The following is a 72,089-nucleotide window of genomic DNA, read 5'->3' on the forward strand; positions in this document are numbered from 1 at the left end:
CAACCCAAGTGGCCTCATTAATTATTAGATTTGCCTTGTGCACTGTGATATTATGACTTATAATAATAAATATATAGTTGGTCTTTGTCCTGTTTCTGGTACAGTGTTCCTAAAACTGTTGGAATTTCCCAAGTGTTGAAAGCAATCAAAGTGTCTTTTGTTATGTTAATGGAGTGACTTTTGGGCCACACCTAAGATTGAGGGCTGGTTGCCAAGAGAACCAACAATGTGATTAGAGGGTTGGAACTTTGAGTCCCATCCCCTGACCTTCGCGGAGAAAAAAGAGTTTGGAGATTGAGTTTAATCACCAGTGGTCAGTGATTTAATCAATTGTACCTATGTAATGAAGTCTCCATAAAAATCCAGAAGGACAGGGTTTGGAGAGCTTCCCGGTTGGTGAACGCATGGAGGTGCTGAGCTCAGAGAGGGCATGGAAGCTCCGCGCCCTTTCCCCACACCTTGCCCTATGCATCTCTTCCATCTGGCTGTTCCTGAGTTATATCATTTTAGAATAAACTGGCAATCTAGTAAGAAAATATTTCTCTGAGTTCTGTGAGTTGCTCTAGCAAATTAGTTGAAACTGAGGAGGGGGTCATTGGAACCACCAATCTATAGCTGGTAGGTCAGAAGCATAGGTGACAACCTGGACCAGCAATTGGCATCTGAAGTGGGGCTGGGTTGGGGGAGAGTTGCAATCTTGTGGGACTGAGCCCAAAACCTATGGATCTGACATTATCTCCTGACAGATAGTGTCAGGAACGAGTTGAATTGTAGGACACCTAGCTGGTGTTGAAGAATTGCTTGGTGTATGGAAAAAACCCACACACTGGAATTGGTATCAGCATACTATGCACTCTTGTTGCCAAAAATCTATGAAATGTCACTGGTGGTTACAGTTCAATCACCTCTCCATTGACCAACATAGGCACAAACAGACCTCAAGTATTTGGGCAATCAGGGCTCAAACTCATCTCGTAGCCACAGTAGGAAATTTGGGGGTCAGACAGAGCTGTCCTGGAATCCTTTGTGTCTGGATGATCTTAAGCACAGTGCTTAACTCAGTATAATGGTGATGGAGTCAAACTACCTGGGTACAGATCTTGGGTCTGCCACCTACTGGTCGTGTAACCTCAAATAAATTACTTATAGGCTCTCTGAGACTGTTTCTTCATCTGTAAAATGGGGAAGAGAGTTTTACCTGCCTGTTAGAAGGGTGGAAACGAAATTGTATAAGTCGTACATTCAATGAATAGTTACTGAGAACTTTCTGTATGCCAGTCAGGTTCTGGTGATGACAAGACAGACAAGATCCCTGTTCTCATGGAGCTCACACTAGAGTGGGAGGGAAGAGATGACACACAGATCATTAAAATAACAATAACAACTTCAAGCAGTGATCTAACTAGAGCTGGGCACAGAAGGGGAGATCTGGGCAAAGAGTTGAATGATAGTTGAGCGGGGGAAATAGCAAGTGCAAAGACCCTGAGGCAAATCAGAGTTTGGCATGATTGTGGAGGACAATAAAAGGTCAGTGTGTCTGGACTTACTGAGCAAGGGGGAGGACAGTGCAGGAGGACATCCAGGGCTGGACCGTGGGAAGTCTTGTTGGTATTTAGGATTTTACTCTACTCAAGAAGGGAAGGCATTGGCAGAGGTTTTTAAACAGAACATTTCTTACCAGAGTGCCATCTGTTCTGAAATTCATACCTGGCAAGATTTCATCTTTTTTTTATATCTGAGTAGTATTCCATTGTATGTAAATACCACATCTTCTTTACCCATTCATTCGTTGATGAGTACTTAGGTTATTTCCTAGTTTGGGCTGTGAATAATGCTGCAAAGAACATAGGGGTCCATGTAGCTTTTTGAATTAGTGTTTTCCAGTTCTTTGGATAAGTATCCGGAAGTGGAATAGCTGGGTCCTGTGGTACTTTTAATTTTACTGTTTTCCATAGAGTGATGGATGGCAACTAGACTTTTGGTGGTGAATACAACGTAGTCTATACAAAAGTCAAGATACAAAGATATATACCTGAAATTTATATAATCTTATAAACCAATGTGACCTCAATAAAAATTAATTAAGTGAATTAACTCAAAGAAAATTCATACCCGGGGTTTATTTTAATCAGGTATGGTAAGACACAGACATGGAAATTACTGTCATGAAGGAAGAAGTTTATCTTCATGGATCCCTAGAAACCAGAGGGATATGTCATGCAGGGCCACACGGGGAAGCACCAGGGTCAGTCAGGGGCAGAGGTGGGAGAGGCAGAGTGTGGCCCAGAGCCTGTATTGGATTTCTCCAGGAAGGAATGGGGGGGCCAGGGTGGGTACACTGAGTAACTTTAGGATTGGGTAGCTCGAATCACTTCAACAGCTCTGAGATATAGAGGTGGTCCCTACTTGTCCAGTACCCAGCTGGCTGTGTGAGAGCTTGATAAAGGGTTTGGTGGGAGCCTGGGCTCTGGATTAGCTGATTTGTATATCAAAGCCATGCTCAAAGATAATCGTTTGCCATCTCTAAGAATTAGCCAGCCCTGGAAGGGGCAATCTCTCTAGAATCAAGACCCCAAAGGTTAGAACATCAAGAATGCAGAAAATAAGAAAATATCGTCAACAGACTATCACAAAACAAAGTTTCTGTAATTGATACCTATTAGTATTACCTCTAAGATGAGGGCAATTCTTCCTATTTTGAAAAATTGTGAGAAATAATTATACAATGTATGCAAAGAACCAGAAATGTGGGAAGCCCTCAAAATTTTTCTTCCTTTCTCCTTCCTGCTATAATACATTTTGACCTCTAATGCTACATTTTTAGGCCAAGAAAATACCCTATGGCACGTGGGTTCCAACCTGCATTTTTAAATGAGAACAAATTTCCCACAAACCAACCAGGTAACTGATGAAAAAGAAAAGTGTGCTCACCATTGGATGTGTTGCCACCCAGTTTAAACCTCGCAACAGTCACTTCAAAAGCAGCAATGACAACAAGACAGGGGAAAGAGAGTCAACATAGGTTGAGCGTACCCTGTGGGTCAAGCAGTGTGTAGGGCATATACACCATTGCAGTGTTTCCCCAAATACAGTCACCAGAGATGCTATGGTCTGAATGTTGTGCCCCGCCCCGCCCCCCAAATTCCTATGTTGTAATCCTAACCCCCAAAGATGATGGTGTTAGAAAGTAGGACCTTTGGGAGGTGATTAGCTCATGAGGGTGGAGCCCTCAGGAATGGGATTAGTGCCCTTATGAAAGAGACCCCAGACAGCTCCCTAGCCCCTTCCACCATGTGAAGACACAGCGAGAAGGCTCTGGCTACGGACCAGAAAGTGAGCCCTCTCCAGCTGCTACACTGAATCTGTTAGCCCCGTGATCTTGAACTTCCCAGCCTCCAGAACCGTGAGAAATACATTTCTTTGGTTGATGAGCTACCCGCTCCATGATATTCTGTTATAGCAGCTTGAACAGATGAACAGACCCTGGAGAAGATAATCTTAGAGATTCCTAGACCTAATATTCAATAACATCGTATCACATGGTGAGACAGTTCACCCCTTTCCCATCATTCTAATTACATCAAGGGAAAGTCTCGAGAGGGTGCTAACATGTCTTTAACGCCTCTCTCACACTTATTAATCTCCCCTTTCAACAAACAGTGAACAGGCCTTAGACTCAGAGCCTTGGCAGCCTACAGTACTAGCTAGAATTTTAACGACATTGGGGTTTTTTTCCCCCGTGATTCTTTAAATGGTTTCCTTGTTTACACAGCAAGAGAGACTAGTTTGCCTATTATGGCAAACTAATTAAAAAATAATTTAAAATTAATTTAAAAATAAATTTTAAATATCTATTTCTCAAAGGTATTTCTAAGTGAGTCAACTTAAAGAGGAATATCATATTAATAAGAGTACAAGGGCCAAAAATCACACACGTGGAACTCAAATGGCTAAATTTCAGGGAATACTGAGTTATTTCTTTTATCCTAAGAGCTGCCCTCTGAGGTACGTGCCATTTTCATCTCTAGTTTACGTGTAGGAAACTGGGACACACAGCAGAGAAGTGACCCAGACAAGCTCATGCAGGTTTCTTAAACCCGGTTCTACTTGGCTCCAAACTTTGAAATCTCGCCACATTGACAGATCACGGCATTTGTTTCGAGAATCAGAAGCGGTCCACTTGGGAAGCCCTCATACGCATCTTAAGGCTCCAGGGACCTGCTGGCTTTAGAAATTAGCTGCCAGGTGCATGCTCACTCTCACCTGTGAAAGCTCTTCAAGCGTCCGGCAGATTCTCCTCCCACAGCATCAGCTATAGAGAGAGAGGCAAGTGGGACTAGAACTCAATGTTGTATTGTCAATCGGCCTCTTAAATCAGCAATGCAGAGTCCCTGGGATGACAGTGCCATTCCAGAGAGGGCAGCCTTCAGGGCTCGGGGATTCAGGACACTCTGAGCTGTCCTGAGCTGGACAGCTCATTCCTCTGCCCCCACCTAGCCCGGCCCAGCCACTGGATTGCTACCTGCTGGCCTTTTGAGCTGCTCTGCTTCTGTCATTGCTGCTGCTGGGTGGAACTGGCCTTATCTGTACCTTGATGAGTCATGCTTTTCTGTACATTTCAACGTTTTATCCCTGCGGGGAAGATTCTGGTAAGTACCTTCCCTCTCACTGCTCTTAATACCCCATGCCTCCCTCTTAGGACTATTTCTGAGGCTCTTAAAGAAAATTGAACTTTTCGGCAGCTGGAGTGCAGTGGTTGCAAAAAAAAAAAGGCTCAGAGATGGGGGGAATGTTCTCATGATTAGCTGACTGGAAAGAATATTCAAACCTTCTCTTGTCTTCTAGTTTGACAACTACAGTAACTGGAATGTTCGAGGTGCTATACAGTGTATGAGAATTCTTGGCCTCTGAAACTACAGATGAAAGGAAAATGATACTTGGTAACTTTTTATTCACACAACACACACAGACTCAATGTCAATTATAAGTTACTGTTTGTTATTTTCTCTTTTGGAGCCAATTCTCAATTAAGCAATAAATGGCATTAGACTTAGAGTGAGAAAGGCTGTGTTTGCGCTCCAGCCCTGATACGAACACAGCACTTAACTTCTCTGGACCTCAATTCCCTGATCTGTAAAATGCGGGAGTTGGACAGAATCATTGCTGTGGGTCCCACCGTTCTCAAACACCAGGTAATCGTGGGCACATTGCTTTCACTCTCCAGGCCATGGATTTCTCATGTGTAAAAAGAGTTAATTAAGCCCTGGCCGCTTCACATAGGTAATGATGAGGATTAAAATACAATGCTGTACGTGTCTCTACTTTGTTAAAAGTAAGGTTCTACCCATTGTGAAGTGTTACTGTAACAAGAACAAAGGTCACCCACTGGCCAATGCATGTCCTTGAGTTGCTAGCAACAGAATCCTTCTCTGACAAACTTAAATGAAAGGGAATTTTTTTTTTTTTTTTGACAAGTACTCTTCACATCTCCACAGAGCCCTAGCTGACAATCTTTATGTTTTTTGGGTTCTTTTTTAATATTAGGAAGAACATTTAACATGAGATCTACTCTTTTAACAAATTTTTGTGTCTAATACAATATTGTTAACTATAGGCACAATGTTCCAGATCTCTAGAACTTATTCAACTTGCATAACTGAAACTTTGTGCCCCTTGAGCAGCAACTCTCCAGTGCCCCCTGATGACATTTACCCGGGGGCAACTTGGGCTCTTTTTGTCCCCCACGGGGCTGTAGGGGAGAGAGAGGCAGGCAGATGTGGAAATCTCCTCCTGCTCTGTGGCAGCCCTGGACCACCTCGACAGGTCAGTGACAAGCAACTAAAGACTTTATCCAAATTCTGTGAGGACGGATGTGTACCTCAGAGACCTGTAGTGAATGGCTGTTACAAGGAACGCTGGATGGCTCCTCAGCGGCTCTCCAAGACGTCCTCAACCACGAGCCATGAGTGTGGAAGAAAACCAACACAGCAGAGCAACGCGAGGCTACAGTTCTTACTGGAAGGCAAACCAGAGCTGCAGACAAAGGTAAACTGTAAAAGCTCTAGCAGCGCTGGCCAAGGTCAGTGGAGAACCAGGAGCATCAGGGGAAATGTCAGCTACCATTCTGACAGGCTAATAGCGAAGGAGTAGTCTTCCGCAACAACTCCGAAGGCTGAATTTCTAAAGAACTACATCACCAGCAGCAAGTGTTGGCTTCCATAATAGCTTGTAATAATCTACTTGATTAAGAGACATTACACAAGACATTTTTTCTATATTTTGCTATGAGAATTTTCAAGGATGCATGAAAATTGAAAGTATTTTACAGTGAAAACTCATACACCATGACCTTCCTTCTACTATTAACATCTCCTTGCTTTAACACAGATCTATCCATTCTTCTGTATACCCATCAATCCGTTTAATTTGGGGGTACACGTCCCAGGCATGTGGCATGCAGTAGGACACTCCATCCCAGAACTTCAGCACGCATGTCACTAACTAGAGTTCAGTGTTTGCTTATGGTCCACACACAAGACATTTTTGATATAAAAACAATAAAACACAGGACTTAGAGGAAGGGAGGAATGAATAGGTGGATCACAGAGGGTTTTTCTGGGCAATGAAGATACTCTTTATGATGCTGCAATGGTGGATACATGTCCTTATGCATTTGTCTAAACCCATCAAACGCTCAACCCCAAGAGTGAACAGTAACATAAACTATGGACTTTGCGTCATAATGATGTGTCAAAGTTCATCAATTGTAACAAATGTCCCACTCTGGTAGGGCATGTTGATCATGGGGGAGGCTGTGCACGTGTGGGAACAGAGGAGATAAATGGGAAATCTCTGTACCTTCCGCTCAATTTTACTGTGAACCTAAAACTGCTCTAAAAAATAGTCTATTCTTAAAAATTAAATAAGTAATACAAAACAGAATAAAACATACAACCTAGCTCTAACAGAGGACCAGTGCACTGACATCCTGAATTCAACTTGCAGACATGTTGCTTTTGCCTGCCCAGCATCTATTCCCAAGTTTCCTTTGGATAAATGGTCCACCTCCTCTCACAGTCTTTGTGGTTTGGGAAGAACTAACTCCTTCTCTTGGCTCCATCACTGCGCCTATAAGCCCATCCTGGCCAATCAGTGCATTTTTGTTTGGCCACAGAAATCCAACTCAACTGGTGAGTTCTGTTGAGTTGGGCACACGAGTCAGGTTGGTTCATCAAGAGCCTTCCCAGGACTGTAGCTGAAATTCTCATCCAGCTCAGTTTACTAAGCTGATAAGATACATCCATCTTTTTATGATGTTGTAAGAACCTGCCTAAGGATGCAGCTAAGCCAAAGCAAAGCAGAGCCCATTAATGGAAAGGGATAGGTACTTTTTACTTCTAGATCCAGCCAGGTCTGAAGTCCAACAAACATCTGTGGCTTTCACTTTTGAGACAATATCTTCCTTTTTAAAAATTAAGCTAGTTTGAGCTCTTTTCTGTCAATTTCAATAAAAAGAGTCCTGACGAATACACAGTTACTAGGGAGCTGAGCTGAGATTAACACCCAGGTCTGGGTGCAGGGACTCACGACATACCCTGCGGTTAGGTCCGGCATTAAGATTCAAAGAGGAAGGAAACTTACATGCCCACGAAGCCGTCTGAATCCAGGAAGTGCAGGTAACAGGTAAGCCTTGAGTGGCAACACAATGTGGTAAGTCGTGTAGAGGAGGGGTATCTGTGTCAGGAGTGCAGGGGCACTTGCAGGGGAGGAAAGCCTTCGAGGATGAGGTGACCAGAGGACAATTACACTCTTATGGGAGGTGGGGGGACAGGGTGGGTCAGAAGAGGGGCCCTAGGGTGCTACAAGCCACATTCACCAGCCCTCCCATCCAGAACAATCTCAGCCATGACCACTGCACGAGTCTCTCCCTGTCAATCTGTCTGTCCGTCTATTCTATCTCTTGTCTCTCTGTGTCTCTATCCACGTCTCTGTCTCTCCCTGTCTCTCTTTCTCTTTTCCTCTCAGTCTCTCTCTGTCTGTCTCTGTCTTTCTCTATATCTGTCTCTCTCTCCCTCCCCTTCTTCTCCCCCCTCCCTTCACTCCCCTGACTTCCGGGAAGCAGTCTATTCCATCATCAATACCACCCTGTCCATGCCACCATCATTTCTCACACGTCCAACATGACAGCCTCATAACTGGTATCCCACCTCCATTCCTGCCTCTGTTTCTATCAATCCTCCACCTCCCTGACAAAGCAAATGTTTTAAAATGCAAACCGAATCATGGCACTCCCCTGCTTAAAGCCAGGGGTAAAGGCAAACTCCTCACCCAGCCTGCAAGGCCATTCCTACTCTCCAGCCACATCAAGCTCCATGCAACCCCCACTTACTGTACCCCAGCCTCCCTGGTCTTCTGGTTCCTCAAAGATTCTTTCTTTCTCCTACCCCAGGACGTTTGCACTTGCTCTTTCCTCTCCCTGGGATGCTCCCCTCACCCTCAGGCCCACATCCCTTCACCTAATTAATCCTTACTCATCCTTTGTCTCTTCTCAGCTTCAAATATGGCTTCCTCAGAGATGACTTCCCTGATTGCCAGATCACTTCAGATCTTACTGGTATGTGTTCTCTCATTCCTTTGACTTTTTCTTTATAGCACTTATCCAAGTTCATAATTATATATCGGATGGATTGATTCATGCCTATCTCTCGCACTTAAGATCCAAGAAAGAAGAGACCACATCAACTTTTTTAAACAACTGTATACCCAGAACTCAGAACAGTGGCTAGCACACACTTCCAGTTTGTTCCAGTCCCCACCACTCCCTATTGCCTTCTCCACACTGGGTAAAGTGTTCGTTACAATTTATCTTATGTTTGTGCTGCTGTTTTTCTTAGAGTAAAGAATTATTCCTTCAGACCACTGCCTCTCTTAAAGGGTGGAGAAACAGAAGCTAGAGAGCAGGTCCAAATGTTTCCAGGAAAATGAGAGACAGCACATTTCTTTATGGAAGTGAAGAATGGCCAATAGTTCTGCCTCGCCCACGTTTATTACCTGCCCAGACTTCCAGGCATTTGAGTTTGCAAGCCCTCTCCTAATACTCTTCATATATTTCTATTATATTTATTTATTTACTAACTCATTTAAGATTTAATCCTGGACACCTACCTGGCGTTGTCTTGGCACTGGGCCTATGATGGAGGACAAGACAGATGAAGTCCCTGTCCTTGTGTCACATGGAGCCCACATTTCTTTGTGATCTGTCCTTCCACTAAACTAAGCTTCCCCAGTGGTCACAGCAAGACTCTGGAGCCAGACTGCCTTGGACCTAAACCCAGCCAGGTGGCCTTGGGCAAATTACTAAACTTCTCTGTACCTTGGTTTTCTCACCTGTGAAACCTTCCTTCCAGGGTTGTTGTGAGCATAAAATGAGTTCAGACATAGCTGTCTCATGACAAACCCCAGTAAATGTTAAGTCTCATTACCCACCTCTGTGCCTGAGCAGGACCAGCTTCACGGCTGTGTGACCCGTGCAATCACACAGGGCCCCACGCCTTGGAAGGGCTCGTGCTTGGTTTAATGCTCTGTTGTTGCTGTCCTGAGATTCCTAACTTTTCAGCAAGGGGCCCTGCATTTTCATTTTTGTATCAGGCCCTGCAATTATGTGGCCAGTTCTGATCCACACACATTAAATGTCCAGTAAAAGTCCGTTGAAAGACTGAATAAGTAAATGAACTTAGCCAAGTACAATCATCGGTTCAAGCACGCCATTGTCTTCCAGAGCCAGTCAAGCGGGGCAGCCCGCGAGCAAAATTAAAGAGACTTTGTTATTGACTCATCCTGCCCCTCCCCCAGGACCAAAAGCCTGCCCTAGGACCTTAAAGTCCTTCTCATCCACCCATCCATTTCCCGGGAAACTTGCACCTTGACAAGCTGCCGAGATCCCCGGTGGAGCCAGCAGAGGACCCTGTCCCATTCTTCATTCTCCAGATCACAGTCTGCACCGTTTCCACCACTCCGCTCCCTCTCGCCCTGCTCAGCATCCCTGGAACAAGGCCTCCCTGATTTCCTTCATGCCCATTTTACAGATGGGGAAATGGAGGCACGGACACCATCAGGTCCATCAAGGTTCCCCACGCAGACCAGTTCCTCTGCCCAGCCAAGTTTCTAGTTTTAGAAAGAGTCTCTAGAGCCCCAGAATCCAAACTATGCAAATCCTTTTTAGAGTGGCTAGTCAGACATGATAATACTCTGTGAAATCTGAGACTATCCCCCCCTTTAAAAAATAGCAGAGGAGGGGCAGAGGAAGTGAATATTTTGGGAGGGGAGGGGTGGGGATTTCAATTTTAAAAAGGATTGTCAGGGCAAGCCTCAATGAGAAGGAGATATATAAGCAAAGACCCGAAAAAGGTGAAGAAGCAGATTAATGCAGCTTTGTGGGCAAAGAGCCTTCCAGGCACAGGGAACAGCCAGTGCAAAAGCCCTGAGGCATTATCCACGATTCACAATGTAGAGAGATCTCTAAATAGACTGGGGAGCTTTGTCAAATCGAACATGCTCCCGTCCCTGGTCACAGTTTCTCATCTCAGCCCTGCTGCCTGCAGATAAATCCAATCTATAGGCTTTTGAACACTTATTTATTGAGCCTCTATAAGGGCAGTGCTTCATTTGCCAAGGCAGTGAGGTTTCTGTTTGGGGGAGTCACCTTTAAATGTGAGCGCTAACAACAAAATTTCAGTATCTAACGTGGCTTGAGGTATCAGCCCCAGCCTCACTGGGTCCGCATGATGGTTTGTATTAACCTGACCCTTTAGGGGGCACGGGCCACCTTCTTCACCACAGACGCAGCCAGGTCCAGCAGATGCCTCCCTCAGGCAGACCCTCTGCCCTGAATGCCTTGGGGCTTGCCCCGCCCCACCCTCAGTCCCTGCCCATAACAAAGATGGGGACTGGATTCACCCCCCCCTTTCTGGGCATGAGGGGCAGGGGTCCCCTGCGTCTTGGGAGACCTGGAAGAGGCTGGGGAAAGCCTAGTCAGTTCCTTCTCCCCCGGGAATGGATGTGATAGGGATGCAGGGGCCATCGGGAGCGGAGGGGGGGGGGGTCTTATGCTTCTCACAGCCCATCACATGCTCCTGCATTGGCAGCTGCTGCAGCCCCCCTCCTCCCCCATTGGAAATGCCACTCTCTATATTTCTGCAGAATCTTTAACTCTCTCACACACACTGTCTTGAGCCCCAGACAGATTTCTCTCCCTTCCCAGTTCGGGTGTGACCCCAAAGAACTGCACAGGGAACTCTTCATCGGCCTACCCTAAGGAGAAGGAAGGGTGCCCATTCACCCAAACTCTCCAAGACGGCCTGCGTTACCCCTCTCATCCGTCACACAACCTTCACACACCAGACCGCGCCCCCCCGGATGACTCCCGCATGTGTTTGGGGTCTCGTGTGTGTGAGTGTGGTCTTTGCACGTGTTGATGAGGATGCCCCTGCGTTTTCACTCTTCTGGCTGTGGAGTGAGAGGGCCGCCGCGTGCCCGTGTGAGTGTGCGTGCGCCTGCATGACTGGGTACTGTGTGTCTTTGTGTGAGAGTGGGTGAGTGTGTGTCGGAGCAGCTGCAACGTCCTTATCCCTGGCAGAAGGGCTCCGTGTGGCGGGCTCCTCTTAGCCTACCGGCAACCCCTTCAAAGGCACTCCAGCCCAAGGACAGTCCACCTCTGGCCTCCCCCAGAATCAACACACGCACTCAGAGGGTCTCCTTTCAAGCTCAGCGCCTCTGGTCCAGGGGAACGCACGACCTTTGACCATCTTCGCTCCAACAACCTCCCCTTGCCCGGGCCATGGGTACAGAATCCTCTCTATGGAGATGGACTCGAAGCCCTGGCGAGAGGAAAGTGAGGTGGCTGGGAGGAGAGTCGAGAAAGGCAAACCGAGGACACGCCGGGTGAGTACGGAGCCGCTGCGGGAGAAGCAGGTCCCACCCACATCACGCCCCTCCCGCGGGGCTGGAGATGGGGGTAGCCTGTTCCCACCTGGGTCTCGCTCTGGGGTTCCCAGGTCTAACTCCTTCTCTCTCCCGACACTGGAGCGCAGAGAGGCGGCTGGAACCCCCTCCTCCCGAGCATCTCACCGACCGCGTCCAGGCCGTTGCTGATTGGCTGCGGGGAACGGCGTCCCAGCCCCCGGCTCTGAGGCGGGAGCCGAGCGGTCCGAGGTGGGAGGCGCACAAACCGGCTCCGGGAGCCCCTCCCGAGTCCCTGCGCCCAGCGCCCTGCGCCCTGAGGGAGGGCTGAGCCGCCACTCCAGGCGGGCAGGTGCGGCGGGAGCAGAGGGGACCACGGCCAAGGGTGGAAGCAAGTCCTGCGGGGAGAGAGGAGCTGCTGCTCCAGCTGCTGCCTCGGCCGCCGCCACCACCGAGCCGGCGTCCAGAGCGGGGCTGGCAGGCCGGGCGCGGAGACGAGGGCGGCGAGGGGCGCGCTCATGGAGCACACGCACGCCCACCTCGTAGCCAACAGCTCGCTGTCCTGGTCCCCCGGCTCGGCCTGCGGCTTGGGCTTGGTGCCCGTGGTCTACTACAGCCTCTTGCTGTGCCTCGGTTTACCAGGTGAGGGGCGTGGGGAGAGGGTGGGAAGCCAGGAGCCCAAGTGCGGAGCGACCCTGCCCAGACCCCCCAGGCCCATCCCCCTTCTCCGTGCGATCCCTGGCGCCCCCTCTGAAAAAGTTTAAGCCTTAAGGGCAACTGCGGACATTTCCAGAACGGGGGAAAAGGAAGTTGCTGTGGCCTGGCGCGGACTGTGCGTGTGTCTGTGTTTCACGGGTGTGTGTGCGCGGCTGGCGATGGGCAGGGTGTGAGTGTGGCTTGGTGTGAGTGTGCGCGCGGATTCGAGTGTGTTGGTGTGCATCCGTGTGTGCGTCTGAAAGGATCGGCGTCCGTTCGCGGGTCCAGTGAGGGCTGCGTGTGTCACTTGACTGCACGTCCGGACAAACGGCTTCGTAGGGGCTTCACTTACCCGTCGCCCCCCACGTCCACCCCAGCCCAGGGGCGCCCCAGCCCTGCTGCCCCGCCGCGTGTCCCCGCCTGACCTGAGACGTAGTCGGAGACCCTGATGCTGGGCACTCTCTTGCTCTGGGGGGCGCTGGGATGGCGTAAGGGATGAACCCCTGCTGTCCCCCTAAGCGGGGAACGGCCTCCAGGCTGGCTGAGAAGAGTTGGGGGTCGCTCCGGGACCATGCCCTGGCCAGGCAAGGGTGCAGAGACACACTCCACTCGGGCTGCCGAGGCCGCCACTTCAGGGGGTCAGAGTCTCCTTGAGGACATGCCTCGCCCCCTGGCTTTGCCTCCCTGTCTGCCCACCCTGGGAAGCTCACGGCTGCTGCAGATGTCTGGCTGGCCCCACATCTTAACGTCCTCTCCAAAGTGTGGCTGGGACTTGTGCTGAATTCCTGAAGAGAACTGAGCTGCTTGGGGTGGGATGGCGGGGTGCTTGCCGGTTGTGAGAGAGGGGGAGGGGTTTCCTGGGGCTCCAGCTTGAGATGGCCCCTTCTTGCAGACAGCCTCTGTGGCAGAAAGATTCCTAAAGATCACTTGCAGACGGATAGGAGAGAGGGACAGAAGGGAATAGAAAGAAAAAAAAATCCAATGTACAGCCTAGAAAGGGAGCATCATCTACCCCGTCATCTTCAGCATCCTGGGATCCTGGGAACTTGGGAGCTGGGTCTCTGAGAGCCTTGCTGAGGTTTCCTTTCCAAAACATTCAACTTGGTAGCCAGGGCCCCTGAGGAAGTTGTTTACATAAACCCCCCCTCCCTAATTTGGCAGGTACGAGAGAGCGTCAGTTTGCCGAAGCTGAGCCTCTCCCCCAGCGAATGATGAGGCTTTTATTACTAACTAACCCCTCTGGCTGCCCTGGGAGAGATGCTCAGCCCCTGATTCGCCCTGCTGAAGCGGCAGCACGTGTCCTGTAATTACCTTGAGCTGGAATCGATTCCGGCCCAGTTCCCACCTTCCCCAAGCCACCTTCCTGAGCCTCTCCCAGAGCTCTCTTCTGGGGACTGAGTTTCTGAGAAGGCTGGTGAACTGGAGAAGTGACAGGCCCCCTGTTCCCTTCAGCCCTCACTTCAGAATGTACCTAACCCCCGCCCCTTCACCCCTCCATCTCCTCTGCTGACTCAAGTAGCCACTCTCTCAGACAGTCCCTTAAGGGACAGAGACACAAAGACAGGGGCAGGTTCCAAGGGTCCAGAGCAGGGACATGAGGACGGGGAGGATGAGGGAAAGCTCAGACTTTCAAACCCTCAAGGTGGAAGTCCACATAAATCACACCTTCACAGCCTAACTCCTACGCCAGCAAGGGCCTTCCAGACCCACAGCGTTGGCACCTACTGTATGCCAGGCACGGTGCTAGGCACAGGCTCTTCAAGGCTGAGCCCAGGGCTTGGAGACTTAAGAGAGAGGGACTAGGAATAGAATTTGGAGGGCGTTGATGTGTCCATACACTGGACTAAGAGTTATGACCACCTACTGTGTGCCAGGTGTAAGGAAGTGCCAAAGGGACTCGGAGACCCCTAAGGTGCGGTCCCTGAGTTCAAGGAGCTCTCAAGTGGAAGCTTATGACTCTAGAGGCAGCAATGGATGCAGAAGGAGCAGGCCTTCTGGAGAAGAGCAGTCAGAGAGGCCAGGCTTGTACAAAGGCTGAGAACAGTTTTGTCCCTGGCTTGCAAGGTGGTTCAAAGGTGAAAGCTGAAGTCGTTCTCTTCCAACCGTAAGGGCAGGCAAGCATGTTCTGGCAACTAAGACTGCAGACTGTAGAATGAGGCAGAGCTGGCTGTTCACTTGTGGGCCTTTCGTGTCTCTGTGCCTCGGTCTTCACATCTGTAGAACGGGCATCATGAGAGTACCCCCCCCCCAACACGGGATTGTGGTGGGAAGTAAGGATGCTGATGGAGATGATGATGCAAGCCGAGCGCTTGCTTAGGGCCTGCCACCCCCCAGGCATTGATTGCTGCTGCGCTGCTGCAGTGGGGGTTAGCGTGGAGCTGGTTTGGTTGTAAGGAGGGGGCTGCACAGCCCAGCCAGTGAGCCAGAGAAGGGACCGGAGGCACAGTTGCTCGCTTGGCCGAGCTCCCTACCATCCTCCCCTCCCCGCCCCACCCCCAGCCACCAGCAATTAGCAAACCCTCATTACCCTGCCTCTGACTGGGAGGCACAGCTACGCTGGGTGTGAAGTAACAGACCGCAGGGCTTGGTAATATTGTTGAAAACTGAGATTTTAATTGAATCACCTTTCCTGGCAGTGGACTCACCCCGGTTCCAGATTCTCACTGTGGTGGTTGGAGACGTGGCTGGGAGCTGAGGGAGGGACGGGCAGTGGCTGAGGGCTGGCAAGGGGGAGCCACTATGGGGGAAAGCGAGGATTTTCTAACCACCTTCAATCTCTAGATTGAGAGGAAGAGCTTGGGAAAGGCCATGTGGTCCAATCCTCTGCCTCCAGGAATGGCTCCTAACAGTCTAATTTAACTGGTCTGGTGTGGGACCCAGGGGGTCCTAATGTGAAGCGTGGGCAGAGCTCTGCCAGTTAAGAACTGTTAACCTCTCTGTACCACAGTTTTCTCCATCTGCAAAATGGGCATAACAGCAGTATCTACCCGCCACACAGGTAGCATGTATTAAATAAGATAATCTACGTAAAGATGGCTTCGCTCGGTGCCTGGCCTGAGGAAAGCACTTATTACTCAGTGCCTTGGATCTTTTTCCATATTAAATGTTTATGGTATTGCACTTAATCCCCACCACATGCCCATGACCTGTTCCTGGCCCTGAACCCATTTTACAGACGAGCAAACTGAGATTCAGAGACGTGGAGCATGTTGCCTACAGTCATGCAGTTGAACCAGCGTGCAAACACCTGCTCTTTCCATCGCATCATGGTGCCTTCATTACTGCCAGGAAGTTCCTTTAACTAACCTCGGTCCTTCATGCTGTGTGTTCGATGGAGATAATTGGTGTCCCAGCTGTTCCTAAAAATCCATCTCTTTCCTCCTCCTTTTTAAATCAGCAAGATGTTTCTACCTTTTGGAAACACATACAGTAAGCCAGCGGAGCCAACAAGGTCGAGTTGGGGACCCTGGTTGGGCCAGCTGGGACAGGACAGTGCAAAGCAGAAGGCAGTGCAGGAGAAAAAGATGAACCTGAGATGCCCGAGGGAGGAAGTGGGAGGGAGGACAGGTGAGCCCGCCTGATAAGGAAGGAGCAGCGCGAAATTAAACTGAGATTCGAAAGATATTTTTAATTTTTTACCTTCTCAAAGGCACCACAGATGGTAAGGGAGACAAGGGGAGGCAGACGACAGCCTGAAACCTCTTGCCACCCAGTGGAAGGGAGCGTTTCCGTAACTGCCAACTGAGGGTGGTGATACCCGCCTCCGAGGGTTGGTGCAACATGAAGGGAGATGACGAGTCTGCAGCCTGGCAGGTAGCGCTTTGACATGTGATAGTTACCGTTATTGTTAACCAGAGGTGGAAAAAATGGCGACCCGTAAGCTGGGCTGAGCCCCCCAGATATGTTTTCTTTTACCTGTAAACATCTTCAGGCAAAATTCAGTAAACAGATTCAAAGTACAAAGTCTGGAGCTGGACCTCTGGGGTTTGAGTCCTAGCTTTGCTGCTTATAAGCTGTGTGACCTTAGGCAAGTGACTTTATCCACTGTGTGCCTCAGGTTCCCCATCTGTAAAGTGGGCATGATGATGATGATGGTACATACTTCGTAGGGTTGGGGAGGACTCAATGGGTTAAGCACTTAACACAATGACTGGCACACGATAAGCACTCTGTAAGTCATTTTTTTCATCACTTAAAAATTAGGAAAATCATGGAAAAATTCCAAACTTGTTTTATGACTCCAGCTTTACCCTAATATCAAAGCTGGACAAAGAAATTATAAGAAAACTACTGATCAATATTCCTCATGAACATAGACACAAAAATCCTTGACAAAATACTAGCAAATCTAATATATAAGAAGGATATATAAGAAGGAATATATAAGAAGGATAATACATCAAGACTAAGTTGGTTTATCACAGGAATGCAAAGCTGGTTCTTATTTGAAAATCATTCAATGTTATTCACCATATTAAAAAACTAAAAGGGAAATCCGTATAATCATCTCAATTGATGCAGAAAAGGTAATTGACAAAATTCAACATCCATTCATGATAAAATCTTAACCTAGGAACAGAGAGAGAACTTCCTCAACCTGATAAAGGGAATCTATAAATAACCTATAGCTGACATCACATCTAAAGATGAAAGATGGACTGCTTTCCCCCTAAGATCTGGGACAAGGCAACATGGCACTCCTATTCAACGTCACACTGGAAGTTCTAGCCAGTGCAATAAGGCAAGAAAAAGAAAGAAAAGGTATACAAGAAGGATAAAAGTCAATTGTTTCTATTCACAGATGATATAATTGGCTTTGCAGAAAAATCGTAAAGACTCCAAAAAAAAGCTCCTAACAACTAATAAGTGAGTTCAGCATGTTTGCAGGACACACTTTTAACATGCAAAAACCTACTGTGTTTCTATATATTAGCAATGAACAATTTGAAATTAAATATTGGGATTGTTTTTTAAAATAGATTTCCAAGTTCCCTTGAAAAACCAGAACTGACATTAGGTTCATAGTCCCAGAAGGCAGCAATTGGCTGGAGCTGAAGAATAGGCTGCTTTTCCTACAGAGTTAGTTGTGTGTGTGCATTAAATAGGTAACGATATTCATATTATTCATATTCATATATTCATATATTCATATTATTAAAACATAAGTAGGCACACATTGCAAAGTCTCCCTCCCATCCCTTTGCCTTGTCCACCAGTTCCCAAATCCACTCTGTCATCACCACCACCACACAGACAGCCACTTTCTTAGAGGCTTAGTTTCTTATTTACTTTTTCAGGGATTTTTAGCATATATACAAGCAAACATGAATAGGGGATTTCAAGTCTCCCTTTTTTTACTCTCCCCAAAATGAGCACGTTATACCTACTGTCCTACATCTTACTCTCTGTTCACTTAACATATTAATCATCCATAATAGTATAGGTGAGGATTTTTCATTCTTTTATGAAGCCACGTAGTATTCCATTGTATATTTACACCGTAATTTACAGTCAAGAGTCACTTAACAACGGGGATACGTTCTCAGAAATGCATGATTAGGTAATTTTGTCACTGTGCGAACATCACCGAGTGCACTTACACAGACCTGGATGGTCAGCCTACCACACACCTAGGCTCTGTGGTACTAATCTTATGGAACCACTGTCGTATATGTCGTCCGCCATTGACCGCAACGTCGTTATGTGGCCCATGACTGTATTTGATGGCTGCCCCTTTCAAAAGCACACGTGCACTCCAACTTGAAACAGTTTCTACGTGCTACCCCTGACTATTCCCTGTAACCTGTCTTCATGGACATTGGCCGTAGGATCCCCATTATGACAGAGGGAGAAACAGCACTGCACGAGGAGTCCTGGGTTCCAGGGTTGGCTCTGGCAATAACTCACTGTGGGGGCTGCCGTAGGCCCCGGAGAGCCAGGTTTTGCTTGTGTCTCTCAGTTGGAGACATGGCCCATGGAGGGGACCCAAGCACAGACCAATGAAGTAGCTATGCTGGAGGCTGCCTGGGCTGGCCTTGGGCTGGGGTCTGGAGCAGTAGCTTTGTTGTCCTTGCCCCTGCATGGTTTCTGTAACGATCCCATATGTCAGTTCTGCTTTATGAGGTTGAGCGTAAAATGTATATTGTATTGGAACTGAACAGGCATGGATGTGGATCCTGTATCCTCCTACCCTCATTTGCTGTGTCATCTCAGGGATGATGCTCCGTCTCTCTGAGCCCTAATCTTCATTTGCAAGAAAATGGGCAATCAATTTCAGCATTTGAGCAAGTGGTCTCTGACCTCAGGCTGCCTGGGTTTGAATCCTGGCTCCCCTACTTGCTAGTCTGTGACGCTGGGAAAAAGTTGCACCCTCTCTGAGCCTCAGCCTCCTCAACCATGAGATGGCATAATAATACTACCTATCTCATTGGGTTGTTTTGAGGATTAAATGAAATTGTAAACATGCCTAGCACCACTCTGGGCACGTGTTTGCTCTCATATAGAGTAAGATTTCAGTGAATGTTATTAACCTTCTGTGCCCTGCATAGTCATCGTGGCAATTTAAAATCAAAAGGCTTCTCCCCGTCCCTCGCACACTGTCAGAACTCAGTAAATAGCAGCTCGCGTTGTTTGGATTGTCTAACATGTCGATGTGCTCAAGCCTCGTAAATCCTCTGAAGCTACATGTTGCTTTATACGTAGATCTTTTCCATAAATGCAAAGTCCCGCTCAAAGTGCACGCCCCAGAAATGGAGCTCTGCGCCCTGGCCAACTAGGAGAGAGCAATCCAACAGATTAAGCAATCAATTCCATCAGAAGCCTAGGAAATCTGTACCCCGAAGAGAGTGGCCTGTGGTTCAGTGAAACCTGCAGAAATAATATCAGGCCAGAACAGGAAATGGTCTTTAGCTGAAGCTGGTGGAGACTGAGAAGCACCCCCAGCAACGTTACCCTGCGTGCTGCAGCCGGGACTGCGAACGGAAGGGGGCAGGGAGGCAGACACAGATCCTGCCACTGAACCTCCGTCCGCATCTGAAATATATGGACAACGCTGATGGAGGAGGCCAGCCCTGCAGGGGAGACCAGGAAGTGCTGGGGGCAGGGGAGCACGGCTGTCTTGAGTTCACACACCTGCAAGGGGCAGCCAGATAGTATAAATGAGCAAAGTGGCCCAGTTTGAAGCAATGCTTCACTTACCCAGAGAATCACGCTTCCCTGCTGTTTGTCTGCAAACGTGGCTCTCTTGGTCTCTCTCATTTCCCCTCAGTGCTAGAGACATATGGACCAAAAGCACTGCACATTCCTTTTAATAATTGCTAGCACTTATGAAGCACCTACAATGTGCTGGAGATTCTTCAAAGCACTTTACAGGTGTTAACTCAGTTAATTCTCACGACGACCCCTTGAGGCACGGGTAACTAACATGCCCATTTTTCAGATGACAACATTGAGACGCCTACCCAAGGTCACACAGCTGGAAAATGACAGAGCAATATTCGGTACTGCTGTCCAGCTTTTTATAAGAAAATGGCAGCACACACACAATGACAGCTGACAACTGACACTCAGGCTGGGTCAAGAGGTGAGGGTGACAGACAACAGGGAGGAGTGGGGACTGGGGACTTAGAAAGTGCCACCACCACTCAGCTTTCCAGCCAATGGTCCAATGTTGCCAAATTGTTCCCAAAAATCTAGAAATCCAGATTTTTATATGAAATGTCCCAATGTTTCTAGGTTGGCAACTAATTAAAAAATTTTAAAAAACACTATGCAAGCCAATATTGTGTAAGCCAAATTGAACATGTCTACAGGCTGCATACAGCCCACCAGACTGCCAATTCACACACTCCAGAGTGGGTAAAGCTTCAAGAAGCACCAAGAAACACCAAGGGGGGTCACAGTGGGTGGAGAACAAAAACAAGAAGCTAGAGGGAGGAGCAAGAAATAATAGAGATGGAGACCCCAAGAAATATATGGCTTAGTAGGAAAAGCATGCCAAGTCAGGAAACCTGGGATTTGGCATAAACTAGAAGGAAAAGCTCCAAGAAATAACACAAATTGCATGTTGACAATGTCTTGGAACACAAATCCACCGTTTTTTGGAGTGGGAAGAGCCCTGAGACCCTGACAGCATGGTGGGTTAGGATGTCGGCTCGGTGGTGCCCAGACCTGGATTCAGATTCCAGCCTTGTGGCTTCCTATTGGTGGGGCTCTGGCAAGCGGCTTGAACCTCTCTGAGCCTCAGTGTTCCTCTCTGCAGAATGGGTATAACAGTGCCTTTTCACAGGGTTCGTGGTGTGGACAAAATGAGACAATTTGTGGCTGGCCCAGAGCCCAGAGCCTGTCACTCCATGGCTGCTGTCTTCTGAGGAGTCCAAACACCTCCATTTTACAAAGTGAGGAGACAGTGACCTTGCCCAAAGTCACAGAGCTTGGAATGGCAGAGTCTGAACCAGAAGTTAGTTTTTCTAAGTCTTCCATAGTTTGCTTTTCACAAAATCATACAGCTAGTGGTCTCTTAAGAGGAAACACAGTAATAGGGGGAAAGGAGGAAGAGGCTGGGGAATTCGAGAGCTCAGAGTGACCTTCTGGATTTGGGGAGAATTTTGTTGTTGTTGTTGTTTTTGTTGTTTTATGTAGGATTGTTTAGGTGGGACGAGGCTGCAGCGTTCGATCCCTTCCCAGTCTTCTTAATCCTTCTGACTCCATCAAAGGGAAAGTCTCAGTTTGGCACTAGAGCGTCTTTAACACCTTTCCTTATGTGTTAAATCTCCCTTTTTAACAGACACAGGGCAGGCTCAGGACTCAGCGCCTTGGCAGACAGCGGTATGTAGCTAGGATTCAATGTCACTCTTGTACTGTCACTGTATTTGTTTTTAAGGCGACCTTCTATTTACAACAGGGAAGCAGGATTGTTGTCCAGGGTTGTCATACATCCGTGCCATCCAATACAGTCGCCACCAGTCACACGCGGCTACTGAGCACTTGACATTGACTAGCGCAACTGAGGAACTGAGTTTTTTATTTCGCTTCATTTCAATTAATTTGCAATTAAAATCTGATACTCGATTCAGTTCCTGGAAATTAACTGTATACTTGGAACAACTTGGGTCTGTGAATCTAATCTTTCAACTTACATTTTATGACATCTAAACAGAGATTAAGGATTTCCAGTAAAAATTTAGCATCCGTAGAGACATGTGCTGGAAGTGTAAAATACACACCAGATTTTAGGCACTTCATATGAAAAAAAAGTTAAATATCTCATTCCTAATTTATATTCATTATATTTTAGATGAACATGGTGAAATAAAATATATTGTTAAAATTAATTTCACCTGTTTCTTATTTTTTTCAATGTGGCTGCTAAAAAATTGAGATTGCATATGTGACTGACAATACATTTATATTGGACAGCAGTATGATATAAAGTGTAAATTCAAGGGAAAAAAAGGCAAATCACCTTAAAACAAAATGTTAAGTAAATAATAGTACAGGGGACGCAAGAATATGGCAAAAATCATAACGTTAGTGTGTCGATCACTAAAATCTAGGGAGCACTGATCTAATACAATGCTCTTAATGAAGAAACTGAGGCCCAGAGAGGGCAAGGAAGTTCTCCAAGGTTACACAGCCAATTAGGGGTGAACTTGACCCCAAATCTTCTGGATTCCAAATCCAGTGTGCCAGGGGATAACCACCCTCACCAAGGGAAATGTAAGGAAGGTTGGGTCAGGGCGTGGAAAGGACATGGCTACCTTGGATCCCAGTGGGACTCCGAGAGAGGGAGCTTCTCTGTATGCACAACTCAGGGTCTTTACTTTTCTATAAAATGGAAACAGAATGACTTGGGCTTCCTTTGTGTAAAGGTCATGACCAGCTGAACTACGCTGAGAGGACACTAGGACTTTTAACCCTAATGTATGTTTTTATTTTGCCCCACGGCAAAGAAGGATGAGACACAAAACCAGACAGCACAATTAGAAAACAATTAGTGCATTCATTGATTGACTTATTTGCCCATCCATCCATGCACCCACCCATCCATCCATCCAACCAATCATCCAACCACCTACCCACCTACCCACCCACCACCCATCCATCCATCCACCCATCCATCCGGCCATCCATCCATTCATCCATCCATTCATCCATCTATTGCCCAGCATTGGCCAGGTACCAGGCACTATGCTAGGCACATGGCACGTCATAAAGACCTGCACCCTTCCTTTGTGCTCACACACACACATACACACACACACAGAGACGACTGGCATGATCAGAAACCCAAATAAAAGTAAACAATTACCTGTGAAAAGATCATGGAGGAGAGGCACACCATGACAGGAGAGCTTTTCATGGGGGGACATGCCCAGATGGGGAGGCCTAGGAAACCTCCCTCGAGAGGAACAACTGAAACCTGAAGGCCGAAGAAGGGAAGAATGGAAGGAAGAGAGCGAAGGAAGAAGGCTGGGTGATGACCCTGAGACAGGAGGGGACCCAGTGCCCACATATCAGGACAGAAAGAGGACCAGAGGCTGCAGCGCCAAAAAGTGGGGTGGGGGTGGCGAGAACATGGTGTGAGGCGCAAGCAGAGGGAAACAGGAAGCCAGAGCTTTACAAAAACCACACGAATTGACCAAGTTGGGACAACACATACTATAATGTGAACACTGAGGTATCCGCCAGCGACTTTTCTTCCCCCGTCATTTGCCGGAATGTGTGGCCGTTGGTAGAGCTGGGGGAATTGCTTTCCTGCCACAGACGTTTCTTACCATTCTCAGCTAAGTCCTTCAGCCACATCGCTTCAAGCTAGGGACTCTACACAGACACACAGACGCTCACAGATGCACAGAGACGTGTGCGCGCGCACACACACACACACACTCCCCACAGTCGGAGGCACAGGATGGCCTGGTGATTCTGTTCTGGCTGCAGCCCTTTGCGTTTAGCATTCCTGTCCTCGCCACCATGGTTCAGCTCCACAGAGCTGCTGACAAGAACCATCATCTGCCTCTCAAGGAAAGTGGCGGCTTCCCTGGAAGGTGGTAGAAGGGAGCAGTGATTGGAGAGAGAACCCGAGAGGGGCTGGTGCTGTCAGGAGGGCGGGGATGGGCGTTCCTTCAAGGAATCACAGGCCCACGCTCTGGACCCTCACAGAGCATGGCTCCCACATCATGTCCGCCCTCCACACCCAGGACCCTTCCAGAACACCACTTCTCTCACCCGGAGGGCAGTGGGGAAGTCACACCGCTTTAGGAAGAAGTCCTGGGCTCGAGTCCCAGTGCTGCAACTTTGCTAGTTGTGAGGTCTTGAATGGGTAATTCCTTCTTCTTTGAGCCTCAGTTTCCTCATCTGGGAATGGAAGTGATAATAAATTGCTTCACTTAGCACATGTATACGGAGCCCCTTTCATCCGCCAGGCACCCTTGTAGGTCCACGGTGAGAAATCTGGGTTTTACTGTTTTGCAAGAAGACACAGGAGCCTTTTAAGCAGGTGGCATGATCTAATTTGAGTTTTCCAAAGGTCCCTCTGCTTCCTGTAAAAAGAGGAGATGGAAGGTGGTGAGAGGGAAGCAGCAAGAGCAACGAGGAGGCGGACCCGGGGCTCTGGGGGGAAGGGCGAGGAGTACCCACAGAGCGCCCGGCACACAGTAGGAGTGCGGGCCAAGGGTCACGTTCACAGCCTGTCTCGTCCTGCTCCTTTCCCATCCACCATCACCCCAGTCTGCAAGTAAAAGAGACAGCCAAAAGCAGTGCGCAAACTAATGATGTCCTCAGACACCAAGGACGTCTGCGCCCGGCTCCCTGGGGGCGTGGGAACGCGTCCCAGCACAACTGGTCGCTCTCATCCTGGTCGTGGCAGTGGGCAGGTCCTGCTACCGAGCCAGCTGTCAGTTGCGACAGTCCTGAACAGAGAGAAGGCAAGTGCCTCGACAAGAAGAAAAGGGTCACCTTCGGCACTGTCATTTAACAAACGAACAGGATTGAGTTCTGGCCGACGTGGTGGAAGGACATTGTTACCGTGACTGCTTTCAGTTCTGACGCCCCCAAGATTGAGTTGGGGACTCCCAGGACATCTTGAGAATGGGCAGAGAGAGCTGGCGGAAGAGAGAGGAAAGTCTGGTCGCTTCTTGGATGTTCTCAGAACAGACCTTGTGGCCAGAAGAGGATGGCTCTGGCAAATGAGGGGACTTTTTATTTTCTTAACCACCGTCGGCGCTAAACGCTGCACTCGAAATACTGGTCACATGCGTGATGGTTAACATCGTTCTCAACCACCCTCATTCAGCTCCCTAAAGAGGCCTGTGCTGGGCAGAGCCAGCCAACAGCCAACTGGAAACTAAGAACTTTTAGAACGTAAGAGAAGCCTGTTTAAAGTTTTTATTAAAAACTGCACCTTCTCTATTAACATATGGAGGTTAGCTCGTAAGAATTCAGACTACTGAGAAATTTTAAAGTCTGGCAAAACTGAGTTCTCCTTGGCTGTGACCCAGTGCCTAGAACCACATAGCCACAGGCTCCTTTAGACCCAGCTTGTGCTATGCAGTTCACAGCAGTCCCCACCTCTCCCTATTGTTCCCCAACAAAAGATTTTTTTCTTATACCTGGCCTGCTTCTCTCACTTGTTTTCCCTGCCTTGCCCCTGTAGGATTTTGAATTTGCTATGTGTTTTGAATTTGACTATGTATACAATACACACACACACACACACACACACACCCCATATCCATTTACACCACCACACATTTGGCCTCATCTCTTTCCAACCACTGGAAATGCTTTCCTGCAAGAAGGGAAGTTGGTAAGACCTGGATATGAGATCCACTGGACTTCCTAGCTGTGTGTAGTTAAGTTCTCTGAACGTCTATTTCCAGATCCGTAGAATGAGGATGAGCATGCCCCTCTTGTTGAGGGGAACACATGAGACAGTGTGCATGAAGTACCTGGCACACGGCAGGTGCTTAACAAAGAGAAGGAGTTTTTTCTTGAGACTGACAAGGATTTTCTGTGAGATCCCCACCCAGGCTCTCTAGGCTGCATGAAGGATGAAGCTCCATTTCATGAGGTCCTGCTTTGTGCCGGGGGTTGTAGGGGATAGCGATGGGGGAAAAGACAAAGATGAAGGTGAAATGGTCCCTGCTCTTAAAGAGCTCACACTCCAGTTAGGTAGAAAGGAAAATGGATGATCCTAATACAGGGTGACACAGTCTATAACAAAGGTGAGGGTGAGGCATTTAAATCCCCATGGGGATTCCAACTTACCTCTGCCTGAGAACATCAAAAAGATGCTGAGTTAGGCTATGAGCTCTTGACAGTAGGCTCAGAGTCCTCTTTTTGACTCCAGTACCGTCTGGTGGGCCTTGGCACATGGTAAGGGGCTTGGTAACTGTTGGATGGATAGATGGATGGATGGATGGATGGATGATGGATGGATGGATGGATGGATGGATGGATGATGGATGGATGACGGATTGACGGATGGATGATGGATGGACAATGGATTGACGGATGGATGATGGATGGATGATGCATTGATGCATGCACAGATGAACAGATGACTGCTTCTTAATCCCATAAATGTAATTCCCAGACTGACTGGGAGAGACTGAAGACAACAGCTTGATCGTAACTACTTCACCACCACCATCATCATCATCACCACCACTGCCATTTACTGAGCACTCCTTCCGAGCCGAGCACTAGATCAAACACATTGCTCCACATTGCCTCACTTTATCCTCACAGCGATGGCTGTGAGGTGAGACTTCTGTCATCTCCATTTGGCAGATGGGGGAACTGAGGCCCTGAGAAGTTAAATGACCTGCCCGGGGTAACTCAGCTACTGAGCAGCAGAGCTGAGATGTGACAAGCCTGTGCGTCACTGCTGGTGCTCTGTGCTTGCCGCTGGGCCCACTGCAGACATTGGTATTCAAGGCATCAGAAGAGACAAATGCTGAGTCTGAAGACCTCTGCCTGTTCACCGTCCCAGCCTGGTCTTCACAGACATTTGAGGGACTGTGTCTTCTTTCCTGATTGAAGATTCCCCCAGTGTCCCCAATGCCCTCTCCCCAAGCACATGGTTTAATTACTTGAAATTATTTTTAAGCAAGGACAGGCAGGTGAATGCCCTCTCCACCCCACACCTAACCTACAAAATGGAAAGCAAGTTGCCTCTTTTTTTAAAGTAGCATATTGCGATGAAACAGTTCCCTGAGCAATCTGCCGTCTTCCAAACCCTTCCAGGATTTCCTTTACCAGCCATAAGCGGGCTCCATTTCAGTCAAGTGCTCAGAAGGCTGAATCCAGTTCAGGTCGTGAATATGTTTATTGACCACCTATTAAGTGTGAGGCTCTATTCCTAATGCTTAAAAAGAGTCATCAATAACAGCCATTAATGTTAATATAGTGCTGGCCAGTATGCAAAGTGAATTAAAATTTACAAAGGGCTTTCTCATCCATTATGAAACTGAAGCTCAGAGGAGTCAGATAGCTTTCCCAAGTTACTCCCGGTAGGCAGGGGTGAAACCCGAAACGACATCCTCTACCTCCAGCCCAGAGCCCCTCATCCCACTAAATATACAAAGCTGCCAGAGGCAGGAATGATCCCCAAAATGGAGCCACCCCTGTGAATCATGCTGGGACTTTCCATTATTCATTCATTTGCAAATTGTATGATAGCTACTGATGTCCCAGAGACAAACTTATCTGGGTTCCTGCCCTCAGGAGGGCACAGTCTGGTTGGAGAGATGAAGAAGTAAATTACATTAATGTGAAGATGGATGTGTCGCGTGCTAGATGGAAGCCCATGTACCATAGGACAAAGAGGAAGGACGTCAGCCCAGTCTTGGGTTGAGGGCAGTGCCGGGATGGCATGGGGGCTATCGGGGCAAACTTTTTGCCCCTACTGTTTGGAACTCATCTTCCTCCTTTCTGAGACCGATCCACAGTGTGTGTTCTGACCACGAGTCTGTTTCTTCCTCATACACATGCACTGAGCGTCTCCTTCGCATCAGAACCATTGCCAAGGACTGGGCACAAGAGAGATGAATGAACTTTCCCTTGCTTTCGAGGCATGCACTGTCCAGTGGGCAAAACAAGTATATTGAAAATTATTAGGTTTTACCATGTGAAATTGACAATATTTGGCCACCTTTGACCTTTTAAATTGTCCATTTTATGTGTTTCAACCTATTACCCTGCAGTGTAATCATTTGCCTTTCTGAAAAGAACTCAGGATGATGTGGGAGCCCCAAACCTGTGGCCCACTGCTGCATTCATGCCTCCTCCACCACCACATCCCCCGTGTAGCTGTATCCACAGCTGAAACGTGGACACTAAGATTGCTGAAGCCTCGATGGTAAAAACTAAACTAATGGTCATTTACCCTAATTATAACTAACATTAATCGAGTGACTTCTACCTGCTGGGCCCTGTTTTAAGCACACTTCATGAATTAGCTAGTTGAATCCTTCTCACCTCATGAAGTAAGTGCTGTTATTACCCCATTCGACAGATGAGGAAACTGAGGCCCGTGGTAAGTTGTTAAGGGGCTCAAGCTCATGCAGTTACTGCTATGGCAAAGCCAGGCTTCTGATCCAGACATCGGGAGCTAGAACTTGTGCTCCCCTGTCCTCAGCAGTGCTTTCAGCTGGGACAACTCCTAGGTTCCGAGATCACTAAGGTTTTTGTGAGACACTTTGAGCACAAGCAGGATGGTTGGGAACCCAGGAGACGCAGTGCAGCCCAGAGTTGGAAAGGAGGCCACGCTCCCCCTCTGCTGGGGGCATAGCTCTCTGAGGTGCTGGCACTGGGCGTGTCGGGATGGAATCTTCTCCCCGTTCCATCTTCCAGTCAGTCGTGACAGTCACACTGGGGCTTTGGTCCTCATGAGGACTCTCTTGCTGGTTCCAATAACATTTCAGCTAATCCTCTTGAGTCCTCTAAGCATACTCTTAGACTATCCGCAAATAATCGTAATTATGCCTTCTCGAATAGTTACACTTCTGATTTTAGTTTCCTCCCTTATCTTTTTGGCTAAACTGTAGATTTGGTTCTTTGTTAGTAGCATTAGTGTTTAATATTAGTAAAATCAGTTTTACCCATAGTATTTCATGAGAATGAGGAGGACGGACTGAGTTTCTGAGCAAATGTAGACAGATGGCTTTGGGAGCAGGGGACAGGGGCCAAAGCAGAGCTAAGAGGCCCCTGCAGTCACTCAGGTGTGATATGATGCCATCTAGACTCAGATGCTGCATGAAACAAATCTGCATCAAGTGCCTACTATGTGTCAGTTACTGTGCTAGCAACTAAGAACGTGGCCTGAAACAAGACAGGCACAGGCCTGCCGTCTCAGCGCTCCCAGTGCCAGGATGACCAAGGAAAAGAGAAAAGACGGTACACCTCAGAGGTATCAGGATAAAGACTTACCCGGGTGTGGTCTTACATGTGGGCAACAAGAAAATTACTGCAAGTCTCAGAACCCGGTAGTGTAACTGATAATGACCAGGAAAGTGACTGAATTTTTATTAGCTTCCGAAATCTATTACAGTCTAGTCATCTGCAAAAAGGAGAGAGCAGTGAAGTCAGAATTTTTCATTTATGAATGCTTTTGAGAATGTGCATTCCAGAGAAATTAGCAGACACTTTCATTTTCTGCTATCTCGCTCTCGACGCCCATCAGGCCCCCTCTGAAATATCTCGTGATAATGGACCTTTGCCTGACGCTCTTCCAGTTTGCAAAGCCGCTTCCTGCGCCTTGTCTCCTTCGGGCCCCACAACCACCTTGGAAGTGGGCAAAGCAGTTTCACCGAGGTTATCGCACTGGATTCTTGGATTCTCGTCCCTCGTTTCCCCGCGGTCCACACGCCAGCCGAGCCTGTCGTTTTCTAGTTCTGCAAGCACAGCATGCTTTCACACCTCCTTGAATTTGCGCTTGTGGTTCCCTCTGCCAAGAAAGAAGCCCACCCTTTTCTTCTTCAACTAAGGGGTGCCCTCTTCATTCGGGGAAACCCTGGGTGGGCAGGGCAAGGCCATTGTTCCCTGGGGAAGCGAAGGAAATCCAGCGCCCTGGAGTAGGGAGCACCCGACAGTGGTGCCCATGTCAGAGGTAGACCAGCAGGCTGGAGGACACAGGTCCTGTCCTGCAGCCCCTCTGGGTGTCAGTGGAAACAATGGTCCCAAGGGCCCTTAACAAGTGTAGCAGTTGACACTTGTGGTTGGACAGACTCGAGTTCAAATCCTGGCTCTGCGACTTACTAGCTGTGTAACCTTGAGCGAGTCTCTAAACTTAATCCTAAATTCCCTGCTCTGTATCCACACCTTTAAAGAGAGGGGAGCGGCAGTGACAATTACATTGAAAACACATCACAGTTTCTAGCATACATAAGAGATTGCTAAGTGGAAGCTATTATTTTCATTATTACGACCAATTCCCTCGTGGCATAGAATCACTTACCATCATCCTCACTCTGACTGTCACTCCTGCTATTATTATTTACATTTTCTCTTATTTTTAAAGGAAAAAAAACCCACTTGCTTTTCCTACGGACGCTTTCCCTGTCCTCTGTGGAAATGACATTTCTGCTCAGGGGAGAAAGAGAAGCGGTTTGTTTTGTCCTAGGCAGGGGGACAGCAAAGCGTGTGGGGCATCGATCTGTCATCGCTGGTGGATGGACGAGCTGGTTCATGATGGACGGACGAGGGTGATCCTGACAAAGTGGATGGGGAAGTGTTGTGGGAAGAGGGGACCGCATAGGCAAAGGCCCAGAGGCCAGGCAGGGGGTGGCTTGTCTGTGGACCTTCAGGGACAGTGGTTCCTTTCAGCTGGGACATAGGGTAGACAGGAGTGGTGACCGAAATGGGAGGGAGAGGGGAGCAGAGGCCACAGTTCCAGTGCTATCTACTATGTGTCCCACTTCCTTCTAAGCATTTTCTGTGCATTAACTTATTTAGTCCTCACAATCAGCCCCATTTTACAGATAAGTAAATGAAGGCACAGAGAAGTTAGGTACCTTGCCCAAGGTCACACAGCAAGTACATGTCAGATCTGGATCCAGCAGCCATGCTCATTACCACTGCACCAAGAAGGCATCGCTTCTCTTTCTCTATGACAATCACACATGTGTCCAAAGCCAGGAAAGAAACAGACCCCTCTAGAGTCACGAGGAAGCAAGCCATCCTTCACTTGCTGAACCGAGCCTGGGCAGAGTGGAAGCACTCTCTCTCTATGCGGCCTCTCAGTATGCAGAAGTGAGTTGTTAGAAGTTCCCAAACATAAAACCATTTCCATATAATTACGCCTCCTTGACCTACATGTCATTCGGCTATGTGCAGAGGCTGGAGGCACAAAAACCAATTTCTCCAACCACAGAAAATTGCTTCCCGAGGCCCCCGGTAATGAGACATTGTCTTCTGGGCATGGCCTGTTCCCTGTCCGACCACGTCCCCTGGTACACGTGCCGCCACCTCCACCCCGCCTCTGCTGGGAGGATGCAGGTCCCACAGCAGAACAGAATGTCCGCCAGGACGGCGGCCTTGGCGAGCGCGCAGCTGGGCAGCGTGTGGGAGGGGCCTTTCCGATGTTCTTGAACAACCAGACCCGAGGAACCTTCCTCAGCTAGACCGAGAGGGCAAAAGGAGGGGACATCACGTGGGGGGATGGATGGTACCTCTCAGCAGGTCCGCTGGCTGCTGTCAAAATTTATACACGAGGAAGCTGCGATACCAGCCGTGTGTGAAAGCTTCCAGAGGTGGACAAGGGGCCCTCTGTTCTTCAGCACTGCCTCGCCTCCCTTCAGGCGTATCTGCGGTTTGGTGCAGAAACAAGCATCTTACATAGTAAAGCCCTGTGATGACCCTCTGTTGCCTCAGGACAAATTCAACTCAAAGCATTAGAATGTAGTGCTGTTACCCCTCCACCTCTCCGCCAGCCAGGCCTCCCCTGACTCTCTCCGGGCTCGGGAGGGCAGGTGACACAAACAGAGTGAGGCCTGGCGGGGACTTGTTGAGCCGGAGGGCAGCCCCACGTGGAAATGTGCGCCCCGCGTGGCCTCTCCTTCTGATTTTCAAAAGAAGCACAAATCCTGGATTGGCCAGGAAATACTCCGATTGGTAATTATGGCAACTGATTCAAAACTCTTCAAGATACATCTGCAGGCTGGAACCCACCCCACCATCCTCCGGTCCGTGACCCCCATCCTGTGCTGAGCTTCCAGCTGCCCCAGCGGTCATCCTCTCTCTCTTGCCTCTCGGTCTTTGCACATTCTGTTCCCTCTTGTTGGCACACTTTGCTCCCCCGTCACTGATTGGCTCCTCCTGCTCCATGTCACTGCACACATGCCACTTCTTCCAAGAAGCCTTCCATGGATGATTAGGTTGTTACCCCTTCTTCGGTGCTCCCATGATGTGATGGTCCTCTGCAGTCGTAGAGCATCTCTCCGGGTATCTGTCTGGCTCCTGCCAGGCTAGAAGCTCCGGGAGGGAAGAAACCCATTCTTCTGTTTACTGTGACATCAGTGGCTTGTAGCAAGGTGCCTGAACACACAGGGAGTCAGGATCTGTGACAGAAGGAAAGGGAGAAAGGCCAGCCTGAGGAGTCCTGGTGAAATGCAAGCTCCTTCTCACCCCAGAGTCTCTTGGTTCGGGCTGGTGAGCAACTAAAAAGACCTTTCTGGGGGCACTCGCCGTGAGCGGGGCCTCTTCCAAGCACTTGATGTGTGTTAACCATTCAATGCCTGCAAGAACACTGTGAGACAGGTGTGATCATCCCCATTTTACAGATGGCGAACACTGAGGCACAGAGTATTTAAGACGCTTAGCCAGGACCACAAAGCTGGGGATGGGCAGACTTGGGATTCAACCCCACAGAGTCTGGTTTCCGAGTCGGCCCTTCAAACCTCTCCACGTTTCGACAAGGGGAAGAGTCAGTGCTCTGAGAAAGAAACTGACTATCACACTCAGTGGAGGAATGAGTAATACTTGTGAGTACCTACTACGTGCTGGGCGTGGTACTAATGCACTCATATGGGAAGTTAGTTTTCTTAACAAGCCCTATGGGGAGATGTCATTGTCCCCATTGCACAGATGAGGGAACTGAGTTCAGTATCATGTGCAAGCAAGCAAGTGGGGAATGGGAACTCAGACCCATGTCCCATCACAGGAGATAACAAGGAGTTTCCAAGAGGCTGCCTAGAGAGACGGGCTCAGAGGGAAGAAAGCAGAGGAAAGAGTCAGATCAGTCATCACACATACAACAGAATACTAAGAAAGTGACAGCAAGCAGATGAATGTTCCACAGAGAGCACCTTGGGAAATGCATCCATCCATCCATCTGTCCATCCGTCTGTCACTCTTTTATTCCACAAACGTTGATGGAGTGCATACTCTGACTGCCCGGTGGCAGGCCCTCAAGGTTCAGAGGAAAGAGATACGGTCCCTGCTTTCCAGGGGCTCCCAGTGAGTGAGTGATAAAGATTTTGAAGGAGATCATTACAAAAGTGTATTAAATGCTCTAGCCAACGAGGTGCCTAACTCAGTGCACCGAGATCAGGGACAGCTTTAAAAATAAAGAGTCTGCCAGGCCAAGGAGTGTAGGCAGGGAAGGCATCCCAGGCAGAAGAGATAGTCCATGCGATGCTACAGAGGTGAGAAAGGACGCTGTGCATCCAGCCAATGGCTCGGAAGGTGAAGTGCAAGGTGCATTTGCACCGGTTGCAGAGGGAGCTTGTGGTGCGGGAGGTATCTGGTAGGCTGTGCAAAGACACTGCATTTTGGCTCTAGAGCAGAGGTCTCAAATCAGAGCTCCAGGGACCACACTGTGTGTGCACGCGCGTTGTGTGTGTGTGCATTGCTTACAGGCCTCTCTTGGAGCACTGGAAGACCTGGCCACAGTTGGCTGTCCTTCCCTTATAGGAAACCACCAGCTGGAACTAAATAGTGGCTGCCCTCTTGGAACGGGCGTGAGCTGTCCAGGTCACTCAAGACCTCTGCGTGCCCACCTCCCACCTCGATGTTCCCTCCTGGCCCCTCTTACCATCGGAGTTTGCAAACCCCGGCACAGAGCCATTGAAACTAGCAGCAAGTTTGAAATGACTTCTCATGCTCCCTTGCGATTATTTATTCAGTAAGTTCTGAGCATCTGGAGCCCGAGGAATGGGTCTCACACTCCCGAGAGCCTGCCTGATCCAGGCTTGGCACACAATCGAGCACCACGAAATTTATGTTGGACTGAATTGGATTCACATGGAAGATTCTGGCACAAAACCTCTTCTCAGGAGCTGATCACCTCAAAAAGATCTCTCTCACCCACTGAACACTGAGTCAATTTCCAATTCATTTCCAATTACCTTTGATCACGTCACCTGACGCATTTTAGCAGTAAACTCTTAGTGATCTTCCAGTCTATTCAAAACTTAACCAGCCTTTCTGCATGTCTATGATGCTATTAATCTATATTCGTAATCATTCATTCAACAGATATTTATTGAGCACTTACTATATACCAGAAACTGTGTAAGACGTTGGTAATATATTAATAACAATCAGCAAAGCAGACACACTTCCTGCCCTTCTGGATTTCTAACCTGTCTAATAGGAATAATGGTAAAATTCATGTAGCATGCAAGGCACTAGGCACTAGGCTAGGCATCTTCCCTGCGGTAATTCACTAAATGCTCACAAAAACCTGTAATAAGTGCTGTATCATCATCCTTTTCACAGATGAGCAAACCAAGGCACAGAGAGGTTAAGTAAACTCCCCACGATCACACAGCTAGAAAGCAGCAGAGGCAGGCTCCAGAATCTGTGCTTTTTGCCGCTTGCCTTTCTGGGATGACAGTCGGGGCCCCAGAAGTGCCTCCTGAATCGTCTAATCAGTAGTCGTTACGGTTGTGGTCCGCTCTGGAGGTGTCTATAGTGTCTATAGCAGTGGAACCCTGGGTATGTAGGTTAACCATAAGAACCTCATCTTTGTATACCGTAGTGATTTTTTCCCCCTGATATCACGTGTTATTGCCTTTCCTTCTTTTAAGTTGGAGACACCTGACAAAGACCCAATACGAGAAAGCAGCTGCAGGTGCAAAGTCAACAGCTGATTGCTGTCATTTCTACGTGGACTTAGCTGCGGGCAACCAGCTGTCCTCAGGAAGTAGCCGCTGGGAAGAGACACCTTAAGGCTGGAAAGGCAGCGTGGGTCACCGGCTAATGAACTATTTGTTTAATTTATTTATTATGTTTCTAGTTGTTGAGCGTGTCGCCCACAGTCCACCAGAGCGCCCGACTCCCCATCTCTTCACGCCTCTGGGCAGCCTTCCCCGGCCCCAACGTCAGAACCCACTGCCGCTTTCCCTCCCTGGGCCTGTGACAAGGCCTGGGCCAGCTGGGTCCCACCTGCTGCTTGGTCATGGAACCTCTTTCCCTTTCTGCCCTCCTTGCTAGCGGGGAGGCATCTGCCCCCTCACCAGCAGCCTCAGCACTGTGAGTGGCACACAGCACACCACCAGCGCATGCTTTTTGAAAGAAAGAAGGAGGCCCAGAGAAATATGTGACTCGCCCAAGGCCACAGAGCTAGTAGATAGCAAAGCAGAAGTCTGCTCGGTCAAAATAGATCGTAAGCTCCATGTGGACTCGATCCACTTGTGTGTTTGCACATTGCTGTGTCCCGGTGTCTGGTACAGTGCCTGGTGCATGGTGGGTGGCTCGGTAAACATTTGTTGAATGAATAAGTGAGTGCCAACCTCCTTTGTCCTCTGTTCTTTCTTTGTCCTTGCCTGCATGGAAGAAGACAGGCAAAAGAAAATGAAGGCTTTGTGCTGGCTGCATTCCGTATGCACAATTGATAAATTAGTTGCCCACAGCTAAAAATACCTACCCCTGGCAGCCCCTGGGAGGCAGATGGATGGGGCTCAGCGCAAGATGTTTAATCAAACAGCGACAACCCGGGCAGAGCCACAATTAGCCTCTGACACCCCAGTGAACTCCAGATGAAGAGCCTGGAAGCCTCTGACTTCCTGTTGGTCCCCTGACACCCAGTGACTATCACCCTGGGCCCACAAAACAGCAAAAACAAATGAGCATCCTGTGCACGAGGCAGTCACCAGCTGGAAGTGAGGGGACGGGCAGAGTGGGCAGGAATGAGCACTGGGGAAATTAGCCAGTGGGGAGCACCGTCCGACAGTGGAAGGGACAGTGCAGAGGGTCACGCTCGTGTGCCCTGGACTTCCAGGAAGCAATTCAATCCTCAGAAACAGAGACAAACTCACTGTCTCTTTACCCCCACTTATTCCCTAGGGCTGGGAGTGGCGGGAGTTCTCGAAGGCCCTACAACTCCTCTGAAGTGAATTCTTCCCTTGTGCCACATACATGCCAGCTGATAGACACTGTTTAGGGAAAAAAAGGAAAGAAAGAAGGAAGTGACCTGTTTCTGTTTAATGGTCAGTTCCTTCGAGCTAATCATGGAAAATCTGGACAAGCAGGTGCATCAAATGGGCTCCAGAGTCTGATGAACTGTTTTTGCATCCTGAGTCCAGCACACGCTGGTGTCTGATCTGGGCCAGACTCTGACCCACTGAGCCTCAGTGTTCTCATCTCTATAAGGGGGATGTTCATAGTAATGTCGTGTGAGGGTTCAAGTTAATGCAAGTAAAACCTCTACCGAGTGAGCCACACATAGTGAGTCTTAATAAGTGCTTAATAAACTTAATAAAGTTATTATTAAATGTGCAAGTCCTGCGCAGCTGTCATATGACAGGCGTCCGTGGACGGCAGAACTGAAGGAGGCGCTCGATACCTGTGTGTCTAACCTCAGCCAACTTCCCAACCCTTCAGCTTCAGTCTTTCTCATATATAACAAGAGGATGAAAAAGCTCCCTACTTTATCAGTAAGGATTAAGTATTGGATATTTAGTGCTAGACCTTATAACATTAAACAATATTTAGTATCATAGATATGAGATATCTTTCATGTGTATGAGACGTGAGTTCAGGGCCTGACACACAGCAAGCACTCGGTCACTGTTCGCTGCCCCGAGAGGATGGAGAGACCTGCCTCCTTCACGCCTCTTGGCCTTTGCTCATGCATTCACTCTCCCTGGAGTGCCCTCCCCTGCCTGGTCTGCCTGTTAAACTCCTGCTCACCTCGGCTGGAGGTGAGCGATGATACCATCATTATGATTCTTGCTTTATTCTTCACTGGCTCGTTTTGCAGATCGGGAACCTGAGACCCTGAGACGGGAAGTGGCTTGTCCAGGGGCACACAGGGGTCTATGTCAGGACCCAGACTAACCCTGAGGCGGCTCCCATCTCAGCTGGGAAGTCTAAGGACACTTCCATTGACCGAGGATGAGCAATGAGTCAGAACCCTTTTCTAGAGCCAATACTCCCATCCTCGAGACATACACCAGGCGAAGCCCCTGCCTCCATCTCCCAGTGCTTCTTCCTCCACCTCGGGCCTTCGCCTGCCTCAGTTTACCACGATACTGGTGGTCACACTCTCGTGTAAGAACTGTGGCCACTCCCTGCGCGCCTTCCCTGTGGCAGGCTCTGTGCTAAGGGCTGTGTGTGCGTGATTCTATCTAATCCTCACAGCCACCCTCTGGGCCCCATGCCACCGTCACGCCCATTCTACTGATGAGGGATCTGGAGCTCACTGCACTGACACAACTTCTCCAAGAGTGCCAGCCAGAAACGCTGGGAGGCCGGGATGCTGACGCAGCTCCGCCAGACTCCAAAACTCATGCCTCTCATTTTAAGGAGCCAGTCCCTTCTGGTAACCTTTCTGCTCTGTGTTTGTCAGGCCCCCATCGTCTTTGTGATGAACCCCCAGAGCTGAGAAGACACAGCTGCATCCATCACGTGGTATGGATCTTGACCCCGATGGCACCATCCAGTGCTTCCAAAATGCTTCTTTGACTCGCCAGCTGTGCCGTCTTGGGCAGGTGGCTAACCCTCTCTGAATATCAGTTTTCTCACTTGTAAAATGGAGACCAGGGCCTGCATTCTCCTTGCACTGTTATCCTCTTACGGTTTCCTTTAAATCAACTCACTTTTTAAAATAAACTGAACTTACTTTGTAAGCAGGCTTTTATCACTAGCCTAAATGGAAAAACAACATTCCTCCAATACCAGTGAAACTAAATGCACAACTTGTCAAGTACAAACGTTCATCAGGGAATCACACAAATCATCTCATCTTTACCACCTAGCGCATAGGAAGTGCTCAACGTATTGAATTTTGGCACTCGGAGTATAGTGTGCAAACTTTTTGAGTCTGTTGGCCAACTTGAATATGGTTTCACAGCTGAGACCTAGCATTTGTCACGGTTACCCAAAGAGGTTGCCCCCGGTCAAAAAGCCAGAACCATTTTGCAGTGAAGAGAAGACCAATGGGGTGGTCGGATGAATGAGATGACCAGCAGGATGCTGACTCACTTTCTTCCATTGCCCTGACCCGGATTGCCCTGGGATGGCCGCCATCTTAGCTCTTCCTGACTGCTCATCTACAGGGGGCAGTCCTGCGAGGTCGCCACTAGTTCTGGTCTACAATGGAAACCACCACTTGGCTAAGTTCTGGGCAAAGCCAGGAAGGCCGCACCATGGCTCCAGGGCCCAAGACCCTCAGGGCAAATCCACAGCATTTGATTCCCCATGGTAGACGTCACCAACCCATTGCAACACTACTAAGCCCGGGCATGGTTTTAGAATACTTTTCAACATGGCACCCAACAGCCACTACCATTGATTGAAGATGAAGCATGTTTGCCGTTCCTGCCTCAGGCTGCGCTTTCCCTCTCGGCAGGAGACTCTAGAGAGGGAGACGCAAAGAAAGGAGGAAAAGGATCCACTCAAGGGCTAAATGTGGTAACAAATAGGGGTCGCCGCAAGAAAAACAATAGAGAAGAGCATGATCAGAAAGCTATAACGAACATTAAACAGCGATCAAAATAAGAACTAAAATTTAAAAAGAACAAAGGCTGTTTCAGAGAATGCAAGAGACAACTGAGTCATCATGCAATAATGGCTCTCAGGGGCATATTTCCATAGACAATGACCAACGTTCTTCCCCAGCAAACAGAGAAACAAGTGGAGTGGGAGGTGCAATTACAGCGGGCAGCTAGAGAGATCAGGTTAGAGGCGATGAAGAACTTCCTGACAGGGTGACAGGGCTGTTAGCGCCTGGCATGATCCATGGAGGGAAACGAGAATCTTCTGTAGGATTCCTTGAAAGCTCAGACTCTCTTCTGCCCATCTCTGCTTCCAGCACAGGTTCTGGCCTCTCACTCAGTAATTGTCTGCTGAACAAAATAAGCCAGGCGTAAAAAGGAACAATAGCTAACATTTCCTGAGTGCTCACTGTGTGGCAGGAGCCATGCTAAGCAGTTGACACACGTTATTTCCTGTGTCTTCATAACAACCTGTGAGAGTGCTATTTATGATGATGCCCGTTTCATGGATGTAGGAACCACGGCTCACTTCACAACCTCTTCCAGCCAGGATGGGTTCTTAGGTACCTGTATATTTGGAGCGAGGTTTGCTTTTTCTGCAAAGAGCAAAAAGATCAAATAGCCCTTCTGGGGACCCGGAAGCCATCCTTCAGGATGGCCTTTCCCATGGGATGGGGTCCCACTGCCTGCCCTCCACCTCACTAGTCCACAGCCAGTTTTGTGCCCCTGATAACCAACTACAGGAAAGATTCCGCATTCCATAGTTTCTGCCCTGGGGCAAGTGGAGCAACAGGAAACAAGGATGGTCACTAGCCGGCTGGCAGTGCCTGAGGCTGGACCACATGGTAAGACAGCTGCCCTCAGGACATCCTGCCCTACGCATCTTCTCGAATCCCTGAGAGCAGAACTTCCAGAAGACCTCCTCCCACCATCCTCGGAGACCAAAAGACTGAACGCCAAGTCTGGTCAGCCCCATCTTTTTCTTTCCCCTTCCTCTGCTCCAAGACCCAGGGTGGAGCAGGTAGCCCTGAGGGAGGTCACAGCCCCCAAGAGGCAAGGCGCCATCACACAATTCCGTCTCCACTCCCCGGTTGATCTGCACAAGGGCGGTGCTGGCTTCTTGGCTGGGAGGCCTAGAAACTGCTTTTCCTAAAAGTCTGTCCTTGGGGCACCTCCCTCGAGCAGCTGAAGTAACACCACTGGAATTGCTCGTAATGTCAGGGGTCCTTGTGTATCCGCAGGACATGGGGCTGAGTCTTCTAGTGCAAAAGGTAGGCAACTTTAAGGAAGGGCGATGCATGTAAGTCACAGGGACTGGTGGCTGAAAGGGGTGAATGGCTCTCTTTTTGGAAATTCACAAGAACATAATTTACGATGCAGAGAAAGAGGATTTGCAGAAGGTAAGCCCCGGAATTTAATTAGCCCAGACAAGCAATTTTCTGTCGATTTCTTAAGACCTGCATGGACCGAGCAAGTGTGGTGTCAGTGGCCTGCTTTTCTTCACATGACTGCCATCGTGGTCAAAAAGTTCTTCTTGGTGTCTAACCTAAATCCTTTTCTAGCTCCAACTTAAGCTCTTTTCTTTCTTACAAATTCTCTTATCTGCCTTTAGAAAGGAAGGAGGGAGGAGGGAAAGGAGAGAAGGAGAAAGGAAAAATGTGTTACCCTTTAGACCAGCATTCCTACTTTGGGGAATTTATTCTACAGAAATATAAAAAGATGCTTTATGAAGATCTAAGTGGCCAAAACGTAAAATAGGTAATGTCCATCCATAGGGGAATATTCCTTGAATATTATGGACATAGGGGGAAAAAAATCCATGATTTACTTTTAATTGAAAAAAGATCGACTTGCACAGCAGCATTATTGTACGATCTCATTTTGTAGGATAATCATTATTACTCATTATATTTATAATTTATAGGCATAGAAACATCCTGGAAACATAAATAGCAAATGGCTAACAAACCTCTGTTCTGGTTATCTATTGCAGCATAGCAAGCCACTCCAAAACTTAGAGGTTTACAACAACAACTTATGATTATTTATCGTGGTTCTTGGGCTGGCTGGGCTCAGCGAGGTGGTCCTTGCTCGGGGGCTCGCATGCAGTGGCCCCAGGGGGCAGCTCCTTGGGGCTTCTATTGAGCTGGACATCCAAGATGGATACGAGCTGACCTGGGGCTTTCAACCGGAGTCACTACACGCGGCTTCTCCAGTGGCTTGGGCTTCTCAAGCTGGGTTCCAAGAGGGAACATCCCAAGAGCAAATATTCCAAAGGCCCACTTATGACCTGCCATGCAGTGTCATTCCCGCCATAATCTGTTGGTCAAAAGTAAGTCACAGGACTAGTTTTAACTCAAGGGAGAGAGACTACACAAAGGCAGGAGTATCTATGTCTCATAGGAGGCCATGTACGGGGCTAGATACCACATTATCTCCGAAATGGGATTTGAGCAGACTTCCACATTCTAATTTCTAATGTAGTAGTTAAATGTATAAACTCAGGAGACAAAAAACCTGGTTTAATGTCCTGGCTCACCACTCACCTGCTGTGGGACTTCAAACAAGTTACTTAACCTCTCTGAGCCTCGATGCTCTGAAATAATAGTACCAATCTCACAGGATGGTTGTGAAGATTAAGTGAGATATCGTGGGTAAGATGCTTAGAATGCCCTGTTGAGTGCTCCATAAAAGTCAGCTAATAATAATATTATTACACACTGACATAAAATGTTTAATTTTTTATGCATTTTACTTTTGTCATTGAAAAAACAATTTTCAAAGACCAAGAAAAGAAAAAGAAACGTAGCTGAATTAAGAGAAATTCAGAACTCCCACTCAGTGTTCTGTTCCAGCTGCAGGGACCTCTTAATCCTCACGGGCACAGAAATGCCTCTGGAAGAGCTCGAGCCTCTCCTTCTGCGCCAGCAGACCATTCAGCGGCGGGCTCCGACCGCCCAGACTTTATTGTTCTCTCAGCCACTCTCCGAATCCTCTGGAGCTCGAGCTGCACAGGACAGGAGATGAATTCCCCCCAGAATAGAACCAAGAAGCTTTGCAGTCACGTAATACGTGCTTTCTGTTACCCAGGAGCTTCGACCTGCCTCGCCCTCACCACACCATTGACAGAAAGGATTTGCTTTTGAGGAGCATTGACATTTTGATCGTGAAGTTCCTTGGGGCTCGCTTGGATGAGACTGGTGGGGTTTCCACAACCACAGAGCCTTGGGCCAGTTCGTTTGAGAGAAAAGTTGAAAAATGGGATTTTTCCGCAGCGAGGACTTAGATTTTCTTCGCTTTTTCACCCATTATAAACACACACAGACCCTGTCAACGTCACCCCTTGTCTTGGGGGAAAACGTGCCACGGTGGAAAGGAAAGGATTTTTTTGATGTGGGGAATTACAGCAAATATCAAAATTTAAGAGTTGAACACTCCACCTTCTCACTTCTTTTTCAGAAAATCAAGACCCGGGCCCGTCCCGCTCCCCTCTGGGTCTCTGGGGGAAAATCTCCCTCTGCAAAAGAAATGGGAAACTCAGGGTCTGCGGGTTCGTTTCTCAAGAGAGGCAATGACTAGAAACTTAAGGAAATGTCAAATATGAATACCTAGCAATTTCGCTGGGAGCTGATGACTTGTCTGACTTAAAGTGTTAATCAGATGGTACTGGAATATTTTTAAGGAGGTCGGATGTGGAAGATTTTTAGCATCACCCTTCAAACAGGGTTCACCTGGGGAGTAAGAGACAGTGGTGAGAGTCACTCTCTGCAGAATATATATATAACACTTTTTCTGCGGAGACCCCAGCATTTATTCATTCCTGCCCTTTCATAGGCTCGGGTGGGACAGGGACAGGAGAGAACGTGTGGGCATTGTTTAAGGAATAGAAAAAAGAGGTTCTGAGAGATGACGGCGCTTTTCTAAGTCAGGGGCAACCCCAGGAGCAGGTATCCCTTTCCTCCAGCTGAGAACACTTTCCTACGACCAAAAATAAAGCAGAACTTGATACGCCATAAAGTCAGACAGAGCTAGAGTCGCCCTCTGGCTCCTCCACTTACTCAGTATGTGGCATTGAGCAAATTACCTAAACAACCCAAGCCTCGGTTTCCTCATCTGTAAAATGGGGGTGATTATAGGACTGACAAGAGGCCTTCGCACTGTTGCAGGAATACCAAGCTCGTTCCCGCCTCAGGGCCTTTGCACGTCCCATTCCCACTGCCTAGAATTCTTTTCCCACAGATCTTATCATGGCAGATCCTTTCTCCTCATTCTTAATTGAACTCAAATGTCATTCTTCAGTCTGAAAAAAACACTCTCCCATCAATTTGTCTCATCCTTTGGTTTTATTCTGTATAGTATCACTATCTGAAATTCTCTTGCACATTTTTGTGTTTATTTATTGCCTGTCTCCCCCACTATACTCTAAGCCCCATGACAAAAGGGAACTTGTCCTTTTTGTTCATCCCTGCATCTCCCACACCTCATACAGTGCCTGCCACATAGTAAATGCTCAGTTAATACTTGTTGAATGAATGGACTCTCAGTCAATAGCCAACATTCACTGAGAACTTACCACTCACCAGACCCCGTTCTAACCACTTCATAAAAGTTATCTCACTTAATCTTCAGAAGAACCCAATGATGTGGATATCCCTATGAACTTCATTTTATAAAAAGGGAAACTGAGGCACAGAAGGATTGAATAAATTTTCCCAGAGCCAAAGAGCCAGTAATAGTAGAGCCAGAACTGAACCCCCAGCAGTCTAGCCCCAGACTCCATACTCCTAATCTCTGGGCTCCGATGCTCTTGGCTGGATAGGAAAGCATCAGACCTGATTTCACAGCTCGGTTCCATGAAGCTCTGACTGTATATGATTCGATCAAAGAAGCCAGACTTTTGACCCACACCCTCCTCCGCAGCCTTGCCCTTCACTCTGTCACCAGCAGCTCTTGTGTCACCCTGTGTGTTCTTGTTTCTCTCTTTAACTCAGCCACTTGCATGTTGTTTCTACATTCTCTGAGGGGAGACTCCGAGTGTCTGCAACACCAATTTGTATCCACCGTGGGCCCTGGCACACAAAAGGTGGATGCTGCATACTTCTTGAAAAGCTTTCTAAATGAATAAAACATTTTGGAACACTCTTCAACAGAACATGGTTGTTTAATAAAAGAGAGCTATGAAGTACAAAAATGCTTACAAAGCAAGTAGAAATCAGTATGTGTTCCTTGCCTTAGTGAACCCAGCCCTTCATGCTTCACCCACCTCAGGGCCTTTGCAGGTGCTGCCCCTTCGCTGGACACACTCTCCTCCCACCTTTTTTGCCTCCTACTGCTTCTCCAAATCTCAGCTTGAACATCAGTCCCTCACCAAAGATCTTCCTGATCACTAGCAGCACTTACTATAGTTTCCAGTTATACATTTTCTTCTGTGCTTCTTCTGTTGATGTTTTTCTTGCCTTGTGTACTCTAAGCTCCATGAAGGCAGGACAAACTGTGTCTGTTTTGTTCAACATCTCCTCCTAGGGCATGGCTCATAGTAGGTGCACAAAGACACTTGGAATGGGGGCCAGCCCAGCGGCACAGCAGTTAAGTGCACACGTTCTGCTCCGGCGGCCCAGGGTTCACCCATTTGGATCCCGGGTGCAGACGTGGCACCGCTTGTCAAGCCATGCTGTAGTAGGCGTCCCACGTATAAAGTAGAGGAAGATGGGCATGGATGTTAGCTCAGGGCCAGTCTTCCTCAGCAAAAAAAGAGGAGGATTGGCAGCAGTTAGCTCCGGGCTAATTTCCTCAAAAAAAAAAAAAACCACTTGGAATGCATGAATATACTTTTGAAATCTCAGCTTTACAAATATAAAGAGCTTGGCTTTCATGGGCCTCTTTTCTTAAGTAGTGACTGAAAGTAAAGTGTACTCATAATTTTTCTTTATCGCATACAGTGTGCATGGCACCCCTACCCCGACTTGGAAGTATCAATATTGCGAGAGGTTTAGAGCAAGGGTGTTGGTCCTGGGTTTGAATCCTGGCTAGTTAATATCATCGGTACCTGAACTCGCCACCACTTCAAAATATTATTTCAAAGTGCTTTGAACAAGAACATCTACCCAAGAGAAACTCTCACACGGAGCCGCCTCTCGTGGAGAGACATACCAGGGTATTAATACAGCAGTTTGTAACCGCAAAATCCTGAAACCAATTTAAATGCATATTGTTATATATGCAAGTAAATAAGAATAGATATAATTTATTTTTAAATTAATCTGAGGGTCATGATCGTCTCTGCTCCTTCAATTCCAAATCCACCTTAAAAAGGAGCAGTGCTAAAGTCAAAGTTCTAAAAAAGTTCTTAAGAGGCCGTTGAGTCCAGTCTCCTACCTGACCACGTGGAGCAGGAAAAGCCACCCCAGTCCCATGTCCCCAGTGCAGTTGGACAAAAGAAAGAGCACGGCATTTGGGATTAGGGAATCTAGGTTTCATTCTGTCACCAGGACTTCCTGTGTGACTCTAAGCAAGTTCCTCAAGCTCTCTGAGCCCTAGTTTCGTTTCTGAAGTGAGGACAGTGGCCACACCACCTGTCATGACTGTGTGAGGAGCAAATAAACTACAATATGAGCATAAAACTCTATCAAAATCACATCCAGCTCTTTGTATGAGGTGCGACTTGTAGCACCGAGCCTGTCCCTCAGAAGCACTGGTTCAGTCCCTCTGACTGCCATGGGGCCGCCCAATAAGCCCACGCCTGGGGCCCCCTGGTAGCCAGTGAAGTCCCAGTGAAGTCATCTTGCTTCAGCAATAAACCCGATTCTCTTCTCCCCGCAGCCAACATCCTGACAGTGATCATCCTCTCCCAGCTGGTGGCTCGGAGGCAGAAGTCGTCCTACAACTATCTCCTGGCGCTTGCCGCGGCAGACATCTTGGTCCTCTTTTTCATCGTGTTCGTGGACTTCCTGCTGGAAGACTTCATCCTGAACGTGCAGATGCCTCAGGTGCCCGACAAGATCGTGGAGGTGCTGGAATTCTCCTCCATCCACACCTCCATCTGGATTACCGTCCCCTTAACCATCGATCGGTACATCGCCGTCTGCCACCCGCTCAAGTACCACACGGTCTCCTACCCGGCCCGCACCCGGAAAGTCATCGTCAGTGTCTACATCACCTGCTTCCTCACCAGCATCCCCTACTACTGGTGGCCCAACATCTGGACTGAAGACTACAACAGCACCTCTGTGCACCACGTCCTGATCTGGATTCACTGCTTCACGGTATACTTGGTGCCCTGCTCCATATTCTTCATCTTGAACTCAATCATCGTGTACAAGCTCAGGAGGAAGAGCAATTTTCGCCTCCGTGGCTACTCCACCGGGAAAACCACCGCCATCTTGTTCACCATAACCTCTATCTTTGCCACGCTCTGGGCCCCCCGCGTCATCATGATTCTCTACCACCTCTACGGGGCGCCCATCCAGAACCGCTGGCTGGTGCACATCATGTCCGACGTGGCCAACATGCTGGCCCTTCTGAACACGGCCATCAACTTCTTCCTCTACTGTTTCATCAGCAAGCGGTTCCGAACCATGGCGGCCGCCACCCTCAAGGCCTTCTTCAAGTGCCAGAAGCAACCCGTCCAGTTCTACACCAACCACAACTTTTCCATAACAAGTAGCCCCTGGATCTCGCCAGCCAACTCGCACTGTATCAAGATGCTGGTGTACCAGTATGACAAAAACGGAAAACCTATAAAAGTATCCCCATGACCCCATAGGTTTGGCACCTAGTGCCTCTGTCTAATCCATTTCCAGATGGGAGGGTGGCCCGTCCTAAGGCTGAACAGCTCTCCTTAAGAGTGCTAATCTGATTTCCTGTCTCCACAGACTGAGCAACTCTCAGACTGGTAGATGAGAGAAGATGGAAGAGAAGAAAGAAAAGCATGAATCTTGTTTCCATTGATGCATTTATTTTTCACAAAGTCATGTTGACAGCAAAAGTTCCTACCAGTTTGAAGATGCCATTTGAGCTAGTGTCATCATCCTGTGGTCAGTAGGGACACACAGTAGAGAAATAGCGTGTGGCTTAGCCTCGGCACCATCTACAGTCACTGGGAACTGCTCATTTGTGTGACACACCAAGCCACAGTAGCACGTATCTGAGCCCACACTCTTCTTCCAAGAGCTGAGGTCATGCATCACTTCCCTGTGCTGTTCTCAGCAGTTAACTGCTGACGAATTCTGGATTTTTCCAAGGTTCCCTTTGTCCTAGAGAGGGCTGTGATCTTGAAATAGCCCTGGCACCCCTGGCTACAGAATGACACTGTGGGGACAGGGGAGTATTGAATCCCATTCAAACTCTGGCCAGGGTTTCTTTGGAAAGGCTTCAAACCAACATAACTCAGACCTGGGGGTCTACGATGTGGTCTCTCTATTCGCCATCATGTATAGATTTTATCTATCTCCTCCAAAACAAAGACCCTGCCTGGTGCATGGCAGGAAAGGAGGATTTCTTGAGCCCAGAAAAACAAAAAAATAAGCCCACTCTTGCCGTTGTTTCGATCCATCCCCATGTCAGCTGTGCACAATCCTTTTGCTCAAAATAGCTTCTTCTTGCGGTGCCACTCAAGTTTCCTGGAGAAGCCTTTTACGTGTAAAGTTGCCAACCCTGCCTCCTTGCTTGCTGAAGCCCTCACCAAATTGTTTTATTTAAAGTGACTTCCGAACTGGATCTAATTTTGGAGGGTCAGGAACTGTAGCTTTCCAGATGTGAAGGGAGGCATTCTCAGTTCTGCCCCACATTCCAGCTGGCGTTGCCATTCGGCGGCAAATGCAGACACAACTGACATGGACAGGTGCCCACGTGGTCTGCTCGTTTGCCCTTTGAGGCCCATGGCTGAAAGGGTGGAGCCAGTTTTTGGTGAAGGTATTTAACCCACATCCTTTGCAAAATGATAAAAGATTAATTTATTTAGTTATGCTCCCCTTGCCTGTCCAAAGCAAGAACGGTTAGTTCTAGGATATGATTAAAAAGGGCTTCCCTGGGAATTACCACTCACGTGTGCCCATGCACATAGACTCTTGATTATATTAGGCTCCTGTGTATCCAGCGATGTGTTTTGAAAGGGAAATCTACATTGGAGTTCCTCTTACTTAGGCTTTTTTTGTTGTTGTTAACTTTCTCTCCCAGGTTCCCAGTGTTTGAAATTTTCCCTGTTCTGGAAGACATCTCCCGAAATGATTTGGGAATTGCATGATATTTTTGGAGACCAAACAAAAAGCAGACCATCCACCTGGAACACTTGGTTCCTCAGGTTGGATTTTGACGGTATTTTTGTTCCTAAATTGAAAAACACGTCTACCCTATTTAAGGGAATTTGCAATAAATGAGTGTGGTAGAAAAGGCCCCAGTGTAACGCCAGCCCCAAGCTTCAGCCAATGCCCTCAATGCTGACTCCATGTCACTTCAGGTCATATCAGTCCTGATGATCCTCATTCCTACTCCTTTTAAATGATTGCAGTAGGGTCTCGTTCTACCCAAAGATTCGATTCTAAAGTCGGTGCAAAATAAAGTCCAGCAGGAAGTCCTCGGGAAGGAGCCATATTGGAGACCATATTCTATCTCTTAGAAAACCTAACTCAGCTAAGTTTTTCTCCAGCAATGGAATAGGTTGCTGTTTCTTTGGTTGAGGACAAGACAGAGCTGGCTTGTGCTTAGGGACCATGTTGCATGACTCTACTGTATCTGAGAACGGGACGACCACACTGGGGCAGCCAGGTGCCCCCGCTAGCGGAGGTTCGTGGACGTTGTTTCAGGGACAAGCAGATTTGTCACACTCCCTGCAGGGCATATGCACATCGAGCGGAGCGGTGGGCAGACTCCCCCACACCCCTTAAATGGCATCTCTCTCTCATTGTTTCTTTTTTGCCCAGCACATGCAGTCAAATACGTGTTCATTAAATGTGTGTATGATGCGATTCCACCACACCCCCTGATGAAAGAACATTGACCAAAGGCTACCTACACCGAATATATATATATATATATTTATATATTTTTTTTTTTTTAAACGCATAGCTCTGAAAAATGCTAGTTGGAGCTATCTGTGAATGCGGCACAGTGCAATATCTGTAAAGGTTAAGCAATTCCTTTCTGAGAATGTATGTAAGATGGAAAATATGTGTGTGGATCTCAATGCTCTCTGCTCCACATTTTTAATTGTATGTAAAATTCATTGTTGTTGTTTAAAAAGTAAAAACTGGGTGTGAATTCGGAGTGTTTTCCTCATACACTCATTGATTACTTCTTTTAACAATGGAGGCTATATCAAGTAGTATTGTGATCTCTTTTCCTTCTGACTATATTTTATATTTTGATAAATAATATTTAAAAGAGGTCCGATTCTTGAAGGCACTCCAATGAGTTGTCTTCTGGTTAAGATGAATACAAATGCCTGTTGGGTTAGGTTGATACCTATGTCCTAAAAGTTGTTTCAGATAATCTGAGGACTTTTAACTTATTATTATTTATAGTAATAATAGTGGACAATAATGACAAGGGTCTTTTTTTAAAAAAAAAAAAACTCTTAAGCCTTTTCTTTCGGGCCAGTTTTGGAAATAAAGCCTTGAATTTTGAAGTCTGTCGTGTAAACAGCTGCTGTTGATGGCACTTAAGCAATTGCCTTATCTCGGGGTTTTGTGACGCTTCTTGCAAAGACTGTCACTAGCATCTCTCTGCTTGTGTGATTCGGGTCCTTGGTTGGACATGCAGTAATGCTACACACGTACACACTGTGTCTTTTTATTGAACAAATCAAGGACTGAAATGTCTCATAGGGAAGGAAATGAGGAGGATAACAGACAAACCATAAAAGACAGACCATGAGAAGGCATGAACTTCCATTTTGCAATTGGAAAAGATTACTTTGCACAGTTGGTGCCTACTGGTCCAACATGGGGGGGCCTATCTGAAGTGAATAAAGGACTCTCATGTTGGCTATTCCAGTTCAAAGAATGGAATAGAATGTTACCATAGAAAAACAGCAAATGTTCATATTTTCTTAATTAGATAATATATTGTGTCTGGACTTGTTTGTATTATAATAAATTCTAATATGGTGCACATTGGTGTTTGGTATCTGCATATATGTTCAAGCAATTGCAGAAGTCTGATTAAAATTTTTTAAATGAGCATCTTACTTATATTTTGTGCTGGTGCTGGAATGAGACCTGAGTCCCACCTGCCTCTGGGTTAGGCAGATATATTTCAGAATGTAAGACTGCTGAATTCTCTTCCTATAATCCTAAATTAGGTGGCTTACTGGGTATCAATCTGAATTCTCTTCTGACCACATCCTCTACACGCCTTCAAGACAGTGATGGTTGTAATCATGAGAGGAAATCTAGCATCATGGCTAAGACCTTAGACTTTGAAGTCAGACGATCATGGGTGCATGTTCCAGCTCCACCATTTACTAGCTGCGTGGCCTTGAAGGAGTCCTTGAAGATCTCTGAAAGACTATCCTCATGTAGAAAATGGTATAAAAGTTAATTTTTTTTCCAGTTGCCTACAAGATAAGTAGAAACTCTCATGTTCAGGAAATCAAGGTTTGGAGTCAGTTATTGTAGGCTATAACTTTTCAGGCTCTGCCACTTTCTCGCTGTATGACCTTGGGCAATGTTCTCAGTCTGTCTGAGTCTCAATTTCCTCCCCATAAATTAGAGCTAATAGTAATTCCAGTATGTGTGAGGGTGTTAGGCCCAAAGAGGTTAATGGTTTTGTCCAGAGTAGAACCCAGGTCACTTAACACTTCATCCTTGCCTCTCGACCTCATTGCCTTTTCTGCAAGATTCTGATTCACCCCTCCCCAAAAGGATCACATTATTTTTGTGCCCTTTTTAGAGCTGGGTATATTGCATAGTTTTCCGACTCTTCAAGCCCAGGTCATCCAAGCATGAGATATATTATAACAGCACCATAATTAAAACACTTGGTTTGACCTTTCCCAGTGAGGAAGAGTTTTTTTTTTTAAATTGACTCTATCTGGAATCCTAACCACAGCTCTCAATCTAGCTATGCATTTCCCACGCAAACCACCATCAATTCTGACAGCCACCCACAAACTATTGTCACAATCTATCTTTGCATCAACTTGGAGAATGAAGGTAATAAGTTGAGAAGGAAGTACAGAAAAGCAAAGAATTTGCTGAAAAGATCACAGACAGAAGCTTTTAGGCGTGGCCAGAGCATCCACATTAATTTTGTCCACCAACTCAGGGAGGCAGGATAAAAGTGAGTCGATGGAGGGGCTGGCCCCATGGCCTAGTGGTTAAGTTTGGGATGCTCTGCTTCGGTGGCCCAGGTTTGGATCCCAGACATGGACCTACACCACTCACTGGTGGCCATGCTGTGATGGTGACCCACACACAAAATAGAGGAAGACTGGCACACATGTTAGCTCAGGACAAATCTTCCTCAAGCAAGAAGAGGAAGATTGGCGATGGATGTTGGCTCAGGGAAAACCTTCCTCAGCAAAAAAGTAATTAATTAATTAAAATACAAAAACAAGTGATTTGATGGAGGTTGGACTATTAAATAATCCTTTTATTAGCGCACTTGGCTAAATGTGATGGTTCAGCCTCTATGGAGAGTGTGTAATTAATCCGCATACTTGCCAGACCCAATAAGGAGGATAAGAGGCTCGCATCTACCGGGACAAATAGACACTGTGAGTTTCCCAGGTTTATTGAGAGAATGTGTCACTGTCGTGTCAGAACAAAAAAAGGACAACTTTTCTGATTAAAAAGGAACAGAGCAGGGCCACAGGGAAGAGAGAGGCATTCTCATCAACTCTCTGCTTGAGGAGCTACCAGGTCCACGGAGCTTTGTTACCCAGTGAATGGCAGTAACACGCTATTTCCCTCCACTGGAGAAGGAACCAGAGGGAGGGAGACCCAAACTGCAGGTGAGGGATCCAGATCAAACCCAAGGAAAACTCTTCATAGCGATGTCTATTAACTCCACAAATGGTTTTCTGCGGGAGTTCTTAGAATCTGCTTCTCTGGATATATTTCCAAATGGATTGTACATCAAGCAGAGTCTTGGAAGGAAGCAAATCTCACTCAGGTGGTTTCCGTGAAAAGACTTTAACCAAAAGACTGTTAAAATTGGTCTGAGCAAGAGTAAGAGAACCAAGAAGAGCTTCGAAGCCCCTAGGAACTAGAAGCAATAGAAAGCCTTACCTCCCTGGGCCTGATGGGGTGACAGGAGGAAACAGTGTTACTGCAGGTCAGCGTGGGCTGTGCTTTGGAAGAGGGGCCTTCCAGCAAGCAGGTGCCGTGTCACTGCCAGAGATATGATGCCAGAGAGGAAAGGGGGTGCCCCAAATTCTCTCTTCTTTCCTTCCGACATCATACTGATGCCTCCACTGGCCAAGCCCAAAGAGAAGTCAGCCAGGAAGAGAGGGCAGGTGATGCAGTCCATAGTGGACACACCCCAAGGCACAAAACAATGAAAACTTGATCAAGGGTAAAGTGAGACAGGGAGCGACTGCAGAATAACCAGCAAAGGTTAGATTCTTATTTACTGCGATTGAATGCTGGAGAGGATCTTAGAGATTATTTCACTCAAATATCAAAACAAGAAAGCCAAGGCCCAAGAGATCATCTTGCCCAAGGCCACACAATCTACATGTTGGTGGGTCCTTTTTCCAATGATTTTCCAGCACATTCCCAGAAACATATATTATAGACCTTCAGAGGATTGCTTTCCAACCTTCATCATGAGAAATTTCTCTTGTTAATCCTCAGCATCTCCAATGACCACACTGTCAACTTGAGCATGTTTAGGGATGGAAATGAAGAGGATCAAGAGAGGGGGTACTCAGGTAACAACCACTGTGTCCCAGGCACTCCTATGGTCATTCACTTATTTGACTGCTATGTATTAAAATATACTGTGTGCCAAGATCTATTCTAGGCACAGGGATTCGCCAGTGAACAAGACAGATAAGGACTCTGTCCTTGTGGTGCTTACATTCTAGTCAGAGAAACAATAAACAAGGAAGCCTATAAGATAATTTCAAGTAGTGATAAGTGCTTGGAAATAAATAATAATAATCTGCCTGACTGGGGTCAGGCAGAAGCAACATGAGATAAGTCAGTCAGGCAAGATCTTTTTGAGAAAGCAGCAACAGAACTGGAACCCAGACTAAAAGGAAATGACCATATAAAAAGCATTCCAGGCAAAGGAAGCAGAAAGAACAAAGCCCTTGGGATGAGAATTACCTTGAGTGCTCATGCAACAAAGAGAAGACTAGTCTTGCTGAAGCATAGTGATCCTGAGGGGAAATAGTAGGGAAGAAGGCAGGGAGGGGCAGGCAGGAGCAATCATGTAGAGCTTTGTGGGGCCCTGGTGAGGAATTTGGTGGGAAATCTTTGAGGAGTTTAAAGTAAGAAATTGATGTGATTGTCTCACCTCACTTAGGTGAGTGTTGTTACCTCCATTTTTCAAATGAGAAAACTGAGTCGCAAAGGGAGTAAACTAAGCTTTCTCAAGGTTGTAACGAGTAACTTACGAGTTGTTACTTCAGCCCAGTTCTGTCTGGTTCCATGAGCCACCTTGACATGTTTTCATTGACATCCCACATTCTCTCTTCTGAATTAGCAGCCTGTTCCCATTAGCCTTTTAATCATCCAAGGCTGATATTTAGGCTAAAGCCATCCTCTAATTCCGGTAATGAGGAGCCAGAAATCATCAGGTCATAATATCCTAGGGTTCTATTTCATGACCCAATTCATGCATCTGATGAAATCTGGCAGAGCAGAGTATCAGATCCACAAGATTGTAGGTAAACTAATATGGACTTTACTAGCAGGTGAGGCATTAAAAAGGTCTACGCTTTTTAAACCTTTCCTGCACCACCTTCAATAATATTTTCAATGTCATTGTTTTGCAAATGCTTTTATACACAGATTTCAACTCTTGGTTCTACTCAAGCTTAAGCACCGGGTCCTTTGAAACAATTGCCTTGCTTCTGTCCAGGGTACTGAAATCATTTGGCCACAACTTCAATTTGAGGAAGAAAGGCAATATCTGTTAAGAAAATCTTATGTATGAATCAATTTCTTACTTAAAACTCCTCAATGGCTTCCCACAAAAGATTTGCTCCCCCCCCCCCATAGAGAAGAAACTGGGACAGCATTATTTACTTGATGGAACTGTTTAAGATAGGATTTCTTACAGAAGCAAGTTCCACTAGGACCTTGCTGTGCAAAACCATGATCCACCTATCAGTATCATCACATTGGCATCACCTAGGATCCTGTAAGAAATATAGAATCACAGGTCCCACTCTAGCCTTCTAAGCCAGAATCTGAATTTTAACAAGATCCTCAGCTGATTCATACACACATTAAAGTTTGAGAAGCACTGCATTGCTGTTCTTTAAAACAGGGGTTTTACACCCTTGGGAAGCTTTTGAAAATCCCAATACCCAAGGTGAAATCCACACAGCAGTATTTTTTAAAGTTCCTCAGCCTAGATGGAGAACTACTGATTCTTTTAAAGAAAATTTTATATCACTACCATAAATGGAAAAATAGTGTCACCTGCCATAAATAGATAGAAACCATTTTTTTAAAAGACCAAAGATTAGCAGTAATTCTTACCTTATATGACTGTCTGAAGCTGATATCTACTCTCTTTTCATTGAAAAACAAAAGATGGATGTTAAGGGCCCTCTACCACTATATCAAGACTTTCTCCTTAACCTAATCAGAAGGATTGATAGCCAATTAGAAAGGGAAATTTTTTCCTCAATGTGCTTCAATGTTACTGAAGCCAAGCCTCATGCCATCGAAACCCATTCTCATACCCCTTGTGTTGCAAACTCTATACTTTGGGAAGCACTGATCTATTAAACAAGGAGTCTTCAGCAGCTTCTTTATTTTAGTGATTCCCAACCTTAGGTGTACTTTAGACTCACCTGGAGGGTTTTTTTTAACACCTGTATCCAGACTCTACCCCCAAATGAATTAAATCAGAACCTCTGGGAATGAACCCAAGGCATCAGAATTTTCTACAACATTCCCAAGTGATTCTGCTCCACAGCCAGGATGGAGAAGCACTTGTCTCCTTGGTCACACTTGGTTGGCTGAAAGAACTGGGAAATTACAATACAGCCTTCCCAAATACTCTGTCATTTGGCCATTTCCCTAATTCAGACTCTCCACAATTGGCTAAGGTTTCACAGTGTGTGCACTTCTCCCTGCTGAGGACTAAGGGAGCTGACAGATCATACCCATCTATCCCTTTGCTCTGGGTTTGGAACCAGTTGAGAAATAGATTCAAGAAATGGATTGGAGATCAATTTTGGAAATTGGAGACTGGAGATCAATTTCCAGCTCTATTACTGGGAAGGTGGGTTGCAGAACTTTGGTTGAACACCAAGCCAACAGACTTCCCATCCAGCCAGTTTAGATCTTGGCTCAAACACCCATGAGACAGTGTGGAACTACATAGAAGACACTTTCCCAGGCCTCTGCAAGCAGAACTTCTGCCCCTGAGTAGAGCCCTGTGAGCGACAACAAGCAGAGACGCGTGTCCGGTGTTTTAGCTGTAACTATCCTTGCTGTAAGCAGTGATGCCACAAACACTTTCACCGCATAACTAGTTGGCCATAAAGGCAATTTTGCCGTAGAAGATAAAATAACTGATTGATTGACAATTTTGGTTTCATTACGGTTTCTTTTGGTTACATTTGTAACATTTGAAACTGCTTGCGGCAAAGATGCTTGGGGCAAAAATACTTAGAACCTTAGAAATGGACCTCTGGACCCTCCTCTGGAAGTCAGGTCTGGACCACAACCGAGTTAGGCTTCCTGTATGGAAGAGGGGAGTGTAAGAAGAATTCCTCCCTCCTGAAGGCCTGAGAAATAGAGAGGGAAGGGGGCTTTTTCACATGTATTTTAGATCTTGGCTCAAACCGGTGCCCGACCAGCCTGGTTTGCCTGGAGCTGTCTGGATTTTAGTGCTGAAAGTCCCATAGCTTTGGATGTATTTTGCTCCTTCTTCCAATCCTACAGGTCAGTCGAGGCCTTCCTTCTCCACTGGGTGTGGGGTAAAAGAGAAGCATTGAGACAAGTCACCTTCCAAATACTTCTGAGAGGAAGATCAAGGGCTCCTAAGTTACGAGCTAAGGTAGAACTGTTGGAAAGAGCTCTCCCTCACCTGCTCATGACCTAGGGAATTTTACAGATGTGACTCAGGGAACTTCACAACCCACAAGGAGATAGACAGTCAGGTGTGCTGCACTGTTAAAAGGCTTAGAGAAAAGGCAGGAAAAGATTCTCCTGGTGCCTCACTGTCCTCAAATTAGGGTTATTGGGTGCCTCCGAAGGCATGTCTCTATCTACCTTCAGAGTCCGACATTCTCAGACCTGGTCTACTCATCTTGCCCAACTGGCACACAGTTCTTTAAAAGCTCTGAAATTAAAAATAATTTTAACTGACTTTGATTAAAATAAGAACGTCAAATAGCATTTTTAGGAGTGAACAAAAGTGGTGCCAAAATCAGACACCTTCATAGCATTGCACCTCCCAAAGGCAGACTCCTGGTGCACAAGGCTTTGCATCACTCAGATCTGGATTCAAATCCTGACTCCACCACTTTCCAGCTGAGTGACAGGGGCCAGGTTACTTCCAGTCTCTGAGCGAGTGTTACATTATCTGTAAAACAGGAGTAACAATAGTACTGACTTCAAAAGGGGATGGTGGGAATTATGTCTAATATTTTCAAGTATCTGGAACATATTTGTATTACTAATAAGTTGTATTGTTATTTAGTTCTCTGTGATGGGGACAACAGGAGCATGGCACATTCCAGAACTTCTCTGGGAAACTGGGTCACCTTTGCAATGATGAGGCCACTCCCAGGAAGAAAGCGTTTAGCTATGTCATCTTCCAGCTCTTTCTTTTCTAAAGTAGAGAAAGCATATCATTCATTGCAGTCATCTGGTGACAGTTTCTGAAAAACACAGAGCATCAAGGATTTGGAAGACTAGAGGCAGGCCATCAGTCACTCCGTAGTCGGTTTCAATACCACAAAATGTGGCCTCTCTAGTTTTACCTTAATTCTTTCTCTCAGTTTGCATCTACTGTTAACCTCTGGAGCAAAACTTCAGCCTTCAGTGTGATGTGATAGCAGCTGCCTAAAGGACACTTGCCCATCTCATTAGGGTCACTATCGCTTAGCTCCACTGATGATAAAAATGGAAATAGTCCCGCTTGTGGGTCAGGGTTGATGTAGGTGAGCTGTCTTCACTATGTCAAGTGTGTCTCCTGGGCCCTGAGAGAGGACACAAATATTCCTCAGCTGGAGCCAAGGGCTTCTTGTTATTGTAAATTAATCTTGTAAATATCTGATTTCTAAGAGGCTGTAAGGAAATGACTCCCTGTGGCTCTGTGTGTGTGCCTCTTCGTGTATCTGATTGCTGGGGCATGGTGGCACGCTCTGACATCGCTGGCCCAGTGAGGTCTGCAAGGGAAAGGCCATAACCATGGGGGGAAAGGACAAGGTCTTCCCCAAGAATGAGGTCATCACAGCATCTGTCATCTGGGGAAGAAGTAGGTCATCAGACAGGGAAAAGGAAACAGGCTTGGGAAGGTAGGCGAGAGGGCTCAGCTTCTCTTCGTCTTGACTTGACAGTCTAGACGTCAAGAGTAGTTTTCCTGGGGATGAGACACCAAAGGTGGGGCTTGAAGTTGGAAGTAAAAGGACTGGGACAAGCTATTTTTCCTGAGACCTCATTAATGAGACAGGTCTGCCTGAGGAGGCAGCTCTCCTTCAAGTTTGACTATTTCCTTGAGGTTCTCTTTGCTAGTTTCCTGCTATCTGGGATGACACAGCAGAAGTGGGAACTCTCTCCCCCAGAGAAGTAAGGTAGGATCAGACCTTACGATGAGAGAGATTCTGCCTGGGGAAGCAGCAGTACCTTTGAGAGATTACCTTCTCCCTTTGGTTTATACATACGCTGCTAGAGTTATAGAAGGATTTATAAAGGATGCCATCTTATCCCATAGTCCAGAAAAGGCTAAAATGTGTGATAATGCCCCAACCTCACCGCTCTGTGGACACACAAAGAGCTACATTGAAAATCACAGTGTCCTCACTATGGACATTATGTTAATCATAAGGTCCTCAAATCTTTATCTCTCGCCCCAATGTGTTCACACAGGTCCCCCTTCAATATTTCTGGGCTTTCCTGCAGTCATCTCACATGTTCTCAGCCCGTCAGATCATCTCCACGTGGAGTCTTCCCCATTCCTCCTCTCTTGTCCCAGATGCCCCTTGTTGGTGTCTCCCAGTCACTTCAGGGAACCACACAGTTGCCACTACTGACAGAGGCCACCACGGAAAGGCCAGCAAGGAGCTAGAGCAGGGCCATAGTCCAAGTAGAGGTGGGAAACGGTCCCTCTTTCAGGTCAAGTCACCTTAGCACACATTTGGGAAAAAATGGATGAAGGCTCTGCCTGTGAATAGTCAGTTCATAGAATAGGAAACCTGAACGGCTAATAAAAATAAAAAGCATGCCCTAGTTCACTAAAAATCAGGAATGTGAACATTAAAACATCAACAATGTTCACACCTACCTGATTGATAATAATGGAAAGAAATGGACAATCTGAAGTGCTGGGCAGATATGGAAAAGACAAAGAACTCTGGTGAGGGTGAAAATGGATAGAGCCACCTGGAAGAGAACTTGGGCAACATACAGAAAAACTGGTGATGTATTACCTTACAACCAAAGATTCTATTTCCAGGTGTGTACTCCAGGAAAAGAATATCACACTTGTGCTGGAAGAGATGAGTACAGCAATGTTTATTGCATCATCGTTGCATTAGCAACAACTCAGAAGCAACCTGTATGACCATCAACAAGAGAAGGATAAATAAATAGAATACTATACCACAAAGCAAACGAATGAACTAGAGCTACATGTGTCAATAAGGATAAGCCTCGAAAAGGGAACGTTAAAAGTTGACGCCTCTGTACAGTATGATTCCATTTATATAAAGCTTCTATGCATATATACATACATTTGCGGAAATAGTATAAAAACATGAATGGAATTGCTAAATTCCAAATTTTTGATAGTGAATACTTTTTGAACAAGAGGAAGAAAATAAGAAGAAGACATATACACAAGGGACGGCAGCTCCACTGATATGTTTCATCACTTTAGAGGACCCTGAAACAAACAAGGCAAAATGTCAAGATATTGTATAGATGAGCATCCTTTCTATCTCCTATGACTTCCTGTGCATTTACTAGACTTTATAATAACATGGAAGACACACCCTAAAGTAACTCCCAATGAGTCACGTCCTTATATAATCCCCTCCCTGAGTGCAGGCAGCGCCCAAGACCTGCTCCTGACCAATGGAATATGGCAAAGGTGATAGGATGTCACTCTCGTGATTTCATTCCGTTATATGAGACTCTGCCTTAGCAGACTAGAGTGAGAGATTCTCGATGGCTTTGACAAATAAGCTGCCATGTTTTGTAAGAGAGTCACATGGCAAGGAATTGTGGGTGGCTCTTTGGGATCTAAGAGCTGCCCACATCTGACACCCAGCAACAAGCATGGGCCTTCAGTCATAGAGTCACAAGGAAAGGATTTCTGGCAGCAACTTGACTGAGGTTGGGACTGAATTTTTCCCCAGTCAAGACTCCAGCTGAGAACACAGCCCAGCGGATCCCATGACTACAGCCTTCTCAAACCCTAACAGAGGAGCCAGGTAAGCTGTACCTTCACTCCAGACCCGCAGAAACTGAGAACCTAAAGGTGCATTGTTTTAAGCCATTAAATTTGCAGTAATTTGCGACACAGCAGTAAAAGCTAATACGAATAAAATATTCACGAAAGGAAACAGGAGTTCAGAGGACCATAAAATTGTGATGTCATGATGTCCAAGTGTTAAGAAGGAAGTATTAGCTGAACAAATGCTCCCAAGTCCAGTGTAGAAGACAATCAAGACATCTCCTTTGGCTTCTGCAGCTTTAGGGCTGTGGGCAGGTCAGAAGCTGGGTGCCAGGGGATTGAGAAGAAAGGAGGTGAGGATCTGGAGACAGCTGGCCAAGAAGTCTGTCAGGCAGGAAGCCTGAGAGAGAGGGAGGCGCTCACTGCATGGAGGCATGAGGCTGAGGGAGGTTTGCTGGTTGTGATGTTTTTATAAACCAGGAGAAACTTAAATAGGTTTACTTGGTGTCTCACAGTCTCTTACTCATAATGGGATGGTTTAGTATTCAGTGGCTCTAAACCCAGTCTGCACATTAGGACCATCTGGGGAACTTTCAAAGAGGCCCATAGCCGGTGTTTGTCAGTGCAATAGAATACTATTCAACAATAAAAAAAGAAACAAAATACCAATACATGGTACAACACGGATGAAACTCACAAACGGTATGCTAAGGCGAAGGAAACCAGACATGAAAGACCACATACTGTGTGATTTCATTTACATAAAATGTAAAAGAAAAATAGGAATTCTGTAGAGACAGAAAGCAGATTAATGGTTACCTGGGATTGAAAGTGGGAATGGAGTGTAATTGGAAACTTTTCTTCTCACGATTGCTTCATTAAATAAACTTTCTCAATTCATTTGTCCCCAAGTCCTGGCTCCTGGGGTCCACCCTTCTGATGGGGTGACCTCTTCTTGCTGGATGATCCTCAGGTGTGGCATACCTTGGAAGATGACTGACAGCCAGCTTCCTCCCATGGGGGAGGCGAGAGCAACCTTGCCTGTGAGACTTAGGAGACACAAAGGCAAGCTTGCGTCACACTCTTCTTCTATCCAGCATCTGCGCCTTGGATTTTTAGGCATGTAATGGGTAAGAGTTACTCTATTCCTCAAGTTTCAGGGGATATAATTTAACCTATCCAAGAGAGGTTGGATATCCAAGATAGCCTATCAAAGACATCCAAGCAGATGTCTTTATCTCCACTACCACCTGCCTTCTTCCTCAGGGTTAGAAAAGGAGGGAGAAACTCTTCAACGACCTAAAAACTCTCTCTAAAGACACTCTCACTCTTTCACTCTCTACTCTCTTCAACTCCTTTCTCCCCCATGGTTTGGAGGCTGGGATGGGCTAATTCTGGAAAATCCAATTTGGGGGCTGGCCAAAGTCCTCTCAAAAGAGTCTAGCACCTCGCTTTAGAAGATAAGGATCCCTGGCCCCCATTTCTCTCAGACTTGGGGACTCATCCAAAACTCTAAGAAGACTGCAGCTTCCACATCTGGAACCATCTGTTTCATCTCACGTTGGCTAACTGCAGCATCCAGACTGTGTGAGGACCAAACTGATTTGAGTGCTGTGTTTCTTCCAGGTAAAAGGCAGGAGTGAATGAATGTGTTACACTGAAGGGAAGGTGTGCTCAAGGTGTGGACAGAGAGCGCAAAGGCACTGGGTTTCCACTCGGACACCGCTCCGGGTGGCTATGCTGTGATTATCACGCTGAGTGGATGCGTGCTGCTATGAAATATCACCATCATCCCCCAGCTCTGCTCATCCAAAACCTCACACCACTCCCACAGGACAATGCGCCGCCTCACCAAGATCCTTTAACACAGGCAAAAATCTAAGAGCTGGATGGGTCCGACTCTATATCCTGCGTGTGATCCAGATCTTCAACCACCAAGCTGTGGTTTGTTCTGGGCTGTGGCCACATTTCTATTCAGGAAATTGTTCTAAACATGTGGCAAATTTGAAGCAGCCCATTATCAGTTCTTCACCTAGAAATATGCACTGGTTCTTCTCTGGCATGGAGGTCAGCAAACTTCTGCAAAAGACCAGATGGTAAATAACTCTGACTCGAGGACTGTACCATCTCTGTCACAATCACTCAGCTTTGCCACTGCAGTGTGAAAGCAGCCATAGGTGATACACAAATGAATGATCATGGCTCTGTTCCAATAAAATTTTATTTGTAAAAACAAGCAGAGGCCATATTGGGGCCATCGGTTGTAGTTTGCCAAACCCGTGCTCTAGCAGACTGGACTGTTCGTCCAAAGGTAAGTGATCACTCTCAAAAAATAGGGGATATTTTGCCAAATAATCTTGTTTCCTTGGAGTCGTATTTATTACCCAATAAGTTATACATTTATAGGAAATAATGTTTGAGATAGCCTAATAAATGTTGGAAGGAAGGAATCAATACAGGAGAGAAGTAGAAAATGCTAGAAAGAGTGGGGATAATTGATGGACTGAAGACCCTGAGAACCCAGGAGGGGGGATTCCAGAGAACAGGTAAGATGCCCCTTGGACCATAAGAAAGGGAAGGAGGAGAGGCCGGGTTGGGAAGGAGGACTCCCCTTTGACTGGTGGCTTCTAAGACCACCTGCTGAGAGGGTGGTAGAAGGCAGGAGGCAGGAGAATGGAGGTTTAAATTGCCGTGTGGACGATGGACGTGAGAGCTGAGCAGGGACACGGAAGCCATGAGGGCCAAGCATAGCAAAGCTCTGACTAACTCATTCCACACATGACACACGCCCCCTGCCCCACCAGTGGTGGTAAGTGTTTAAACAGTTAGTTCATCCCGGGATTCAAGGACCCTGGAATGTCTAAGCAAGAAGGGACCTTAGAAATCAGGGAGGCTCCCCCAAATGAAGGATGGTTAGCACTAATGAGAGTGGAGATTGGTTTTTACATTGCGACCAAACGTGACATTAGATAATATCAACTCATATGGTAGGGGAGCACTTTCCTCCTCTGTTCTCTTCCTACCCTTCTATCACCCCTTAGAGGAAGTCTCCGTCAGGCACTGATGTGTCTCTAACACCTTCTCTACAATGTGCCATTTCCCGATTTAACAAATCATGGCAGGCCCCAGACTCAGTTTCCAGTGGGCAACAGGATCTGAGTAGAACTTAATATCATGGGTTTGTTTTCCTCCTATTTATCTACACGGCTGTCTTCTATTTATGGCAATTGATTGATAATTGGCTTTTCATTCATGATACAAATATACGACATGAACATTATATAAATTTTCCTTTTAAAATAAATTTAAAGTGAGTCATTTTAAAGAAAAAATAAATTAAACAAATAAGCCTCCAGGTAGTAGACAGATATGGCAAAATAGTGAAGGTGCCCTAAGAATGGGACGCTACAGATTGGGGGAGCGATGCCAGAGAAGGAAAGCGATTTCTCCCAGATCACACAGCATACTAGGGGCTGACCAGGCCTCTCCATTCCTGGTTTTTTGGTCTTTCTGGTAAACCAGGCCTCACTCTCATTGCAGAGGCCCATTATTTGCACTATATAGCCCAAAGCTGCGACCCTTTTCCTCTCCCTTCGCAGAGGCGCACATTGCTGACAGACACCGGTCAGCACGGTGGAGATGGGAGCCTTGTGCATCAGCTTGGCTTCTCATGCAGGAAAGTGCAGCAAGGCCCTGCCATCGCTGAGAAAGCAGCCAGCCAGGGCTCAGGAAACTGTGCGCCTGCTCTGTCCCAAAGCCTTGGGAAGCTCTGGCAGCACCGGCACTGATGAGAATACATAAGGGAGCTCGGGGAGGATGCCAAGAGGGAGAGGAGGGGCAGTGGGACTTGAGCCACATAGTATGGGTTCCCGGAGGCCAAGGGGCCAGACCCACTCAGAACTCAGGGGAGAGCCTGTACTGCCCGCATCCTAGATAAAAATTGCTGCCGTGCTGTAGGGCACGGTTTTCTCATCAGTAACACAGGATTGACAGTAACACTAGCCTCATAGAGAGGTTAGGAGTTTTAAATGACCCTGTACGCATAAAGTGTTCAACATAGTCCCCCACACAGGATAAGCCCTTCAGAAGTGTAACTATTATTCCTGAAGGAGGAGGCAAGAGTCACTGGCAGGAATGAAAAACAGTCATTTCCCCCTTCCCAACAATGCCCCGTGAATTCTGCAGGGGTTAACCCAAGACACACACGCACACGCGCGTGCACACAGACACACACGCACAGGCATATGCAGCCCCACACGCTGCCCTTTGATTCCTCTCCCAAGGCAGGAATGGAGATGAAGTCTGCCAAGCGTGCAGCCCTAATTGCATTTTCTTCCTGAAAGAGGGTCTGCTGCAGAACACCTGTGGGCCAGCGCTACGTGACAGCAAGGCTGTCGTGCAGGCAGCGGTGGCACAGACGGCGTGCAGATTCAGGGGCTCTGGGACCTGAGACACAGCCAGACCCGGCAGATCCCTGGGTGCCCCTCCCAGCCACTGCCCCCACCCCAGAAGGGGAGCTTCCTGCAGGAGGCTGGGGGCAGTCAGGAATTTTGCAATTAACCCTCTTCTCAAGGGCCCCCAGGGCCTGAGGGTGGAGAAAGAGGAGTCCAGACATTTTTCTGTTGCCCTGGGAGGCAGAATACACAGCACGGTGGCTGAGAGCAGAGGCAAGAGCCGGGCCCAAAGGCAAGCCCTGACATCACGAGCTGTGCAGCTTCAGCAGGCGCCACACGCCCTTTGAGAACCAGTTTCTTCAGCTGTAAGAGCTGAGGTGGCAACTTCTGCAGGACTAAGGTGCTCAGCCAACACCTGCAAGTAGTAGGTGCCCAAACAACTATAGCCATTATACTTTAAATGATTCGTTCATTCATTGGACGAACATTTATTGAGCGCTTACCCTGTGTCGGGCTCAGCTCTAGCTCAGAAGACGTGGGTAGACCACTTCAACCAAGTCTCTGCCTTGCCGAGCTTATGTTCTGGTGGGAGGGAGAGAAAGTAAGCAGGCAACCCATTAGATAAATTTAGCCCAGGGTAAGTGCCCTGAAGGATATAACACAAGATGACAGGATAGAAGAGAAGCTGGGGGTGGAGAGCCCCACCTCAGCGAAGCTGGGTCAGGAAGCTTCTCTGAGGCACTTGAAGGAGAGCACGTTGGCCACTATGGGAAGATGAAGGGTAGTGTGTTCTAGGCAGAGGGAACAGCAAGTGCAAAGGCCCTGAGGTGGGCGTCTCAATCATCACGCGGAGAGGCGACAAAGAATATCTTATAAACCACAGCTAGCACCATGCATCCAGGTTCACAAGAGCTGGGGTCAATAGAGAAGGTTCTCGGATGTTCCAAGTTTCTGAAGCCCAGAGCAGAGGGGGCAGACCAGCATCGAACACTCCCTAAAAGGTGGCTTCAGACTGCTTCGTTCACTGTACAAATGTTTACTGAGCATCCTCCCTGAAGCACGCAGCAGGCTGGAAACTGGGAGATACAAATGGAAGTTGGGGTGGCTGCCGCCTTCTCTGCCTGTCCCCCCTCTACCCCTGGCTCCAAGCCCAGGGTCTGGAAGAGAGAAAGTGCTCAGCATTTATTTGTTGAAGAGGCAACAAGGATAATAATATTGGTTAAGCTCTTACCAGCTCTTCTGCACATTGATCATATTAACCCGTCCAATCCTCACAACCGCTCTGGCACTAGGTACTCTTACTATCCCACTTTACAGAACGGGAAAGCGAAGATCAGAGTGATCAAGTGACTTGCCCACGATCACACAGCCAATAAGTGGCAGAGCCAGGATTCAAATGTGGACAGCCTGGTCCTAGGGTCCATGCCCTACACCAGCAGCAGGGGCCCGAGCAGCCTGGCTTGCCTGGAGCTGTTTGCGTTTTAATGCTGAAAGTCCTGTGTCTTTGAAAAGCCCTCAAACCTGGGAACACCAGGACAGTGGGCCACTCCAGCAAGTATTGCCTTTCTGACAGAGCACACTGTTGGGAAATAAAACAGATTTTAATATGACGAGGCAAATACAAGAAATGCACGTGCGCCTACAGACTAGCAAAGAGCCGGGGCAATAAACTCTCTCTGGACAGAAAGGAAATTTCATGTAAGACTCCTAGGGGAGAGGACATCCAAGATGGGGTTTGAGGGCTGAATAGAAGCTTTTCCTGTTGGATAAGACACAGGGTGGCATTTTGGGCAGCGGAGGAAAGTCAGTGAAATGGTGTTGGGAGGGAATCCTAAACTAGTAGAGGTCATCGAAGGACAAAGTTTAAGGAAGGAAAAAGCAAGAGCAAAGACTGGGGAAATAACCGTCACGTCAGATCTCGGAGAGCTAGAGTCTGGATTTATCCCACAGTCAGTAAGGGGCCTTTAAAGGACTTGAAGCTGGAGAAGGACGGAGCAGATCTGTACTGGTGACCACTGGGCAGCTTTACGGAGGACCAGGAGGGCTGCGAGGCCACTTCGCACAGAGGCAAGTGGTCATGGGGGTCTGGCCTTGAGCAGTGGCTCTGAGATTAGAGAACTGAAGATGCCCCCATCGCTCCTTGAACGGGAATTGAAACCCTCAGCGTGGCCCAAAGGTAAAGGAAATATTTAGAAACAAGGTCCCCGGAATCACGGGGAGTGGATATTCCACCTGATATCGGCTTGCTCCAGTCAACTGTGCCTTCTCTATATTTGAAGGACAGCATCATTCACTAAAACCAACTGTTCCCAGCTTACTTTATTCACTGAGTCACTCACTTATTCACTCAACAAACATCGTCTACTCTTTCCTAGGCACCATACTAGGCATGGGCATTGAGGATCCACAGCAAAACAGATAGCCATGGTTCCTCCCCTCCTGTCACTCTCAGTCTAGCGGGAACACAGGTACTAAAGTCTCAAACACAATTAATCAAAGAATTCTGAGTTGTCAGAAACTATGAAGGAAATCAATAGAATACTAAGAGAAAGACTAGTCCCAATTTAAACTAGGGAATCAGGGACATCCTCCCCGACCTGAACAATGGTCAGCAGTTGCACCTAGTTAGGTGGCAGGTAGGCAGGTAAGCATTCCAGGTAGAGGGAACTGGACGTGCAAAAGCCTTGAGGTGGGCAAACGCTTGGCACGTAATGGGAATTTCAAGACGTGTGTGGCTGGAGTAAAGTGATCGAGCTGGTGAGAGGCTTGAGATGAGCTGGAGAGGGGAGCAGGAGCCAGATGATTAAGGGCCATGGAGGCCTTCGTAAAGAGTTTGGATTTCATTCAAAGTGCAAAGGGAAAAGCCATTGGAGGGCTTAATTGGAAGAATAAATGGTCAAGTTCACATTTTACAAAGCTCTCTCTGGCTGCTGGATGCACAGTGGATTATAGATGAGCAAAAGGGGCTGGAGGGATGCAGGAGAGGAGGCAATTACTGTGGTCCAGGCATGAGACGATGCAAACCTGGACCCGGCTGATGAGTGTGGACACAGACAAGCGAGTGTGGTGGAGAAGTATCTGGGAGAAGGCAGAATCCACCTATTTTTAAAGCTGACTTTAAAAGGAAGATCTTTACAAATGGCACCACCATCCACCCAGTTTCTTAAACCAGGAACTGAAAAGTTATCTTTTTCTTGAGAGGCAGCGCTCTGCTCATGGGGCATTAATCACTGCTCCTGTTTCCCCAATGGCCCTGATTTCTGATGGAAAAACAAACCATTTCCTACAGCAGTGATCTTCTTTCCTTCCTGTAATGGGTTGAATTTTGTCTCCCAAAAAGGTATATTCAAGTCCTAAACCACAGTCCCTATGCATGTGAATTCGTTTAGAAATAGGATATTTGCAGATGTAATCAAGATGGAAGATAAAATGGAGTTATGCTGGATTAGGGTGGGCCCTAAATCCAGCCACTGGGGGCCTTCTGAGAAGAGACATAGACACAGGGAAAATGGCACGTGACTCCAGGAGCAGAGAAGCATTTACAAGCCAAGGAATGGCAAGGATCGCCAGCACCTGCCAGAAGTCAGAAGAGACTACCCCTTCCCCTTCTGTCGGTTTGCAAACTGGCTCCCATATATGGAGGGCAAGGAGAGACAGAAGAAAGAGACAGAACCCTCCAGATTTCAAGGCGCAGGTGTAGCAAGCAAGGGAACTTACCTACCAGGCTTGTCTTGGGCGCTGCAAGGCGAGTGGATCTCCACGCCAGCCCACTAGAATCTTACAAGTTGATACAGACGCCTTAACGGGGCTCAGTCACGTGTTCCATCCAGATGTTCTCAACAACACTTACTCTCTCAAGGCTGCGTCCTTGAAGCAGCTGCCACCGTGGGAACAGTGGGCAGAACACACATTCCAAGGACAGGGGAGGAAGTGAAGATCCTCCGATTGCCTGGGGCCAGCTCGAAGGTCCACCTCTGGGCACGTCCTCTCGATGAGCTCCTCCAACACCCTCCAGAGCTCATAAGGGGCGCCCCGTCTCCCTATCCTAAGTATAAAGACACCAAGGTGGAGAAAAGATCTCAGCAGACATCTCTCTGTCTCGAAAGACAGCAGCAGGATACACCACAATAGTTGCTGCCACGAAGAGTCAGGGGCCTGCAAACTGCAGCCAGGTTCAGCCGGCTGTCGTGTTTGTGAACAAAGCTTTCCAGGCACACAGCCGGGGGAGGCATTTAAGAGCACAAACTTGCAAGCAGCAGATAAGTAAGTCCTGGAGAACTAATGCACCGCCCAGCGATTACAGTCAACAATATTGTATCATAAACTCCCAAGTTGCTAAGAGACTAGATCTTAATTGTTCTAACCACAAAAAAGAAATAAAAACTATATGAAGCGAGAGAGGTGTTCGCTAATGCTCAGGAGGTAATCACGTTGCAATACACAAATGTATCAAATCTACATGTTGTGCGCCTTAAACTTACACTGTGTTATGTGTCAATTATATCTCAACAAAAAGAAAACTAAATAAACAGAAAGCTCTTTCTTTTCCCTCTCTCCTCCAGAGATAACCACTGTTAACAGTTTCTCATAGGGTCTTCAAATCATCTTCTACACATAAATATCCTTTAAACACACACATACACACACGGTACCAAACCACACCTGCTGATATAAACTTGCATTTTTCACATGCAATATGTCCTGGATGTTCTTCTATGTCAGCACACTGGGGTGACTTCATTGTTTTTAATCACTGCAAAGTATTCCATGGTAAGGAGGTACCATAATTTATTGCTGGACTTACAGTAGTTTCCAGCATTTTACTCTGCAAATGAATGCTACAGTGAACAACCGTATATGGATAAATCCTGATACATAGGATGGACTGGTTTTCTTCAAGACCTTGATTCAACAGCTTTCAGACAAAACCTAATTTAACACCTGATATAAGTCAGGCACTGTGTTAAGCTTATCCAGAGGTGACTAAACCATGGTCCCTACCCTGAAAGAGCTCACAGTGTCATCCAGTGATGATGTTGATGAGTTTAATGAGCATCTACTCTGGGCCATTCACAGAGTGATGATATTTACATGTACGATCCCAACCAATCTTCACAACAGAAGCACCTTATGAGGCAGGTACTATTATCAGCCCCACTTTATAGATGAGACTGAAGCTCAGAGAAGTTAAGTAACTTACCTGAGGTCACACAGCCAGCAAAAAGTGAGCTGAAATTCAAACCCAGGCTCTTAAGGAACCAGCCCACACTCAGGAGACAGGATTAAAATTAGCGCAAGTAGGAGTTCAGAGGAGGGAAAGAAAGACTCAATCAGGGAGATCAGAGAAGGCTCCAGGAAGAAGTGACGACTGAGTGGCACTGAAAAGAACACGCTTTTTCCAGTTCACAAGGAGGGAGAGAAAGCAAAGAGAACAGTACACACAAAGCCATGGGGCCGTGCAGGCATGGAATTTCTAGGAACCAAGGTGTGTAATTCAGCATGATTTGGGTGCAAAGTTAGGGAGATGAGGCTGGAGAGAGGCACGGAGGGATACGGACGGCTCCTCATCCCACTGGGGACTCAGAACTTTATCCTAAAAGTCGAGAAGAGCTGTTGAAGGGTTCTTAAAGCAGGAAAGTCAAGATCACAGTTGCATTTTCTAAAGAACATGCTGGCTGTAGCATGGAAGATGGATAGGGGCCAGGGGGGAGAAGCAAGACCGACGAGGAGGCTGCCACAGTCAGCCAAGCCACACTCGAAGAGTTTGTCTTCTTGGGACCGGCTTTTGCCATGTCGTAAAAGACAGCAGGGTGGTCTCAAGGACAGGACACGCCAGTCCAGTGAGACCAGGAGCTCAGGGGCTCCTGAAAATGCCAAAGGCCAACCCAGCCCCTGTTTTTCCCCAGGATGTGACAGCTGATGGCTGACTGCCCAGTGGGGGAACACGACTTAGCCCTGGGCCATTTGACTCCACGTCCGGAAAGCTTCCGGCAGCCGAGAGATGTCCTCGGGTCGCCCCGTCCTGGTGAGAGGAGGACATCTTGAGCAGCAGCCCATCCACGTCCACCACCCCCTCAGCTGGCATCAAGAGGCTGTGGGCCTGCAGAGAGCCAAGCCACACGGCCGCCGCATCATGAGTCATCCCAGCTGATTCCGGCTATTTTCCCCGGGAGGCAGTGGAGCCGGCGGAAGTGTGTCCTGGCGAGGCCAGGCAGGAGGCCAGTGGCCAGCCTGCCAGGGGCTGCCAAGCGTGGCTCGGCCGACGGGCAGGACAGATGCCTGCAGCCACCCGGCTGACCTTGCGGAAGGCAGAGAGCCCCCTGGGAGGGCCTCGCTCACTTCCGCAAGGCGGAGCATCCAACAGATCTGGGTCTGAGACTGACGCCAAAGGCCACAGACCAGAGAAGGAGCATGGAGTGCAAGGGAGTGGCGTCAGGGGTTGAGGCTGGCGAGTAAAACAGCTCCCTATTTACCGAGCCCGGACTCCGGTCCAGAGCTGTGCTAAGCACTTTCCATCATCATCGCGTCTGCTAAAATACCCTATAGCTATGATTCTACTGAATCCACCAGGACAGGGGTCAGCCAGATCCGGCTTGTGGCTCGTCTCTGTATGGCCCACGACCTAAGAATGGTTTTTACATTTTTAAGGGGTTTTAGAAAAAATAAAGAAAATTATGTGATACAAACCATCTGTGGCTCATAAAACCTAAAATATTTACTGTCTGGCCCTTTGCTGAAAAAGTGTGCCAACTCCTGCACTAGAATGTGAGCCAAGGAGGGCAATTAGGGCATGTGTGTGTGTGTGTGTGCACGCGAGCACGCGTGCATGTCCCACGCCTATATTCCCCAGTGCCTAGAAGAGTTCTTAGCATGGAGTAAATGCTCAATAAATACCTGTCACGCGAACGAATGAATGAATGAATTTTGATTATCACCCAATGACAGCGATACCGACATTAGCCCCATTTTACTGACGAGTAAACTGAGGCTCACAGTGGTGAAAAGACTTGCCTAAGTCATAAACCCGGCAAGTGCTTGGGCTGGGACTCCAACTCAGTTGGTTTGTAATTCAAGGCTTGGGGTTTTATCTGTAGCAGAAGAGTCCAGTATCCCAAGCCAGGACTGTGTCTGGTAGAGCCGTGCCTCTTAAAGTTTCTTCTGCACACAAATCACCTGGGACACCTGTTAAAATTCATGTGTCCCGACCCCGGGTTCCATAAATCCGAGTAGGTCTCAGGAGTTCGTGTAGGGAAAGAGGAGGGAAAATGAGGAGTCCACCAGAGGCAAGGGACGTTGGGGGAGGAATAGGAGGGAGGATAAGTTTCCGGCGTGTGGTGAGTCAGGTAACCTCTACCCCTCCTCTCCCTACAGCTTCTTCACAAATGATCCGTGTTTCGTAGGTAGCTGGTGGGGTGGCATATGGCCCCCAGAGATGATCTGCTACATCTGGGTTACAAAAATAACACTGCAAAGAAGAGCTCTGTTCATACTTTGGGGGAAAATGGTTTGAGAGTTAGGGGGTGGGAGAAGGGAGAACGAACGATTCCTGGTAGGGGTACGATCATGTCGCGTGTGGAAATCTACGCTGCCCGGGGCCAAAAGTCAGACACGCCTGCAACGGAGCCTGAGCAGTTCGGACCGGGAAGATCTCCACCGGGTGCAGAACTTTGCCTTTCTGAAGACCTTCGGAGGGGAACACCATCATGAGCCACACCCCCCAGTTAAAAGCCATTTGACTTCAGTTATTGTTTTTCTCTTGTTAAGCCACTTGATTTTTAAATCACCAACAGACTTTTTTTTAAGTCGTTCAGTCAACATAAGTATAATCATCACAGTTAAGCATCTCTTCTTTTTATGGCAAAAACAGTTAAGAGAAAGGAAAGGGAAGCTGGAAAAGAAAGAGAGCAGATTGGGGCAGAGAGCAGAGAAGCCGACAGAGAAAGGAAAGACAGCCCACCCCATGTAGAGCTGACACACAGCGAGACAGAGGGGGAGCGAGAAATCGGGGCGTGGGGAGCATCGGGAAAGCGCGTGGGCTTCGAGGCCACACAGAGCTGGTTCTACCACTGGCCAGCTCTGCGTCCTTGAGCTGGGTGCTTGTTTCAGTGAGGGTGGAAGAAGAGAAGCCGAACCAGTAGGACACGTAGAGATATTGATGTAGTTGCAGATAACAGATATAGACACAGATGTGGATGTGGATACAGATGCGGAGTTAGATTTGGGGCGATCGAGAGGAGGCCGGCAGCCACAAGCACAGCTGAAGCCCATGTCAGCTCTTGTTGCCTCTCACCTCGCAGGTGAACACACACACACCTGCCCAGGAGAGGGAGACACTAAAGGAGCAGGTGCACGC

The 72,089-nt window shown here is 47.5% G+C and overlaps 1 protein-coding gene across 1 annotated transcript; it reads left to right on the plus strand.

Moving 5' to 3' along the window:
- The first annotated feature begins 12,194 nt into the window (after positions 1–12,194).
- Positions 12,195–49,764, plus strand: GPR139 (G protein-coupled receptor 139). The gene is made up of 2 exons (XM_014853486.3): positions 12,195–12,600; positions 45,414–49,764. Exons 1-2 carry the CDS (start codon positions 12,477–12,479, stop codon positions 46,346–46,348), a joined length of 1,059 nt encoding a protein of 352 aa, XP_014708972.1. The 5' UTR covers positions 12,195–12,476; the 3' UTR covers positions 46,349–49,764.
- The last annotated feature ends 22,325 nt before the right edge of the window (positions 49,765–72,089 follow it).

Source organism: Equus asinus, chromosome 14 (assembly GCF_041296235.1).
Source record: "Equus asinus isolate D_3611 breed Donkey chromosome 14, EquAss-T2T_v2, whole genome shotgun sequence".
In the NCBI taxonomy this organism is placed as follows: domain Eukaryota; kingdom Metazoa; phylum Chordata; class Mammalia; order Perissodactyla; family Equidae; genus Equus; species Equus asinus.

Bases quoted from the DNA above. Each gene is read 5' to 3' on its own strand.
- GPR139 (XM_014853486.3), top strand. From the start codon at position 12,477: ATGGAGCACACGCACGCCCACCTCGTAGCCAACAGCTCGCTGTCCTGG. The intron at 12,601-45,413 runs GTGAGGGGCGTG...TTCTCCCCGCAG, and splicing joins GCTGTGCCTCGGTTTACCAG to CCAACATCCTGACAGTGATC.